This window comes from Struthio camelus, chromosome Z (genome assembly GCF_040807025.1).
Source record: "Struthio camelus isolate bStrCam1 chromosome Z, bStrCam1.hap1, whole genome shotgun sequence".
NCBI classification, from domain to species: Eukaryota; Metazoa; Chordata; class Aves; order Struthioniformes; family Struthionidae; genus Struthio; species Struthio camelus.
In genome coordinates, this window is record NC_090982.1 from 52,776,966 (window position 1) to 52,849,054 (window position 72,089).

The window sequence follows — 72,089 nt, forward strand, 5'->3', positions numbered from 1 at the left end:
CCGCTACAGAGACGACCACATTGTCCTTGAAACAGTTTTGGAAACACTGTAGTTAATAATAATCATTTTGAATTATTTAGTCTTAAAATATTGGACTGCAAATAGTAGCCACGGAGGAATTGCTTCAGAAGATCAGCCCGCACTGTGGTGGCACTGAGCCGCACCTGGGTGATGTCCCCTGTTGCCGCCCGGAGCTGACACGTGGGTCAGGGAGGGATGGAGCATCCTAGAAACTGGGCCACCATCATAAGGGTCCTGGGCAATGCTCTGCGAAGGTGCTGGGGCATTTGTAAGCCGCCAACAAAACAGATCGGTTATGTCCAACTCAAAGGCTGCAAAGTCTTTAAGAGGCTCAAGAGTCCCTCTTGCAAAACAGAATTCAGCTGTTCTACTTGCGTTAATCTAAATCTGACTGTTTCAGCGGAGAATTGCACCTCCCGTAGAGAGACGTATTTCAAATTTCTTGAAAAGCTACAGCTTGCATTTATTCCAAAACCAAGGTATAATCTTCCAATAAATTATAAATCACGAATACGTTCAATAGGTCTTGTGAATCTTGCTTAAGGCAGCTTTAAGCTGGTTTTAGCTTTATTTCCATAGTTCATAAAAATTTCCACTGTGTAACAGAATAGAAGAGTTAACTGAAAAAACGGTCATGCAAAGGAGAGCTGAAAAATGACTAGTTATCATTTTGTCAGTCTCATTGACCTGTCCTCATTGAAAGATGCTTACTTTTTCTGCATATGTAAATTTTCTCTACTTTGCATACTCTTTTGTAGCGTACTCTGCCTTCCTGCAGAAGTTTGAGAGACTGCCCTGGAAATAAATGAAACTATGGTCAAAGGTAGGTTACATTACATTAACTTGCATTAACTTTTATTAAGTTACAGTAATTTACGGAAAGCAACATATATTTCTATTTTGGGATAAGCCACATTGTGCGCTGTAACGCTACCCTGGAAGCTACTGCTGCTTGGTGACAGTTGTGGTTACAAATTGCTTTCTCAGGTGCTTCAAGACTGCAGGACGCTATCAATCGTCAGGAAAGCGCCAAAGTCAAGATGCAAAGTTGCTTCCCATTTTAATTTTAAATGAAAAATATCTTCAGCGTGTGTGATTGTACACAAAACAAGTCTCCACGATTTCACATATAAAATCCTTTCCTTCCCAGTCCTGTTTCTCTTTTGTTTCTGCCTACCACCATTTCTCCTATCTCTGAACCGAGGGGTGGCCACGTTTGAAACCAAACACTGGGTATCCCTCCTGTGAGGTGCCCGGCATGCCTTCTGACACGGCGCAAATACTAAACAACGGTATCAGATGGCTGCAACAGGCAGTTTGGTTGCAGTAAGTCTTAACCAGCACAGAAGGTCTCCCTGCGTGCTGCTTTTTAACAACACGCTAGTTTGAAATGAGTCTGCTGTTCCCGGCCGCTAAAGGGCCGACTCTGTCATTCCTGCAGGAGTGCCGCTAATAAAATCAGTTGGGCCTCCCTCTGACGGTCGCGCCGTGTGAAAGGCAGCTCGTACTGTACGGCGGAGCGGGCGGCAGGGCTCTGACCGCGCTCCAGTAGGCGTAAGAGCCTCACCAGACACTTCCAGCCACGCTGTAGTTTTGCACTTCCGCGGCGCTTTCCACCTGAAAATCCTCAAGTGCTTTAAGAAAGAAGCCTCCTATTTTAGGTTTCCAGCGTGAGGTGAAATCACTTACAGGCTTTTTCATAGCCCCACTATCGTGCCACTAGAGAGGTATCAGCCAACAGGGTAAAATGGGGGCATATTCAGCCTTAAAATCTTCAAGATCCTTTCCAAAACATACCTAGAAATGTAATCCTACGGTTTATACGTGCAACTTATATTAACGATCCTGTCCTTAAGACTTAGGCCGGCGTGTCTGCAGGCTACCGTAACAACTCACACAGTCCAAAAGGAGACATGCAAACCCTTCAACGTAAATTAATCCTGCGCTTGTTCTATGTTGACTAAAACTTAGTTCGACACTGTAATTTCACCTAGATTTGCTACCAACTGCTCCGTAACCTTGATGAAACAGCCGGAAAAAAAAAAAATCAAAAGAACTTCATCCCATTTTGGATGCACTCTAAATTGAAATGTTGCCTTTTTTTAGTGAGACAGTGGGGAGAAACCTGAGGGGCAAAAAAAAGCACAATTACTTGAGCTGTTTTTTCAGCTATTGTGGTGGCAGCTTTGAGGGGCAGATCCGAACAGATCCTTCTGGATGGAGGGCTGTGCTACATACAGGACCAGGTAGGCAAAACCTTTGAATTCAATTTATAAAAATCTTATTCGATGCTTTTAAGTAAAGGGCAAAGGCCAAGAAGTGAGGCAGATTTTGATAGGTGACTTTGCCTCCAAGTGGGCTGCAGACTGCAAGAAAAAGCATTTCCGAAACAGCCTGGACTTTTCTGGCAAGAGAAGGCAGGAAGACACCCTCCTCGTCCCCCCAAGCCTGTCTGTGGCCTTGCTTCTTTTCAGGACATTAAAATTGTTTTCATTAGCTCTCAGTAAAGAATGCTGTTTTTCTCTGTCTTACACACATGCGAATTTTCAGAGCTCTGCAGATCCTAAGCAAGAAGGTATGATATACACTCAAGATACTCTTCCCTATGTCATGCTAAAGGGAAAAAAAAAAAGACCTTATAAATAGCTGCAAGCAGAAGAGAAGGCTCTGGTGTTCAGTGCTGGTTTTATGATGCCAAGGTGAAGTCGGTATGAGTCACTCCTATAACTTACACGGGCATGACACAGACTTTTGACGTTTAATATTTTCTTTTACGCTTGCTAAAAGTTATAATTCCTCTTGAAAGCTTGGATTCACTTTCTTTTCCTACCATTTAGTCCCTTAATATTTGGCATTTTGCCATTTTTTCAATGTGCATAGTCCATCTGGATACTTTTCTGGCCCTTATTGCTGCAGTGGATGAGTGCTTATAGAATTTATAGGTTTTATTCAATCAGTAGCTCATGTTGTACTTGGCAATTAGAGACGCAGGGAGTCACTGTGCCAGGCTCACAGTCACACAGACGTTATACAGCAGGAGCAGGAACAGAATCAGAGTAGGTGTATATTGCATTTCAGCTCTGGGATCAAGTCTGCGCTTGAGCTCAGCTTGCTTTTTTATCCAGACTGTTTGGAAAGAATTGCGATATTTAAGAGAACTCAAACACAAGATGAAGGAGAGAAGCTGGGCTCATTTTAGCCATAAAGCAGACCCGTCCAGTCCCTATTGCTTGCTAAATTTCATAAGCATAATGCTGTGTGTTAAAAATAGCACTGTCTGATTTTATTATAATGGCCAGTTCAAACAAACCACAGCACAAATAGGAAAAATATTTTTCATTGTTCTTTTTTTTCCCCATCACATCATCTTTGTTTTTAGGCAAGCCCATATAAAAAAGGGTATTTTCTAGGGTATTTTTTCTTTCTTTCTGTGAGTGTGCGTGTACACCTGCATACATCCACCACCAGCACACATATATCTTTATGGTGGTACGTAAGTTCTCTCTTGTGGATATTTGATGAATAACATTTGGCAGACAAGTCTTCATACAAGAAGACTGATATGATATGTAGGGAGCTAAAATGCGAGGTCCTCTTACAGCAATGTTCCTGTACTGCACTGAACTACAGGTATCCTAAATAGGACGACAGGATCAGGTAGGGTGCAGAAGCAGACCAGAAAGCACAGGATTTTTGCCCTTTCTCCAGCCTGTGTAAACAGAGCCTAGATCTTTTGAATGCTGAATGATCTCTGCACCAATTTGTTCCTGGTGGTGCAAAGCCAAGTAATACTTTCTCCATTTTCATCACTAAAAGTTCACAGCACCATTTGCTCTGAACTCTGTTTTTATAGTCCTGAGAATGCTTGGGCTACTACTGAAAGCTAGACAGAAAAGATAGTTAAAACCAGTGTGGCTAATAATACAAAATCACTGGAAACAAAAACTTCTAGATAGGTAGCCTGAACTGACAGCGAGTACGACGGGTTTTGGTGGAGCTCTGTGTGATTGTACAAACGTGCCTGTGTAGGTTGTATGCTTAGCACTATGAGCCGGATTCTCATTTCCCCTGAGACCCTTATGTCCCTTTAAAAATGCATTTACTCCACTTCTAAGTGTATCTTTATTGGAGAGGGGATTAGTGTTAAAGAGATGAAGGCTGTAGCTTTTTGAGCCCAGAATTGCTTTCCTGTTACCTTCTTGAGAGCAGAAAAGGGCCCTGGCCCAGCCAGATCACCTAGTGGCAATTACCTTTCACAAAGAAGTAGCAGAAAGAGGCAACTGAAGAGGAGAGTAATTTTGTCCTGCCTATGGACATACAGAGTATTTCCCTAACCTTGTCAGCTCTGAAGACTAATTAACCTAATAGGAAAATATCACCGATCATGAGACAGCACTTGGTTACCAACAAACCACATGTGTAGCTCATCCTTGGGCTGCAAATTGCTTTGAAATAATTGCTTGCTTTTCACTTTTTAAATGATTTGAGAAATGGCAAGGAGCATCTTCACTGAGAGAAACACATGCTGTGCACCTACTGATGAAGCTTGATTTCCGTCTACTTAGAAGTGCTGCTTCAAGCTGTGCTCTTTCTAATATTAGACATGTACTGGAAAGGCAGATCTAGACGAGGCAGCCGTTCCTTTGGGACTGCTGGGGATGGGTAGCCTTCGGTCCGCGGCATCATTTAGCAACAAGGAGCCTCTGAAGAACCCTGGGGCAAAACAAGAGCTGAAGCTTTTACAGTGCAAGCAATAATTAAATTAATAAATGATGATGAAGGAGCAAATATCTCAGGTGGATCCCAGTGGACAGAATCTGCAACACGGAGAGCCTGTGGGACGGTCTGGGGCATCAGTTCAATTTTCTGTGCCATGTCCATGAATGATGGGTAGAAATATATAGTTCTTCTAAAATACTCTGAGAATCACAAGGCATTATTACTTAAGGGCTTTTTTCTCACCTAGAACATTCACAGTAATATTGCATTTGAATAACATTGCCCATTTAAAAAGACAGGAAAAAGCCTCTTTTTCTCATTGGGTATTAAATTATTCTTTTAAAAATGCTTCTTTCCTTGCAATAGGGTACCAGAGTGCTGTGTGCATCAAGGATACTATTGACATATTCAGTGGGATATTTTTAGCATAGTGGAAAAAAAAAAATCTTGAGAAAGGTCAGTTCTTTCACTGTGCTAATTAAATTGCTTTGGAAGGAGATTATATCACGATGGTGACCAGCAAGCTAACCAGAAATCATACACCAGCCTGCAGTAGGCAGCTTTTGTAAAAGTGTTGGTATACGAATGGCTGGCAGGGAGATACACAAATATGCTAATAGATTGCCAGTGAGTCATTTGATAGAATATTTGTTTCTTTGATGTTTTCATTTTGCAAAGCAGGGCAAACAGAGGGATCTCTTGAAAGGAGATCATTTTCATCCGCTTTTAATTACATTTCTTATTAACTAACTGTAGCATTGTATATGTGTTTTTAGTAGCAGCCTGTTATTATTAAATGGAAGCATACATGGGAGCATCAGCTGGTTAATCGTGGCCATCAGTAAGGCTGTATTTCTTGAAAGTATGTTTCCAATATAGCTTTTGAAAAAATGAAGATGCTCTGAATAAATGATGAGACAGTAATTTTTCCCCTCAGGTGTGACTGGACTGAAAGTATAACAAACTCGGACAGTATTTGTATCCAGGTCACAACAGTCTACCTAAAATACAGGTGATTTCGTATCACAGCTTTCTCAGGCTTATTCAGTAATAGTAGATCCAACTTTCAAGCTGCTCATGACTGAACTTGTGGTCCTCCCTTTGCCAATCGTTTTGCTTTCTCCAGCATCTCATTTTGCTTGAATGGCCAGGAACATTTTTCGGTTTTCCCTTTTAATCTTTCCTTCTATAGGGGGGTCTTAAGCGTAGCTGGCTAAACCTCGGGAAATGTTTGCAGTCCAAGGAACAAAGCAAACAACCTAATTCAGAACTGCCACAAGGTGGGGTTAGGCCGTTTAGGATTTGAGCAGTCTGCAGAATGAGTAATGGTCATGTCCGTCTTTCTTCTCTGAAATCCTCCACACTTCCATAACATATATCTGCTCTTCCTGAAATTATCTGTAAGTCTGTTTAAAAAGCAGGACTCTGTTCAGCTGCCTTCTTACTCTTATGCTCACCAATGATTATATTACAGCATTCATCCTTCAGTCCTATTGTCTATATTACTTGGCCACAGATGTCAGCAGAAGTCTCTGCTTCTGATTATGGACATACAAGCAACTAATTTTTCCAGAAGCTTTTGCTGATCTCCTACAGAGCACCTAGTTAGTTTAGCAAAGATGTCTGTGGCTAAAAGCAGATTTTGTCAGTGAGCAGTTAATGGCATGAGGACCGTTAATCTATTAACTAGGTGACTGTTACTTCCAGACGACCGTGAACACATCTTACTGTTTCCATATGCAGACAGTACAATTTGGCTAGGATGTGCCTGTTTGGTGAGAGTATTTATCCTCTTGCATGAAACTGTCAATGTCTTTCAAGATACAGATTTTAATAAATATCTGCACAAAGCAATTCACTAATTCTAAATTAAATTATTGCTTTAAATACAGCAATTAAGAAGGTGAAATGGGGGAAGGGTAGTTAGCATACCAGATTTAAGTATCATGTACTTAACAAGAAATCCAGGGGGGGTATGATGGATTCAAGACCAAACGATTCTGTAGAAAAAGATCAACAGTGTCAACACCAGGTGCCAGATTTAGGGACCTATCAAGGGGATTCACGAGTTGGGATCACAAAGGGATTGACTGGAATTTCCGTGGAAGGGTTAGTATGATTTAGGGTCCAAATTACTTATGAAATATTTGAAAATACTACCTTTAAATTCAAACTAATCACCAAAATGTGCTGTTAATTTTCGGTGGTGCTGAAAGCCTATCTTCCCCCTCTTTGACACAAACATACATGAGGCTTCTGATAGAAATCTCCCAGGATGATTTTTCAGCCCTGCGAATCAGGGAGCATGGCTCCCTGAATCACACGTCCGTGCTGTCTGTCAGCTCTAAGCATCTTCCCCTTGATTTTCTAAACTGGATGTGCAGAATCTCAGCTCCACATTTCTCAGGCTTGTTGACAGCAGCAATAATTACATGGTGAAAAGCAAACTAACAAGCTGCATCTACTCAATATTAAGGATTAATGATCTGCGTTTTAGTCTTTGCTTCCCTATAGAGTAGTAAATTCACCAAAATTATGCTTCAATAAATGCAAAAAGTGTGAAAGAGCGATTGTAGAACCTACATATATAAATAAGATTCTGCTGCTTCTCCCATTATCTGAGACCAAGTCATAGTATAAATGCTGTGTAGCTTCACCTGCCTGAGGCGAAGATAAGATGCTCACTTAACCATTTCTCTGATGCAAACCTTCCTCTGCTCTCCCCAGGGCTATTTATCCCCACCCCTGTGCTGTCTTCATCAGGTCTTTCTTATCATTGTCCTTATGTTTTTCATACCCGCGAAATGGTACTTCTTGTACGCTTCCCTCACAAAAAGGGCTGGCAACCCAGTGCTTTCCTTTCAGCTCCCCACAGTTGTGCTACTCTCTGCACTGCAAATGCGCTTGTGTCTCAAGTACTCGGACTGCTTGTCTCCGCTTGGACCTGACTTCTGCGTCCTAAAACACTGGGGCTCACTGCCATTCCATCTACGTGGGCTTTTGGGCTCATTGGCATACATTTGTCACAAGCACGCTGGAAGATGTGACTGCAGGTTCCTCCAGGGTTCCTGGGGCAGGTTGGCCGGGTGACAGAAGGTGACAAGCTCAGAGGCACACGTGGGCAGGGACTTGACTGGCCAGTCCACTTTAATCCAGCTCAGTTAATCTTTACATCCAAGTTTTCAGCCATCTCCAAAGCTACATACAGGTGCAACGGTAAAGAAGGGAAAACGCTATTTATTGGTGCTCTCTCTCCCATCACACCTCGGGTACGTGGAATATTGATCAGTATGAACAAAGAGCTACCATCCTCTTTGAGCTTCTCATAAACCCATCTCTGGCTTTTACATTGCACCTCCAGCTAGGTGATGCGTGCATAGATGCCACTCACCTCTTTCCGTCAATATTTTTCTTCTCGTCCAGTTCATCCTTATGATGAACCCCAGTGGAAAGCAGATCAGCCCTGCATTTAGTTTGATTCCAATTTGAAGAGACTTGCCATTTCAAAGCCAGCCAGAAACTTCGTTTCAGGTCACTTGTGTAGGACATTTACCAGACATAGCAAATCCTCTGGCACTCTGTAGTTCCTTAGCGTGACTGTGAGCTCATAAAACACTTAAAAACAGACTACGAACTCTAACCATGAATGCAACTGAACTTCTCAAGCAGGATTTTGCTGGCTGTTTTCTTGAAAGCTACCTGAAAATGCTGTTCTTTCCTACCTACCTTTAGCAACTATTGTGTGGACTTTTTAATTTGAATTATTCTGAACCTAAGCATACTGACAGAGCGTATGTAAAAGCACCAAGCAGGCACAGATTTACTTGTACTAGTAGTTGGTGAAATGGTATACACACTCACGCTTCACACAGTGTAGTTGCGGCCATGGGGCTACACAGTCTCCTTATAACCTCTCCCAGGCAGATTGGAGCTAAATGGCAGAGACATATTAAAGCAGGAAAAGGGTGGGAGAAAGGAAATAGTGATATTTCTGAAATGCAGATGGATTTGGGTTGCCTGGGTCATGTAGGCAGGACATGCTAGAGCTAGCAAAGGAGTCCAGATTTCTGAGCCCAATCTAGAGTCTTAATGGCAAGGGCGGTCCTCCTCTCATGGAGGACCTGTTTTCAGACTCACTCCCCAGGCTAAGATATATATATTCTGAAACGATGCTGAAGATTTCTTATTATGTAGTTTCTGTGGCTGTTTGTGTGAGTAAATCCTACAGTCAGGCAATGCATGAATAGTTTGCCACATATAATTTACTCAATGTATTCAGATGCTGCATCCTGAATGCTAAGCATCGTGCTCTCGTCAATGGAAACGGCTGATTTGGAATAATTTTGCTTGGCAGTTGGGGTTATATGCAAATCTTGCACTTTCGTGTACAATTCAAGTAAATGGCCCTGTTTTAACAAGAAATCATCTAGCCAGACTTGCAATGAGGCAGCTGGCCTGGCTAGTCAGATTCCAAAGGGAACGTCAGGAGGGAGAGAAAAGGCAGCTCCGGAGCAAAATGAATGTGCAATTTCTTGCCTAAAGGCTTGAAGAAATGTACTGTATATGTCCTGTCCCACTACCCCTTGGAGCTAGAACATTCAAGCTATTTTCAGCTACTGAAAGACAGCTCCCAATCTCTAACAATTTTATCAAATTCTGTTAACCATTGTCAGTAGCGCTCCCATTAACGTAAAAAATGCCCAGTGCTCCTTTCATTTGCACTACCATAAAAGCAAATCTGCAGAATGAGTGGAGATTTAGAGGTAAAAAGACTGTGAGAATCAAGTCAATACGCTTTTAATAAGAGGTTTGACCTTCATTTTATCTTACTCTCTTTCTGATTTCCTGGAGTTACATCACCTCATTGTACACCTAACCTTGACTCAGCCTCCCTCCAAGGGTTCAGCTTGCCATCCTTGCTCAGGGAAGTCTCTTGCTGTTGTGCTGAGTAAGAGAAGTAGGAGAACCCTTCGCCCCATGAACGTCAAAAGTGAAATCTGCCACCGACTGCAGAAGGGCTTTTTTAAAACTATGTCCTGCTACAGTTCTGCATCCTCATTCCTGGGGAACATTCAGAAATGCCTTTGCATCCAGAGACGAGGGAGTGTTTAGTATGCAGAAAGCTTCCCTTTTTTGCCTTTTGTTTTTCTTTATTTTTAAATGAGAAAGCCAAAGAGAACTGTAACACTAAGAAGCTATTATGCCACAGCCTGTCAGCTGTAAGGCTAGCATGCGGGTGTCTGTGAGTTGTGTCACTGGTTTGCTGATAGGAACCATGCACAAAGAGTATCTTCAATGTTAATCAGACCCTCTGAACCATGCTGCCGGCTCAAGAGAAGGGAAACAAAATCCAAGCCCTGATTGCAAGCCTCGCAGTGCCTGTCAGGGAGCAAGCAGGATGGGGAATCAAACCCCGCGGCTGATTCTAATTGGGAAGACAATGAGACATCTCAAACGAGATAACTGCAATTAGGATGAGAGACACTACAGAGATGACAAGAAATACTTCTTCATAAGAACAAGCGGGTGCTTCTCATGAGGGGAACATGGGGTGAAAAAGGTAGCTTGCTTCAAACAGAATAGCTGCATAAATTAGACAGAAACCAGAATATGCATACCTTAAAGCCTTTGATTGATTTCAGTGGAACCAGGATTTCACTGTCAAAGTAAATGAATATGATTAACCTGGACTCTAAGTCATCAATTAGCAGATGTTACCAATAAACAGACGGGTTTTTTTTTTTTCTCCTCTTACTTTCATGCTGGGAACAAAAGACTTGAGTACTTTTGTATATTCAATGATTCAAGAAAAAACAGAGTTACCGTGACACCTGAGAATGACAAGACAATATTTAAAAACAGAACATAAAACAAATCCCTTTCTGTGGTTGACCCAACGCTGTGGGATTACCAGAAAAAGAGATCCAAGCCTGGAAACATTACTAGTCTTTTAGCCAAGCATTCTCCCAAGTGAGCCAGCCCCACTGGACTACTCATAGTGCTGTAGAGAAGCTGGCAATGGCCTGATGTGAGGTGACTTGAGGGGATGCCAATGGCTCCTGTCACTCACTTGCTTCCTTCACCAGCACCACCCTTCTCAAAGAGTTGTCAGCCAGCATAGAAATTTAAAGGGGTTCAAACACACTGGCCACTAACTTACTCGCGATTAGGAATATCTCTGTCACATGAGGTAGGAGGACAAGCGTTAACTATTTAATCACAACAGATGAGAGCTGATATCATCTGTCATCCAGATTTCTGGTAAATAACTTCTCCTTCCCAAAATCAGTGATAGAAGATGTCCTCTGCTAACAAAAACACCTTTAAGGTGTCCCAGACTTGTCATACTCCATCTTCTGTCCTTATGGGAAGACTGTTAACGCTGATGTGTTAGAGCAACTCTAATACCCTGTGTGAGTTAAGACAAAAGGAAATGGGCATGGGAGTAAGAGTTTACAGCAGATGGAGTACAGAAAAGCTTGCAAGAAAGAGGAATTATGGCTTGTTAGAAATCTCACTTCAGCTCCTCTTATTCAGCTCCCTTAATCCCTAACAGAGTCTGCATGTAACCAATATCTATGCTTGTCTAATGCAACTTCAGTCATAATACAGCTTGGATATAACCTGTTCACCCACGAGAAACTGGAGATGAAATTTGAAGCGTTTGAAAAATACTGCTTCAGCATATGCTGAATGCAGAGTAACTGACATTTCCCTAAAAGTTACTCACAAGCAGCACTAACTGTCATATTTTTCTGAAATTTTACGAGTGGCGTCAGTGCTTAAAAAAACAAGACAATCTGGAGAAGAAGGCTTTGCTGCAAATGTCAAACAGAGCTCAGAGCTCTCGATGTTCCCTGTTAGGGTCACAGGGAAAGGGAGCACACAAGCTGATTCCTTCTGACAGCCTTCCTGGTGCGGCAAAGCTGACAATCACAAGAAGGCATAGGTTTCCATCTCTAAAAATAAATTCAAACGAGAGAGCATCATACGAGCATCTTAGCTGCACAGTGCAGCAGCAGCCTTGGCACTTTCCTTGATCCCCCTGAAACTCCAGCTAAAAGGATTCAGACCACTGCCTTTCATGCATTGTTTAAATTTAAAGTCTCTAAACAAGCAGCCAACAAGTGTTTTGACATGAAAAGCTTGCCCTAAGGGGTCCTGCTTCTTCACGTGCAATTTGTTTCTTCTTTCCTACTCCTGCATTGTTTTCAAGCCCTTGTAAAGATAGCAGTGTACCTATATGAATCTTTTCACAGACAAGAGCCAGAACGTACTTTTGACTCTCATCTATTTCAGATCAAAGGAAAAAGAAAAAGAAGAAATAACCAAATTATCAAGGAGAGAGCACAACGCGTCGTTTAAAAAGCATCAGGATCAAACACCCCTTTTTGCTAGAGGAGCGTGGCAGATAGGAAAGAGGCTCACAATTACGCAGCTGCCTCAAGCAGGGACTGCAAGAGACCTCTAACCCAACCGCGTCGTTCTGGTCAAACAACAACCGTGTTTTTCAGATGCGGTGAATGACTCTATGGCAACCTCTGCAGCAGAGCCTGGAGAGGAGAAGCTGGTGTGTGACGGTTAGGTACTAGGGCACGCACGCTCCTGAAACCCTGCGGATGAAATGCTTGCTGCCTCGGGCTGCCTGAACCTCCCCAGAGGATGGGGAAGAGGATTTCTGTCTCTGACACCCTCTGCCTTGTACCCAGACCCATTTACTTGGGCTGTGTCAGAGGACACCAGTGAAAAACTGAGAAGGACTGCTCTCGAAGTGACAGCCATGAATTTTCCTGGGTTTAGATTAACATTTTCCTTTGTTTAACACAAAGACATCTGAGGGAGTAAATTAAATCCAGTTTCACTTTTTACCTGAAATGATGCCTATATGTCTTGATCAAAGACAGAGATGGGACTCAGCATATCTACAATATTTTAACTCTTACCTTTACAAAAGCTTAAGGGAGATTTTTAAGGAATCATAGAAATGAGAGATGGACATGCACAACCATAATAGTCGAAACCGAATTTATATTCAATAAATCAGTCCCTATATTTGTAGCTTATGTGTGTGACAAGTTTCTGCGGTTCCTGCGTCCATTTATTGTGACAAGGGAAAGATGTTTAGTTACGCAAGTTATCATGGTCATCTCAGAAGCTGGAGTTGACTGAGATCTCTGGCTTGCTCTCGCTCAGCAAAGAGGTGCAGCGGTGCAGTACGTGAATAGCAGCACGGTTCGTTCCCATCCCAACTGGTCTGTCCTGCTCTTCTGCCACTCTCATCCCACAGTCAGCTGGGGGAACTTATGAACGCTCCTTGTTCACATCAGTATGAAGTCTGACACTTAGTTCAAACGCAGTTCCCTCAGCAGTTCAATCTGCAACACTTGTCTTTGCACTGAGCTGAGGCACCTTCCCCAACGCCCGCTCCGTTGCAGGAAAGGTAACCTCCACCCCAGGAGCAGGGCACACTGCTAGGGCAGCCACAGCATCTTAAATTGCAGCAGCACGACTTGCAAGGTCTCTCTCAGTTGTTTACCTCAGTTACTAGTGACGCGCAGGGTAAACGCAATGAAGTTGGTGGAACTCACGCTGAAGACTAAGTAGGAAGGAGAACTGCAGGTTATATAGCTTGTCTATTATACCAATTATACAAATTCTGTGTCTTTCTGCAGAAAGAATCAGAGGGAGGGAGGAATCTTAGCAAAATTTCTAATGACAACAATGTTTCTCTTTACATGCCCCCCACAAGTGTACTTCACAGTTACTTTAGTGATGGAAATAGTGCAGCTATTCCCTACATTGCAAGCTGCAGCCATGCTGACTTAATGAGCTCATCTCTGCTCCCAGCAATCTGGGTAAAGACAAATCTCTGTTAGTGGTAGGAACAGTGAGGTAAATACACGTCCTATCGTACCTACTTTATGAGCTTATGTAAACAGGATTCTGTGGGGCTTGAATGTCGGCGCTAGGGAAAACCCTGCCAGAAAGATTGCGTTCTGCACTGCTCCAGACGCAGGTATTTTGCCGAGCAATGCACCAAGCCCGTAGCTATGGGTAGGAGAGAGACTGAGGAGCAGCCACGCGAGTGCCCCGAGATTTGGGAGGGGAAGTGGGTGCCCGGAGGGCAGCGAGGCTGGGAGATTGCAGCCGTGGCACTGCGGAGACGGTCACTAGGCTGCTCAAGCACAGCCCAGAGACTCCCCCGGAGCTCATTAAAAACAGGTCAGGCGGCTGAAGCCCTGCTTGCTTCCTTGAATGTCTCTGACACTCTGCTCTTGGGAAACTAAGGGTGCTTTCCTAATCTCTTCTTTGTAGCTCAGAGAAAGATGCCGGCTCAGAATCCCCCACCCAGGGGGCTGGGTTTAGAGATGTTTTCTTTCACCCGTCTGTCTTTCGGTGTGACATCTTCCCTAAGAACTGTTTTTTTCCAAGCAGTGTCATAATAAAAAGAATTACATGGTCACTTTGAATCCAGCAGCATCTTTTGCCATCCCCTGCTGTCTCTGAAGTCAGTTGGGTAGGTGATACACGCACTGCGATAGTGCAAACAAACAGCTGCTCCAGTGGGTGTGCGTTACTCACTCCAACATGCTCTTGAATCTAATTGGGAATTTCCAGGCATCTATTGCTCACTCGCTCTCCAAAATAACTCTTAGTTATAAACTGTATGAATTAATCATCCTTTTAATCCAGCAAAAGCTGAGCTATATCTGCTCAATCACGCGACACCTATTTCTGTCCCGAGTACCAAGGATGCTGAGTAAAAAGGAATATTTTTGTCTTTTCTTTATTTCACCAGCACCGAGAGGAATTTCCAGTTTAAAGAAGTAAAGCTGATGATTTTTGCAGAGACAGGTAGCCACAAATGCAGATAAGATTTAGCAGAATGGTTGTCCTGGGGAATGGGGAGAGCGGGGCTGTTTCTCTTTGGCTGAGCAGTTATTCCACGGCTTCGCGTGACATATAAGTACACGATTAAAGCCGCACAAGTATCGCGCGGGTCAGATTTCGACTACGCGTGCCAGGTATCGGGGACATGAGTCCACGTGGTGTCCTTCGTGGCTCTGTGGAGGGCGAGCGGCCCAGCGCCGGGGGCATCAGCTGAGGCGCTGGAGTTCGGCTGCCCCCGGGCCCTGCCGGTGTGACTTTCGGCAAGGTATTTAGGACAGGTCTGCGGTAGCAGAGAGCTGCTACATAAAATGCCAGGAAAAGATTTTCTCTTTTCCTTTCCACAGATAGTAGACTGTCAAGTGTGTTCTTGCAACAGCAAATACAAATAATTTTTATAATCATATAAAATTTCTAGATGCTAGTGAACGTTTCAATGTCATGATTTGTCTGGAAGAGGCAGAACCACACAAATATTGGCAGATTAGTGGAAGGAGTCTCAACTTAAAATTCAGCCTATTTCACTCATTACATTCAGAAGAGGTTATTTAATAGTGAAGGCTGTCTTAGTAGTTTCAGCAAAATGGTACCTTTCAGTCAAACAGCGTGACTTTTTATGTGAGATATTCTAGAAATAACGCGAAATGCAAAACACTGTAACTATTCACAAAGTCATGCCAGAATTGTGCAGAAGAAAAGCTTTAAAAGAAAAGAGGTTACAAGAAGGTGCAATGCTTGCCTTCTCTATTGATTTTTCTTCCCGCTTAGCAACAGCATTTCATGCTGGTTATATAAAAATACAGAGAAATGCGGAAATATCCTCTTGCTGTTGGCAAAAAATAACAAAATTATTTGGGATAACCCGATCGAGAAATATTGCTGATATTAATCTCAGATGAAAGTGTTATTAAATTGGAAGATTCAAGCAATAAAATACAAAACTAAAGTATTCAATCAGTGGGAAAGTAAGCGGAAGCATTTTCTTATATTTGAATAAGGCTTTGCCTTTTAATTTAATTAAATAAAGTTTTATATTGACTGTTCAAATATACTGCAGACAATAGAACATAATGAAGATCGAGAAATGGGAAACAGCTTAGATAAACACACTGCCCATAATGGCCTATTTCACAGGAGAAGGTTTATTAAATATGATATAGATTTTCAAGATAAAACAGATATTTCTGTCTATGCCGTTCCCTGCAACTTTCTACCCCTGTTACTGTAGCCTATCTTCTGGATGAGGTTATTCCGACTATAATTAACCCCCAGTGGGATGGCTGTTGCAGACCTACTGAAACAGCTATTCAAAACCATTGTCCTGAAGTTTCAAATGCATTTGCTTTGATTTTGTTAACCTTTTATGTTTCCTTTCTAATGATACTCAACTGAGTGTATTCCCCAGAAAGCGTAATTGTGCCTGTGGCTAAACATCATCATCCTGGAACGTGCTTAATGCCTTCAACTGTCGCTACAATTAAGTTTAGCTTGTTGGGAGTTGTGCTGAATTTTCTTTGCTTCCACGCTCAGTCACCATTGCCCTGCGTGGCCCTCTCTCCTGGCTCAACTCTCCCGTCCCACAGCATCGTGCTCAGCCCAGACTGCGTTTGTTTCGAAAAGAGGATGGAAGATTGCTTTGCCTTGGACTCAGCAACGAGGAGCTAGAGAAATCACGCTGTGTGTTATGTACACAGGAGGAAGAAATATCGATGATTACTTGGCATAAGAAAGATGATTTAGGGAAGACTGCTAATTAGAAACGTATCCTTCTCCTTTTGCAGTTTCCCCCAAGTATAGGATGAGATTAAATCATGCAGTGACATTTGAAGCAGGTACTTTTAAAAATTACAAAGGAAATGGTTCTTCAGAGATCTTGCTATCACCCAGTGGCTTTTAATACTTAAAAAAAGTCACAGAGCTGGGCTCTGGTCCTTGTTCAGTTCAGTGATCCTGCAGCATGTGCCATGGAGGGAAGGGTTTCCCACCCTTTTAAAGGGGGCCCATTTTCTCCGCTTTTGGATTCCCTTGGCTTTAACCATGAGTACTGAATGTCCGTAATCTCTACATGTGCAAAAGGAAACCAGATACCTTTGGGATCATTTATGTATTTTGGTGGTAATGACTTATGAAGATATTTAACAGTTTTATATCTTAATATTTAATTCTCTTTTTATTTAGGGTGACATCTTGGTTTTGTTATTTTGGAATTATAATTCCTGGAGTGCTGAAAGTTTTTGAAAACCCAACTCTAAATTATCTAGAGAAAGCATTCTGTAATATAATGCTTGCAAAGGCTACCACAGCAAGGCCAAGACGTCGTCTGTGAGCGTACATATATAAAATATAACCAATGTGTTATTCAGCCTTTGCCCTTCAGAGAGCAGGAAAAGCTGCTAATGGGCCGGCCACGGAGTCCCACACAGCATGGAGGTAAGCTGGAGGACCTATTGCTGAACACTATTAGACGGAGGCGGTGATCCCTGGTACACTCCTATGCAAATCTTCCATGGAAATCCTGTGATTTTATTACTGCATATTTAAATACAGTCTAAAATGCATCTCCCATCTGTAAAAACTATATTTGCTTTGGCTTATGCATTGCTGAGCACCAGTACAAACGCTTCCTTTTAACATATATGCACTGAAGAGTTGGCTTTATATTTAAATAGCAATTTTGGTAGGTGAGTGATTTCCTCCGAAATGACATTACTTCATCATAGCTCAATCTCAGCTGAAAAAATGTTTAAAAACTGTTTTCCAGTAGTCAGTGGTGATCTAGCGGCTCACACGCTTGTACCTTTCAAGTTGGAGTTTAATCGTTTGATAGAAATCAGCACTTGACTTTTTAGATAAAAGTATCGAGGTAGCACTTGAAAGCATCCAAAAGCAAAATATGTGTGGCCAAGTGTCAGTAATACAGATCGGATAACACAGACACCTGAAATATTGCCCTGAGAAAGAGTAAAGCACTGACACAAGACTTGCCTAGCCACAGTCTGATGCTGCTTTAGCTGTATGGGTCAAATCAAAAAATGAACATTACAATTTCGGTTTAAAACTGGTTACATTTAAATTTTGTCTTCACTGGCTTAATCCAAACCAAAGTGAAGTGCTTTAAACTGGAACAAGGATGGCCACAGAGGATTCTGCCCTCGTTTGAACAAATCAGCCTGATATATATATTTTACAGAGAGCTGGATAGATGTGTCTACTAGTGAGACCACCACAGACACTGAAACGTGTCAAAAATGACAGCCAGATCCCATGAAAAACAAACAGGGTGTTGCAGCTCGGTGTGGTCAGACACCCAGCGCTGCCATGGGAAGGCAGCAGTCAGACTCACACCTCCACTCACACAGTGCTCACCTGCTCCTGGGTTCGTGACGGAAAAGGGACCCGGTAGGTGACAGGAGTCTGCTCTCACCCGCTGGGACAGGCTGACCCGCTAACAGCAATTCTTACTTGCCATAGAAATATGCATTTTCCAGAATACAACTTACTTCTTTTCCCTTACTCATGTGCTGCTTTGGCCCGGTACTGATTTTGGTAAGAAACACTAAATACTTTGTTTCTCATAGTTCTTCAATGAGACCACCCTTGTCTCCCAAAGGAAAGCAACTCTTCTGAATTTTAATCCAAAATCATCTCTTATTGTCACATTTTGTTACTTGTATACAAGCCATGTACCAAATAGCCCATAACTTGTTACAACAAACAGCAAGGAGAGAGGGAACAGATAAAAATGTTTATATAGCTTCCATTTTTCTCTGAATGTGGTTTGATCCGTTTGCCTAGGTATTCTTCTTCCTGCTCATGTTCTCTCGTCTTTCCCATCTTCCCTCCTTTTCACTACATTTGAAAAAGAATATGAAGAGGAAGAACCCTGTATGAGAGCCATTTTTAATGAATTAATCAGTGTGCTAAATCTTCTAAGAAGACTTTAACAAAAATGCTTCTTTTAAATTAAATAATATTTCATGAAAATAGTCATTTTGAATTCTCAGCATCGTTTTCATCAACACTGGATATTATTTATACTGTTATTAAAATATTTATACAACAATTTTCGAATGTATTGCCCCTCACCAAAGCATTTGGTGAAGAACTTGCACATGAGGACAAAAAGTCCTTCACTGTAAGTAAAATTTAACTAAAAGTATTACTCAAAAATGCAGAATAAAAAAGGTGCTTTTAATATCTTTTAAAACAAAATCAATAAAACATTTCACTAAAACATTTCTTTTTTGTGATTGCTTCTGCTATCTGGATTACTAGCAAGCCCGAACGGAACTTGCTACTCTGCCTCTCTCTGTCGCCAGAAGTCAAATCATATTTTTTGGGGGGGGGCTTTGCCTCCTCCTAATAGTTACATTATTGCTGTTTATCAGGCTTTCCCGTGTCTCCAACAGTTCTGCCTATGCGTTTTTCCGTGCTTTTTGGTCGAATTAGTTTGAGACTTAAAGTCAACAAAACGCGCCAGGTTGCTACAAATGGGAGGTTGTTCACCAACTGCTTCCTGCTCGCCCAAGTGGATGCCGCGCGGGTAATGTGCGGTGTCATTAGGCCCCTATTTAACTGCACCTATGGCTGGGAGGGCATGTTTGTGTTTCATTTATTCCGATATGATTAGCTGTTCTCAGTGTTTGCCCGCAGTAAAACTGAAAATGTGTCATGCGCTATTACACAAGCAAATGTAATGCCCCCAAAATAAACATGCCCCGCTAGTTTGCAGGCTGTAATTGAAGGAAAAACAGGTGTTTCCCATATTCCCTGTGATTGCCTACACATATGGCTTCTTTTATATTTTCCTGCAATTACTTTGTAGTGTTGGCTCCTGCAGAAAAAGAAACGGCGTTACTGAAAAAGAGTGGGGTTCAAGAGTGTTCTTCCACTACAGCTAAATTAAATCTAAGTAGCATGGCCCGCTTAGAAATTAAATAGTTAAACGACACCAGCTACTGCATCTACTTTAGCCACCAAATGTGTTTGCAGCTACTGTCATTTTAAAATGTGGTGCTCTGACTTAGGAAATTCAAACTATATGTGACATAAAATCCCATTTAAATGTTACTAACCGTCTCAAATTGGATCTCTCAAAGGCAATCAGTAAAATAATATTGACACTTACCTAATTGATTGTTTTTATACCTTACAACCTGAGGTTGTACTTTGCAGAGCCATTTAGCTATAGTAGCTGGGTAAAATCTCCTTGCAGAGTGGCAGGTTCTGTAGCGAGATGCAGGTAGAAATATTAGCGGTCACATTTTTAATACATTTTTTTACAATGTACTGTTCCTCCAGGTTAATGCATTTGAGTGAGAAATAACAGAAGGAAGAAGAGTCACTTTTGGGTTTTGTTCTGAACGGATGATAGCACAGAGCAGCTCCTGATCAGGTCGGGGGAAAGTCAGAGGTATTCTGCAAAACTGGCGTGAAGCCCAGTCCTGGAGCTGCTCAGCACACAGCAAACTGACTCAGAACAGCCTGCAAGCGACTCCTGAATTATGAAAGCTTGTAATACTTAGAACAGCCAAAACACTTAAACTAGGATGGGGTTGATCCTTGATCCTTGTACATTGATCTCTTCCCCCTGAACAAGTGCCCCTGTCTTTGCTAGCATCACTATTTCTTTCCGAGTGAGGCTTGTGGTGCACCAGCCGCTGTTTTGGCTATCTGTCACTGTAGAAACTCCCTAGCACTGAGCTCTGCTCTCATCTTTCACTGTCAGCTCGGCGGCAGAGTGCAGAGAAGCAGTAACACATTCAGGATCTCTTCCCGATTGTTTTATAAACATGTCTGTTCTGGCTTACTACATAGATAGACCGATAGTTCAGCCAAGAAGAATGGCCAGTGTTTTAACCTAATTAAATGTACATGTGGAAAGAAAGCTCTATGGGCAGGCAAAAACGTTTAGTTTCATTCTACAGAATCAAATGGGTCAACCTTATGAAGTGGCATCAGAGATGAATTTGCTCTCTGGCTTTCATTTTGTGACTGATTCAAAAATAAATTTGATTACGCAATATGTTCTTTATCAGCAATATTCTTTCAACATAATTGAAGGATAAATGATGGAGTTTACCTGAAACGTTTTGATATTTTTTCTGCAAATAAAATCAAAATACATTGTTTTACCTGCCTTTGATTTTCATTATGACCTGTTCCTATTTATCTTCACGCATTCCTTATTTGTCTCAATAAGAGAGACAATTGGTCCTCCTTTACGAGGTGCACAAAGATGAAGAAATACAATTTTATCTCTTTATAACTTGATGGGGTGCTTTTATTTCAGAGGCAGCTTTCTCACGTTGTGGGTTCCAGTGTTTCACGCCTGTGCTTCTTACCTCGCAATCAATACCTTTGTTAGGAAACGGGCTGCCATTGCGAAGTGGCAAAGCTTCTGGACTTACCAGCCTTCTGCTGCATGACCATTTGGCTTGCTGCATGGCTCTGAACCATCTCGCAAGCAGAAAAGCTGATGGGTCCGCTCTATTGTCAGTGTGAACCAGGGCAACCCCACCAGAAAGCATAAAGATGATAGGAAGACACGGACAACAGGTATGTTTGATGTCCGTGCGCCCTGGGCAGCCCCGGCGTAGCTGGTGGGCTGAGCTAAGTGATGCATCTCTGGTAAAGCCAAGCGGTACCAGCTGGAGCAGAGAGAGCAGTTTTCATTCCTGACCCACAGCCCTGCTACTTCTCCTTGGCACTTGTCTTCCAGGTTTCCCAAACTTCCCCTTGACCTCTGGCATGTGCTGCAGCGGCCTGGAAGGGATGTCTTGACAGACACTGCAGCAATTAAATAGCAAGTTGGACTCAAAAACAGAGCTGAGACTTGATTTTAAATTTTTAGGTTTAAATGCTCCAGCCCTCCTAATGAACAAGGAAATAAGATGCTGTGCGTGCATGCTTGGCTTTTCAAAACTAACATCCCTTTGTCATGGCCATCTTTTTGAAGGATCAGAAACTAGGTGCAAAAATACAGCTACAGCTTGAAATCTTTAAATGCCTTCTGACAAAGAGGAAGAAAAAAGCCCATCAGTTGAACTCTTAAGCATAATGACAGAGCTGGAATATTGCCTTTGGCTCTAATGGGAATGTTTTCACCTGGAGTGTATAAGGACATTTCCAATATCACTTTCATCTGGATGTCTTGGACCAAGATACCAAACATTAACAAAATGTTCTGCAAAATATTCCTGTGAGTTAAGCATGCTGCAGATGAGCAATCTAAAACATAAACAGATGAAATGTATTTATAGTTGCTGAGGAGACCTGAGAAAAGATGCTTGTCCCATGGGTTCTGATTTTGAGTTCATTTACACTGCTGTAATATACTGTTCTTAAAAAAAAATACACTCCTATTAAAAAAGAAAAAAGAAAAAAGAAAACATTAGTAGAATTACTGCTGATTTACATCTATGTGTGACTAAAATCAGGACTGATGGGATTCATTCCTGGCACTCCTGAAACTTGTGGGTACAATTCTCAATGGGACTTTTGGTGGCTTAGGATTTCATACTGAGCATTATGTACTGTCCTGATGGACATCTCACCTATCTGCAGTGCACTTGGGCTACAAGAAGATACTTCCACTTGGGAAATGTAATGGTACCCACTTAGCTACCACACACTGAAAAAAACCCAATGTCTTTATTAAACATTTCTCCGCAAATAGATAAAAAGGTCTTTACCTCAACCCAGTTCCTTTAGAAGCAAGTCTATCCTGAATATCATGCTAAATTGAAGTTATACATCATAAATAATCTTTTCATAATCGGTCTTATATTGGTTTCTGATCTTGCACTAAGGTACAATACCATTGGATGCGCTAGGGGCTAAATAAATCTTTTGCTGATAAATAACAAACCCAAAGTGTTTACGGAGCATGAAACAATTATCTATGACTCCACCTGATGCTGCCGAGCAAGCTGTTCCTTTTTATTGTGCTATTATTAGATGGGAATGTAGTGAGTTGGATAGCATCCTTCATTAATGGAATGGTAGGATAACCAGGTTTGTATAGCACACGGCTCATTCTCTAGCACAGGTCTCTTCGTATTCAGCCAACCTAACTGAAGTCCTAAACAAAAAGGATATCCCAATAAATAAACACATTTGAATGAATTAGTAATTTAGAAAAGAGTACTGAGATTTTTCAAAACAGTCTTAGGGATTTCAGTGCTCTACCCACCACTTATTTGACTTAAGACTTGGGAATATAAATTTAAATTTTCTTTATACATATATATATATACACACACATATATATGCGCCTTTCACTTCGTTTCTTGTATGTAAACCAAGTTTCTGCACAGTTGTTCAATAATAAACATAGAACTTAAGCCAAGTTGCAATTTCAGTGATGAGAAATGAGAGGTAAAAAGCCCTTTGTGTTTTGCCTGGAACAGTGCTGATAAAACTGACACAAGAAAGACCTGCATGGACCCAGAAATTGCTTGGAAGATAAACACATTTAAAGAAAGCCTCAGAAATAAAATGCTAAAAATGGAATGCAGGAATTTAAGGCATCTGTCCAGGAAAGTGAAGAAAATATATCTTTGGCAGTGAACACTGAAAAAAATCATGCAGAGAATACAACAAATTACAATGAACAGAAAACACATGTCCTAGTCCCTACCTTGACTTTGAAAAACCCTGTACTATCACTACCATGCTGCAGAAAGTGAGCATTGGTGAATACCGACATGGTGCTGTAGTGTCATTTTATTGATATTCTATATTGATAATTATTAATATTTTACTGACACTTCTTGCATATTCATTACACCATCATTTCTCCCACCCCTTGATTCATTCAAATTCCTTTTATTTTGGCCTCCTGTAAGCGTAATGGCCAATGGTTCAGTTGCAATCATCAGAATCCCCTGATCCTTACGGGAACTCGTGAGTCCCCCTGGGACTCTAGAGCATCGGACCCATCCTGATACAATGATTTTCAGGACTTGGACTTCAGAAGCTTTTAGAATTGCTCTGTCTTCCACTCTTCATTGTTTCATGTTTATATTTTCCATTATCTTCACATTTTAGAAGCCAGTGAAGAGTAGAGCAGGCATATTTGTCTCCCTACAAAACAGAAGGAAAACAGTATTAAAACACAACTTGAGACTTAAAAGCAGCTTTTGTATTTCTTTGCATCATATTCTACTGGCTGTCCTGACATCAAAAGAATCTAAATCTAGGTCCAAGTTTACCACAAGCCTTTACCTTTAAGCCTTTCCCACAAAACCACAAAAGCTATGTTAGGGTTATATGGGTCACATATGCAAAAACATGCAATATTAATATCTCTCTCTACACTGAGTATTTTCTTTGACAAAATAAGAGTAAGTTGGAAGAATCAAGCAGTGAAATGTAGTTAACTATAAACAGAAACTGCAGAATGGTTCAGTTCTGGAAGCAGAAGCAAGAGCCTTTAAGGAATATTAGGAAATTTTTAGAGAAGTTTTCTGAAATGTGAGGAGAGAAAAGACAGTGGAAGTGCAGCAGGGAAGCAAAATAAAATAGAAGGCAATGGGCAGATGTAAATGGAAAACGAAACTACATAAGTAAATTAACATTTAACAAATTCTAGTATTTTCTGAGAAATGACAACAATGCAGACCACTGGATGTAAAAAAAAATTAAATAACTTAAAAAAGCATAATTGTATTTCAGGAAAAAGATACTTGTTATATAATCAGTCTGGGCAGCAGTGCCGATTAATGCAGCATACCTACGGTGTGTTGGAAGTATCAGGGGACCATGTGCATTAATCAAGCATTACTGCACAGTTGGTCCCAGGTTATTAGCTTAATTGAAAAATGTTTTATTCTCCCAGCTTTCCTCTTGCATCGACGCTCAGATTTGAGCGCAGCTCCTCCCAACGACATCTGAAAGCTTAAAACAACAACAACAACAACAAAAAAACCACCATGAAGGGTTTGGTTTCAATGAGATGATAAATCTTCACTCATTTCTTACTGTTAGCTCAGGGTGAATCTTACAGATTGTATATGTTAAAAAAAACCACACACACACACACACACACACACACACACACACCCGCCAAACCCCGAACACCGAGCAAGCCGCATGTTCCCCAGCAGGCATCGCCAGCAGCCTGCCACCACACGCGATCCCCGTTTGAGCGCTGCCTTTTTCAAAAAAAGAGAAACCAAGGGGAGGAAGGGCAGCGCCTCGCCTGCGCCTGAGGCCGGCGGGGGGCGCCGCCGCGGCCCCTAACGGCCGCGCGGCCCCTAACGGCCGCCACAGGGGCTGCCCGGCCCCGGGACGGCGCGTGGCGGCGCCGCGCCCGCCGAGGGAGCTCGCCAGAGCCCGGGAGCAGCCCGCAGAGCGGCAGCCCCTGACGGCCGCGGCCGGTCACCGCTCGGAAGGGTCACCGAGCAGCCCCGGGCAGCTGGGAAGGGCAGGAAGCGCTCGCCTAGGCAGCGCTGAAGCCGCCTTTGTGCTCTTCCCCTCTCCTTCCGCCCGCAGCATCACCGCCGCCACCCCACGTCGCTGCCCCTGTCACGCCGCTGCTCCCGCTCCGGCCGCGCGAAACGTCTCGGCTTGGGGCAGCCGCCCTAGCCAAGTCGACCTGTGTGGAAGCCGCTTTGCTGGCCGGGCGCCGCCGCCGCTTGGCCGGAGGCTGCTGCCGGCCGCCCCCCAGGCGCGGCACCCGCGCACAGCCGGCGGGGGCCGGGGGCGGCGCGGTGGGCTCTGCCCCCCCCCCGCCGTTTCCACATGCGTGCGTCCCTCCTGCTTATTTTAGCACACTCCTCCCGCCCGCCCCCTGGGGAATTACCACCCAGCTCGGGGGCCAGGTACACTTGACGTCAGGATGGCTTTCGTAGTTTTGACGTGTAAACACTCATTGCCATTCCGGCTCCGGAGGGTCTGGGCGCCGCGCAGCCCCAGGCAGCCGCGCCGCACCGAGCCGCCACACGGACCCCGCCGCGGGGCCGCCGCCGCCCGCACCCGCTCCTCCGGCTCCGGCTCCGCTCGCCTAGCAACGAGGGCGCCGCGGCGCGCAGCTCCGCGCCGGCTGCTCCTGCCCTCGCCGCCGCCCCCGTGCCCCGCGGCCATGGAGGGGCGCCGCTGGGCCGGCCGGTGCGTGGCTCTGGCGCTGCTCTCCGCCTGCTGCCTGACCCGCGGCGGCGGCGCCGAGCGGCAGTTCCTCAACGAGTGGGCGGCGGAGGTGCCGGCGGGTCCCGACGCCGCCAGAGCCATCGCAGAGGAGCTGGAGTACGACCTCGTGGGGCAGGTAGGGCCTCGGGCAGCTGCCGTTAAACTTGTGCCGGAGCAGCTTCTCCCTCGCCGGCATGGCAGGCCGGGGGCGCCGCAGCCCCGCCGCCGAGGGGCGCTGTGGGCAGGCGGCGCGGCGCTGCCGGCCGCCCGCCCGCCCGCCTCGCCGAGGTGCCCTCGCGGGCTTTCCGCCCAGCGCGGCCCCCGGCTCTTTTTTCGGGATGCCGTGACGTCAGCGTTGTCAGGGATGAGTAACTGCTTTTGCGTGACAGCGCCTTCCCCGCGCCCGCCGAGGGTCCTGTGCCAGGCGCTGCGCTTGGCAGCGCCCGGGACCGAAGCGCCGCGCCGGCTGCGGAGCGGAGCGAGGCCCCGAGCTGGGCCCGGGGCGGCCGCGGGCCCCGCCGCAGAGCCGGCCCGGCCGCTGCGCGGGAAGGGGCCCCGCGTCCCCCCGCCGCCGCCGCCGCCGCCGGGCCCTGACGTCCCGAGTGAGGTTGGCTCTCGCTGTGAAGGTAGTGGGTTCGCTTCCGGCAGTTTCCATGAGCACCTGCTTCGTGAAGAGGAACGCTTAAACGGGGCTGCGCGTACCCAGCGCCCCAGGTGATCGGTTGCTGTGCAAAGGAAGGTGCCCCTTCAGCAAGCGCTGAAGAAACCCAGGTCCCACAATGAGGCTGGGGAAGCCGCATAAAGCTTCTTTTTCCTGAACCCCCATAAGAGAAGATAAAGTTGTGGAATGATGACGGTACTTACAACTTGTTCTTTGAAACATGACCGTGCCAAGGTGTGTGTATGAGCAGTGCCTTATACGGGCGGCTGCTGCAAGAGCAACTACACTAGCGCAGATGAGGTCGTTCCCCCCAGTTCCTTCCGACAGCACACAGGCTGTGATAAGGACTTCTTCTTGCCAAGTGTTTTAATTTAGGTTAAAATATCTAAAGGCTGGTTTTTGCTCTTTTCTTTCATCCGTTAAATAGAATAAATTCTGACAGGTTGTGATGGTCGATATTGGTTTGTAGTGGGGAAATACCTCTCAGTATTTAAAGTCTGCCGCTGTCTTATAGATTGGATCACTCAAAAATCACTACCTATTCAGACATAAAAGCCATCCAAGACGGTCTCGAAGAAGTGCCATTCATATCACGAAAAGGCTCTCTGATGATGAGCGGGTAAGCGTTACATTTATTCTTTTTCATGTCTTGTATTTATGCTGTCTGCGTATTGCTAGCTTTCTAATGAGGTCACGGGCATGCTCTACTCATTTTGCAAGTCTAATATATTCAGCCATCCATACTCGTGTTGAATAGTACTTCATTATTCTCTCATTGACAAGCAGAATCTGACCCTCTTTTACCCTATTTTTTGCAAGTGCTTTCCAAATTAAGATTTAAGATTTGCAGCATTGCTAAGGTTTGGAGTCTCAGATGTCAGTGTGTGTGTTGATGGAAAATATGAATGAGGAACCACAGTGCTCAATTCAAAGTGAAAACCCGTAGATCCAGTGAGCTTAATTAGCCCATGTCCATGCAGTGGCTGTGGAAATTAGGCTTGATGTAAAGTGACTGAATATTGCAAAAAAGTAAGGGAAGAAGGACGGGGATTTTGCTGTATACGCTTCTGTGACAAGCTAAAACCCATTCTCAAAGAGGTTAGGCTTGTAGTCTTTTGGTATTCTAGAATCCCATTGAAATCAGAGAACCAGCATACTGCAGAGGAGTTCAGCCTGCCAAGACTTAAACAGTCTGAGGTAGATTCACTGGTGAAGTAGGCTCTGCATTTATTTAACTTTTGAGATACACGTGCCTGTTTGTAAACATACTGGGGAAGCGAGGAGGGCAGCAAACTTAAAGAACAGAGCAGAATGCTGTCAGCCCTTCCTAAACACAATTTCTGGCAAATTTCAGAACAATGAAATTCAAATTTCAAATTAGCATTACTGTAGCAATCAAAGTCAAAATATCAGCTGTCCAAAACATTGAGCAACCTAGTTCTGAAAAATATCATTTTATCACTTAAGGACAAATCACTTGAGAAGGGATGATCGGTTATTTGAGTGAAGTTTTGGGATGCAGATGTCAATTAGAAGGAAATATTCTGTGTGTACCTAGAAGAAGAGAAGGAGGCGGGCAGACAGTAAATGCTTTATTTTGCCTATTCTATTTCAGAACTGCACGGTCTCATTTATCTCATTGTAAACTTGGTTTAACAGTTCAGTCTGTTAGGTGAAAGCATTCTAAAATGGGATGTTCAAAGCCACAGTGTTGGCATAGGCAAGTATACATAAAGGACATGAAAAGGACATAAGATAAATGTTCTAATTAATACCCGCACCTGTGTTCAAATTTTCAATGCTGTCATCATACAGTGTTCAGGAATAGAAGTTTGGTTGCCATTCCTCCTTTTTTGGACTGATGACATAGAATGCATATATTACACAGGGAAACATAACCATATTTAATACACTGAATTCTAATGTCATAAGCAGAATGGATGCAATTGGGTTACATGAGTTACTGCCAGCCATTATGGCGCATTTATTTGCTTAGATCCTAAAAAGGTGGCTTCAAAATGATCCAGGTGATTTGCTAAATTTTCTCCAATTTCCCTTTTATTTACCATCTATTATGCAAATTAGCTATGTGAATGAGTGAGATGTAATTATGTCATTATGTAAGTATATAAACAGAAAGCAATCATGTAATGGTATGTAGTTCTACATGGACCTTTACTGCAAAGAGCTACGCTTGTTCAGTAACGGCTTATTTTGAAAGATTAAAATTCATCCTTTAAAAAAGGGAAAGAGAAGCAGCGAATCCTACTTTTGTTTATATAGCTCCTTCATGAATTATACGGTATGTTAAGTGTGAAGGCTGGGGCAAAACTTGGCTCCAGTCTGATTATTTATCTGCTTCCTCTAGATGTCCTAGTTTTTGCTGTAAAATGGATAATGGCTGTGAATGTTTTGAAAGGGTGTAATTAACTGGTTCCCTAACTCCTTCCAGTATTTGCAGCACTAGCTCCCAAATCTATTTTCTTGCAAGGGACTTGAATCAAAATCGTTTTCACTGCTTCATATATCAGTGACTGGAGATTTGGCATAGGGCCTTCAGCTTTTGTAATAGATGAGCAGTTTGAACCTAGTCCAGCTGCTGAGTGACAAACATTTGGCTTGTTTGTGTGACATGTGTGCTTGGTGGTCTCAGCTCACTTCCCACAGAGCAGTTGTCCACATCACAAAAATAACAAGCATGGAAGATGTCAATTGTTAATTACCATTAGGTGATGAAGAGGCTAAGCTTTGCTGTGGGCAGGGAAGAGAAAGATAACTGCTCTGACCTGTACACAAATATATATGCCTTTGGATATCAATGAGGCAGTTGAAAATACCCACGCAAGCATAAGTATTTTAATCTTCTGTGAGTAACTAAGGTTAGTAGGACTGTCCATTTGTAGAATTTTTAGCATTAAGTACATAGCAAAGTGAGTATTATTTGAGAGCTTTCTAATTACTTGTGTGGAGTAGCTTCCATTTTTAAGGGTTTATGTTCTTGCGCCTGATTTTGATTAGGCTCGCATTAGGAAAATGTATTTTGATCAAATCAGTACATTTCTTTATTATAATAATTTTTGAGTCACTCTTATTATTGTGTCATATATGGCGACAGATGCAAGAACCGTAAAGCTATTGAATGACAGTAGAGAAAAGTACTGAAATCTGTTCAGGGGTTTAAGGCAAAAGGTTAGAGACAAAGGCATCCTCCACTTGAGCTTATAGTGGTATCATGGCAATCTACTGAACTTGAGTTTACTTTGTGTGTTTGGAAATGGAGATGAACAGCACCAACCTGCTCTGTATCAGAATGATAGTCCAGGTGCTAGCAGTGAGTAACGTTTTTTCCCATTTGCAGATGGGGCACACAGCCTAAAGAAGGGGTATCAGAATCTGGATTTGATTTGAACTACTTTTAGTAATCCAATCAGGAGAGCAAAGCTGGAAATGTTTTCAAAATGCAGTCTAGTAACTTTAGAGATGGCTGTGTTTGTGCATAAATGCTATGCAATTCAGTGCATAGACACATTAGCAAAACACACGGGATCGTTTTGGCTTCCAGTTGCCTTAAATGGAATTATGCCAGTGATGAAGTTAGGCCAATATTCATAGCTTTCTAATTGATCACACTTCAAAACACTGCTGGGAAGGAGACTTGAAGGTCCGGCTGGACTATGAGTAACAGCATCATTATGACTGCTAGACTAAAGCCAAAATGAATCTTTCCTTTTCTGTAAATTCCCAATGTGCACAACAAAGAGACATTAAAATGTAGGTGGGGGAAAGAAACAAACTGGTTTGCTTGTTTGAGTAACCACCACACCTTAGGTAACCTTCTAACCATACTACATATTCAACACAAAAGCCTGCATTGCATGGTGTTCACGGGAGTTCCACTATTAACTTGAAATGATTTTATATAAATTGGTTTTACAGTATTATAATTTCACCAAGTCCTCTTCCCTAAAGTACTGTGTACTACTGCATAAATAATCCTCTTCTCAGCATCAAACATTCCACTTTTTCCTTTAGGTATCAATGTTTTGCTGTGCAAGGAAAACTCTTAACCTCTAGGTTAAGAAAATCTTTAACCTATAGGGGCTTACTTGTCGTGTTTATACACATAATTGTAGGTGTCATGGTCAGAACAGCAATATGAAAAAAAGCGAACTAAGCGCGCCACCCTGAGAGACTCAGCAGAAAATCTTTTCAATGACCCTATGTGGAATCAGCAGTGGTATCTGGTAAGAATTTGTTTTACTGTGAAACAGGGGATGATGAATTTCAGTTGTGCTGATGAGCTGTATTATTTTCACCAGTATCAAAGCAATTGCATTGAAGGGAGTAGATGAGGAGTCCCTCTCATTAGCATAGGCTATAAAAATGAGAAATCTCTGTGCATGATATTTGCAGGCAACCTTCTGTCTTTTCCAAAGTGTAGTTTGTGCAAAGATTATAGAAGCTCATTCAGACTGCTGCTGCTCGTGATAATGCTTGACATTAGACAGCAGTATAGTAGCTAAAACTCAACTTTATAAGAATTTTTAAATGTTTGCACTTGTCGTATAAAGTTTCCCTTATCATCTCTGAAGTTCACCATTTATTTCTTTATTAAAATTGGTACGGCACAGTGCATCCTCCAGAAGAAAAGAAAATCTCAGTTGTGCATATGACAAGCACATTCACCCTCTTCAGACTGTGATTTTAAGTGAAGAGGTTCTCTACAGCTCATATGTTCAAAACCTCCAGAAAAAAGGAATTTCCTGCCCTCTATAGTTTCTATTTGTGTGTGACAACTCAGAAATACAGTTGATCGTTTGTGTTTTATAGGTCTCTTTGGGAATCTGTATTCCCACTGTGCGTTTAGCTGTGCCTTTAGTCTAGGCTTCATTGCTTTTGCTCAGAATAAGGATGGGATTAAGGATGGGGATAGCAAATCAAGGAAATATTCAAACACAGACTTGGTCCTAGTGCCTGGAAATTTTGTTTTCTTCTCCAGTTCAGTTTAGAGAAAACACACCAAACTCTAGCCTGATTGTATAATGCTCTGCCCTCTCTTTCCTTTGAGTTGGAAGAAATAAATTATAAAATGCATACCATAAAATATTCCCATGAAGATTCCTGCAAACTTCCTCTTAATGCAGAAAATGGAAATCTGAAAGAATTTAACGCTTTTTTTGAAGCTGAATGTGTGTTCTCTTCTCTGCTTATTTCCGATAGGAAACAGGGAATTTTCAAGATGATTTTATTGGACAAATGCACGAACACACATAGAGTAAGAAAAAAGCAGTTTTGTGAGAGAAGTGGTGTACTGCTCTGTAGGAGACAAAGTTCCTCTTCCTAGCTTTGTGTGGTTTTCACTTCTTTTTCCTCCAGTTTTCCACATGAGAAACAGAGAACATGAAGCTTACGCTTGTTTCTACTGCATATTGAAAATTCAGATTAAAAATATAAATATATAAATGATTTGATGAATTCTAGAGAACAAAACTGAAGACCTTAAATAATTTCCTGAACTGCAGCAGTCAGAAAGGAAGCAGCAAAGGGGAAGAAAGGTCATATTTCTGTATCTAAGCCTCATATTTTATGCAGCATTCTTTTGAAGACAAATATAGGAAAGCCTGCAATTGACTTACATAATTAAGCGGAGAGAAAAACAAAGAAAGTGCTAGTATTTGCATCTGTGTTTTTAAGGGATGGTAAGCAAAGTTTCAGATGTAGATGTATGTGAAAAATGACCCATTTAGGAGCTACTCTTTGAAGAACTTGCTTTGGAAGAGAAGGCTGTAGATGATTCATGCTTCCAATTGATTTTCCACAGGAACAGTAGAAAGGTAGTAAACAGCAAGTTGTGATTCAGCACGGTTGTTCATAACCAAGCGACTCCCTTTAATTGTTTTATCCGTTAATTATTTTGCTCTGGCTAACTCGGACTTCAAAGGAGAAAGTCTGTTTGGAGAAAACGCAGCTTGTTGCACTGTGGGTTACTGCCTTAGCTTCTCATCAGGTGAAAAGAACAAATATGATTAACCACTCAATTTTCCAGGGATCATCCCTACCACTCCCGTGTTTTTTTTGCCCACCTCTAATAAATACAAGATCACCTTTACTCAGGGATGGTCTTCAGAGAGCTTGAAGTAATGGGGGAAGTGTTTCAGTGTTACAGGGATATGGACAAACTCATTTTTGTTTGATCTTTGGGAAATTTGTGCAAAATGCACAAGTTAAGGCCTGGATGATTTAGAGCACCTTTGGACCTGTGTATTCTAAATGATAAAAACGTTGACATATTTGTAATCCTTTTCTGTCCCCTAGCAAGATACAAGAATAACTCCATCACTGCCCAAACTGGATCTCCATGTTCTTCCTGTATGGCAAAAAGGAATTACAGGGAAAGGTGTTGTCATCACAGTACTAGACGATGGCTTGGAGTGGAATCATACTGACATCTATGGTAACTATGTAAGTCTGGGCATTAGAATGCTGTGGAATAACTTAATCAGTTGTAGACTTGATATACAGGCGGTCTTCTCCAGCTTACTCTCTGTTTGGTAAGGCAGCTCCTACCTGATGGAGACTGAAATATTTGCCTCAGGCATAGTTTGGAACGTGGTCTGTGTCACAGGAAACTGAATGTTATTTAACAAAATAACTTGTTTTTTTTTTCCTCAGTGAATTTAGTTCCCATGCATGTTTATATACAATGGTTTAATGCTGAATTATTAAAATCTTTATAGCTCCATAAAAAGTTTATGGAATTGGTAATGCCTGTCAAATTTTACTGACTGGATTGCTGTCAACATCAGACACACCAAACGAATAAATAAAGACAGTAAAAACGCTTTTGTTAAACACTTTAAAATGCACTTTCTGCGTGTCACAGTTAATTCTGTTTTGTTTAATGTAGGATCCAAAGGCAAGTTATGATTTCAACGACAACGATCATGATCCTTTTCCTAGATATGACCCAACAAATGAAAACAAGTGAGTAACCTACCAGTTGTGTAAAGAGAAAAATCAATACGCTATTACTTTGTGTTAGGATATGCAAGTGCAGAATTTTCTGTGCCCAATACAACACACACATGAAAGAAAAATCCCTTACAACATTTGCACAGGCACTGGAGATGAAGGAATTTCCCAGAGGAAGAGCTTTTTAATTTTAGTCTCTCTTTAGTATTCTGAAATTCTCCATATTTGAAGGGAATAATCTGTTTATGTCATGATGTGTGCTTGTGGAGTGGCATCTACCTAAGCAGATACTGGCTTCAGTTCTCTGCCTTGCGCTGGGAATGTTAAGAGAATACGTACCCCCTGTGAAGTGCTCTGGAGGAGACTGTTTCTCAGAGGAGCCAACCCCCAAACCCGTCCCTTCAGGTCAGCTTTTGCAGCTAAGGATGCTGTTTTCTAGTATTGGCAGCACCTTTTGGACTGGTAGAATAACTACTTGCTCTGTGCATGCGTGTGCAGTTAAAAGTCATGCTTCTGACCTCGTTCTATAGGTGTGACACATATTCAGACACTGAAGGAGGTTATGTGCACTTCCTGGACAAACTTTCTGTCTCTTCTGAAGAAAAGCACAGATGGAAGCCTTCTGTAGATCAGATTTGATCTAAGTGTCCCCGGTGAGACGAAGAAAGCTTAGGAAGTTTCAAAAGAGTTGAGCGCGGACAAAAAGCCCATTCACTTAGTGGAATTGTGTGGCTTGGAAGGAGTGGGGAATGTTCTCCCATGCCCCCCTTAGAGCCACCTCCCTGGAACTCAGTGGAACATTGTGATAGGGCTGTCACATCTAGGCTTACCCTTGGTAGTTCAGGGAGGGATGTTGTCCATCACAAAGAGAAGACAATGCACCTCTTTAAAAGCGGGTGTGCAGAAAAAGTCAATTTCCTAAGCTGTTTAGGATGCCACTATTCAGTAAAGATCAGTAAAGAACCAGAAAGTTCTGGTTCTATGTTGACTATCAGACAATGTGATAGCATCCACAACATAAACCAGTAAGTGTACGGAAATAAAGCTATCAGTCAAAGGATAAATGTACCATGAAGGAAACATTTAGAGAATGACATTTCTGCTTTGTTATAGCATTGTTTAAGAGTGGAAGGCCGTTATTCTTTGGTTCCAATGACATTATCTCTTAAATCTACCTGTATTATCTCTAATCTTTATTAGTAAGTAAATGGAATTCAGCCCAGAAGCATTCAAACACTTCACTGAATAACAATCTGTAGTATTAAATAATACTACTCTTTTGCAGTTACACTTATTTGAAGGTTTTATATATTGAGGAGCAGGAATCCCCTATGGCAAGAAAAATTTGCATAGAAAATACTTGGTTACAAGAAAAAATTAGCAATGGTGAAGATATTTTAAAGGCTGTCTTTCTGAAATCCTAAATAAATGCAGTCATTAAAAAAGAATATCTAAACATGTGATTAAAAGTGACGTGTTCATATTTCTTTCTGAAGGAGTCTAGCAACTTCTTAGCCCCATAAAGAGCCCCTCACTCTTGTACGCTGCTGAAGCACTGATAGGGAGTAGGTCTGTGGACCTCAGTGTGGTGTGAATTAGGTATTTATCACCTCATTGTGATGATTCTTTGATCATTAAGTGGATAAGATTATGTCAATTGAAGTGTAAAGGAAACAAGTATTTTTGCATCTGGTAGACATAATTCAAAAGCTATTCAATAGCTACGTTACATTCAGGTAAAGGAAGACCTTTGCCAAATAGGGCTCACTGGTGAGTTTTTGTACACGTTACAGACAAGTGTATGGTTTATCAAATGTTGTTTGTTCTTACTATATTTATTCAGACATGGGACACGGTGTGCAGGAGAAATTGCCATGCAAGCCAACAATAGAAAATGTGGGGTTGGAGTAGCCTACAATTCAAAAGTTGGAGGTAAGAAAACAAAAATAGATGTCTGATGTGAACGGAAACCAGCTAGGTTCTAGGAAGTGCCGAGTGTTCTCGGTCACCATCCATCTGAAATACACGTAGTTTGTCCTTCTCAGGAAACGTCACTCTCCCAGTATTAGGCTACAAAATCCTGTCTAGTCATAGTGTGAAGTGTTACATCTGTATGACACAATTTCTTCAGTGCCAGCATATTCTCTGGAATTTGGTTTATATTTGAATATAGATTATGCCTAGAGATAAGACTTTTAATGAATGATAAGTTCACTTCTTATAGCTGCTTCTCTGGGAAGGAGGTGGCATGGAGGAGGAGAAGCAACTGAGTAGAGTAAAAGTTAGAATGTCCAAATTTTTACCCACCCTCTGCAGCATATTGTTTCAATCTGCACAATTATATTTGAAAGGTCCTGTCAGTCAAGGTGTTTGTACTGTTGTGGTTTTTGTTTCAACAGCTTACTTCTCTGCTATGATCATAAGTTAATTTTGACAATAGGAAAAGTCTTGCTTACTTATCAATTGATAATTGCCATTTTTTTAAAGAGGTGATTGAAAGTTTGATCCGTTATAGGTTCATGAAATAGACATGATCAAAGTATCAGTTGCAAATGCGTATTTAGCTCAGGAAGAAAGTCTTGTAAAATCCTGTTTTTTCCATTACTGCCTTCTTCCCCCTTAAACAAAGGGACAATGAGTGGCAACTGACAACCATAGCTGCTGTTCCCACCGTTTCAGTCTTATGTTTGTAGGTTACCGTTTACTCTACTGAGCTGTCATAGATGTCAAATTTGCAGTCTACCTTTGCCATAATGCATTACACTGTCATGCTCTGTTTAAATAAAATATCTCACTCATAAGACAAAGACACCAAATTTTCGAAGCAGGGCAAAATGGGTGAAGCTGCAAAGATATTTGAACTCCCACTGTGCCCATATTTTAAGGCACTTGCATCTACAGAGAGGATTATTTCACAGTTATTTGCATGTACTCTTGTCTTCATTTGCAAATGCAAACTACAAATCTGTGCCGGCTGATTTATCTAGAAAGGGAGCTAATGGGAGGAAATGCATTCTAGCAATCCACATTATCCAGAAAGTTGTTTATACCTGGGCAGGGGAGGAGAGAGAATGAAAAAGTTGAAAGAAATTGTAAGCTGGTATGTATGAGCAGCCTGATAAGAGACAGAGATGTAACAAAAATATAGGTGAAGAACAATGAGACTTCAGAGAAGTCATCAAAGGATTCAGATAAATTTGGACTGGCTAAACATTGGAAAGCTTTTTTTGATGTTTCGAGCTATACAGGATTTGTTTCTTCACAAGCGTTTTTTTAAATCCATGAAAGGATGCATTACGCAGTTCCCTTTGACATTGCTTGTAGCAATTGCCACATTGGATGGCCTACAGCAGTCCGTGGCCAATGCCTTCTGTCCGATAGTCAGCAGCAGCTGCTTTAGAGAAAGAAACCCTGACCTTTGGAGTAGCCTGTTCTCTAACCTTCAGCTTTGGAGATTGGTTTAACTTTGCCTTGAGGGATAAAACAAAACATTCCATTCCAATTTTTTGTTTTCCTTAGGAGTACTAACTTTAATAATCCTGGATGTTTTCTTTAGTCACGTTAATGTCTGGGCCCTATTCTGAAATCGTTTTTACTTGATTAGTCTCGTCAATACCTTATGGCCATGAGTCCCACAGGCTTTTCCGTGCGCTGTGTGAAAAAATACTTCTGATTGTCAGTTTAAAAAGTGATACCTTTCAATCTCATTTAATATCCACTTGCTAATTAGCACAGAGCTAAGAAATGCGTGCCTATCAATCCTCTTTGTAGTAAAGCAGAGTATATATATTTACACGTATCTAACCATAGCACTGTGCTATAATATTTCTCTGGTGCTGCCATGGAAATCAAATGATTAAGAAGCTCCATTTTACAAAGGACTGGGCTCAGAGTTCCAGCACAGTGACGTGTTGCTAAAAATAGCCTTTCTGCCAGGCAGATCCACTGTCTGAAACTGTGTTGGGCTTGGCCTGTTTTTGAATTTGTGGGACTGATGATGGGAATAAGCGTGTGGAAGAACACAAAACAGCATGCAGGAGCAAATAATTGGAATCTGCTTAGGGAAATATCACTGTAGTCATCAAATCCTGAGTTGACTTAAACAAGCAGTGTGTTGTCAGTGTTTTTGTGTTCATCCGTGTTGCGTTATTTATGTGCATGGTTGGCTTTGTCTTGTCTGGGAAATATCTGTATACTAGTCTCTGCACTCCCAGTATCTCATTATATGTTACAACCTAGCACCGGGAGCTTGCAGTCGTTTCCACACAGACAGATCTTTGCTCACAGCACACTCGAATGAGAGAATCTTGTGATTCTGAGCCACTGAAAAATGAATATTCGCTATGGTATGAGTTTAAGCCTAGCTAGGGTAATTGTTCTTTAGCATCTGAAGTACAGGATATACCTTGATTCTATTTCCAACTGCACCAGTGACAGTGTAGTGGCAGTAGGTGAGCCGGTTAACTCCTTTATGGCTTATTTTGCTACTAATTAATATGAAATTGTAAAACCTGGCTTTCTCTCAGAGATGTTAGGAGTCTTAAGGACTAGCCATTTGGGAAAGGAATTACGCTTACAGGCTTTTTTTTCCTGCTTAATAGTATAAAAAAGCATGAGTGACTGAGATGCACAAGCAAAGGGCTTTTTGCAAAGGGCTTTTTTCCTTTTTTTTTTTTTTTTTTTTCCGTATAGAACACTCACATTTTGCCTGTTTTGCCTTGGAAAAATCCACATGAACTTCTACACTAGAAAATGAGTATTCATAATTCACCAACTGCCTGCAATGGTGCAGCTGCTGTAGTACTAACTTGCCAAGATCAAGAGAACCTAAACATTTTTGTTGCTGTAATACACAAGCTGAAGCCTGACTACGCTGGCTCTTACATTGTTTCTGTTGCTGAGAGCGCCATGTCAGAGTGGGAATTCTGCCAGACTTCCTGCTACTTCTATCCCCGTCCAGCACTGGACAGTGGTAGCATTCCTAGTGCAGATCTAGAGATTTGCAGAGCTAGAGATCCAGTGCAGATGAGCTGCTGTCTGCCTCTGAATTTTAAGTACCGCTGAGATCAGGCTTGCTCTGAAGAAGCTTAGATCGTGCAGTTCCTAATAAAATGTTAATAGCTAGATATCATGAGCATCTCTGGATTGCTCACAGTGGAAAAAAATGTAATAGTAAAACAACAGTGAGAATTGTTTGTGGTGAAGACTGAAGAGCTAGCAAAAAAGCATCACAAAGACAGCAACAGCTTCAGAACATTCTGAACTACTTCTTTGAGCTAAAACTCTTAGAACTCTTAAAGATAAAAGAAATGTTGATAAAACCTATTTAATTTCAGTGACTTACTAGCAATTTGAGAAAAGAAATCTGTTACAGATTTAACAGAGATGAGGAAAGAGAAGTCGAGGAAGAACTCACAATACAATGAGGAAAAAGTAGAAACAGTAAATAGCATGTCATCTTCTTAGCTCTCTGCAAAAAGAGAGAAAGAAATAAATAAGGTGCAGCCAAGATTTTACAAGTTTGTTTTTAATATTCATAGAGAGCACCAAGCTCTGCAATAAATGGTAAGTGTACTGTTTCACACTGACTTTATAACTGTGCTGAGTATTAGTTAAATGAGCAGCAATAGGCCATGGTGTAATAATTATGTACTAATTTTGTTGGAAACTTTACAAACAATTAAGTAAGACAGAGAAGACAGAACAGAAAATAAATCCGCTCTGCCTGTTTTTTTTCCGTTAAGGTATACGTATGCTGGATGGAATAGTCACCGATGCCATTGAAGCCAGTTCAATTGGCTTCAATCCAGAACATGTGGATATTTACAGTGCAAGTTGGGGCCCTAATGATGATGGTAAAACCGTAGAGGGACCTGGCAGACTGGCACAGAAGGCTTTTGAGTATGGGATAAAACAGGTAGGATACTTAAAGCTACAGTGAAATATGGCAGGGAGCAGAATTTTAAAATGGTTCGTATCAGGGAGGAAATGAAAATGGTTTGTGCTATAGTCACTCAAACACAGTTGAAAAGGAGGAAAGGGATTTTAATTGTACAGGTCAGAGAAATTACCAGCCAGGACACGACTTTTAAAAAACACCATTAGAGCTTTTTCAGCTGGTTTTAGCCTGGTATTCTCCACAGATAACCTTTCTTTTTCCACCCTTACTTTTGCTGCCTTTGTCTCACCCTACCCCCACCTTTCTCTGCCTGCTTGTTTTGCTCTGAGCAGTAATTGGATTTCTGCACTGAGAGCCTATAAAAATTTAATACAAAGTTTCTGCTTTGTGAATATTTTACTTTGTGAAATAGGGATGCATTTTAGCACCCTGTGGAGGGACTTGTACTGTGTTAATTGCACTAGTTTATAAGTTGGTGCATATCGTGTTTCAGTTAAAATGAAGACGGTAAAAATGCATGATGGAGAGAACTGAAAACATTGGTTTTACAATTCTTTTTATGTGACCCTCTTCAGATCTGGTTGGATGATAAGTAGGGTGCAGACTGAGAGCTACTGGGGATACAGAAATACACTACTCTTGCCAGTGAGGTGAAAAGACCTCTAAAGATGGCCAGGTACTAATATAGAGAAGAAAATTGAATCAAGCAAATGAGAAAGGAAAGAAATGGAGGCGAGCTTGAAGGACAGAAGCAAAGAAAGAGAGGATTTTGGAGAAAAGGGCAATTATCATTAGCAGACAGAAGGAGGGAAGAAGACAAAGAAGAGTCTGACAACCGATAGGCGTTCACTGAGGGAAGGATGGAGGCTGAGAGGAATGGGCTGATGATAAACAGAGATCTAAGTCCATAAGTAGGCAGCAAGAGAAGAGGGAGCTTTAAAGGCAAGAATTAGGGAGCCAATGTTCAGTGGTCTTAACTCTGAAAAAGGTTATCTTCGTGGCAAAGAACACATCTTTTTTACAGGTTGTTTTATTTATTAAGGCAGGCATATTAACCCATTCATTTGCAAGGCTTCTGTTTGCAAGCGTCGGAGTGCTCTCCACTTGCGTTTAAGTCAGTCAGAGATGGAGTTGCACACTAGTTTTACTGCTGGCCCAGTAGAGCACTTAAGCCTATGCTTAGCCTTAAGCATCTGAGAGACGTTAATAGCACTCCAAGTGAAATCAAAGTAGCTGCTCACCTATACCAGTGCTTTACTGGACTGCAGCCTTCATTTTCAACAGAAGATATTATCTCATTTACTGTAATTGACATGGCTTGTCCTTCCCATTTGAGTAATTGTATGATAAAGAGTACAGCTTATTTTCCTGTTTCTTTATTTTTAATATTTTAAGTGCTACATATGCCTCTTACCCCTTGCACAAGCACAATCAAATCTTGTCTGAGGAGGGATGATAAAAATCTGTATATCAGACTGCTGTTTGCAGTGAATATGTATTTATTACTGCTGAATGAAAATACAAGCTTTTGCCCTTCACATGTGATGGTTGACGTGCTGCTGCATCGCTCCAATCACTACAATTATTAGCTGCTGCTACCTCATTGTACACTGGAGACCAGAACAGGGAATGAAAGTGGCTGTGCCCTGAGCCTGATGGTTGCTGGCCCACAAATTTTTAAGGGAAGGGAGGGTTTTCAATCAGATGCGCTTACTGGTTTGCTGTTACTCAGCAAGTAAACGCCAAACAGTGAAAGGCTTCATAACAAAAGGGAATTGTGTGGAAAACATGTATCGTGCATCATTCATACCACTTACCCGTGTCTCTGTGATTACAAGAAATGCAAGTGAAATAACTCGTGATGGACTTGCCATTTCTGAAAATAAATGGTGATTTTTCCTAGAAATACTCAGGACCAAGCATTGGCAGGCAGAAAAACTTACCTGTTGATTGCAGCTTCTTTTTTTAAATCTAAAACCTATTCTGAGGAAAGTTGCTCTACTTGGAACGCTAAATCTAGACTAGGCAAAATAAAAGGCATTACTCTAGGATGTGGAGTAGGATATATCATCTAGCCAGTTTCTTCCATCTTTGACTTCTCCAGTGCTTATGGAAAATTGTCCTCTTCATTCTGAAAATGTTTGGGTTACTATGCTGTCATTTTTGTGGGGAGGGGTAGTTAGGAATGTATTGCAGAGACTGGAAACTCTCTTCTTCCTTTGATAATGACTTCTTTCATTCCCTCTAGGGCCGAAATGGAAGAGGCTCCATTTTTGTGTGGGCTTCTGGAAACGGAGGTCGTCAGGGTGATAACTGTGACTGTGATGGTTACACTGATAGTATCTACACTATCTCCATTAGCAGTGCTTCTCAACAAGGCCTTTCTCCCTGGTATGCAGAGAAGTGCTCTTCAACTCTGGCCACAGCATACAGCAGTGGGGATTATACTGACCAAAGAATTGTAGGTCATTTTTACCAGATTTGCAACAAACATAGATATGTTTTACATAAGAAAATAATAAGTGAGAACTTTTATGTGCCTAATTTTAAGTGCCTGCTTTACTTGTTTTACATGCTTAGTACTTCCATCTTAAAACACTGGAGGATTAGTAATCCAAAAAGTGCTTTTATTCCCAGAACATCCTCTACTGAAAAGTAATGGCTAGATGGCAACGGCAGTTATATCAGTATGCTGAAATGTTCTGGTGTTTAGTGTGACAGAGGTCTCTCCATCAAGTTTGATATAGTCCCATTCTTCAAAAAGAGCAGATCTCATCTCCTTGAGAGAGCGAGGTCCCAACAAATGGTTAGGATCTGATACAGAATTAATGGGATTGTTACACTAAAGTTTAAGAGAGATTTAGAGTATAAGGACCTCTGGTATACCTTTCCGTTCTACCACTTACCTTCTGTAAGATTTCAGCCTCTCGATTCCCACTGATGACAGCCACAGTGGTGCTTCCAAACTTGTAAAAGGTACTTAGCAAGTGAACAAATCAGTGCCTTCGTTACCTGTAAAAGAAATAACTTGTCCTAAAGGAATTTGCTGTGTTAAAATAATGTTCAAGGAGCTATGCTCCCTGTTCTGCTCCGGTTGATGCTAATTTTACAATAAACTACAAGGATGGGGATTAAAATAACATCGTTGCAGGTTGGTCAAAAGATTGATCCTTCCTAAATGGCTTCTCTTTTTAGCTGAGATGTGAAGGTTTCAGCATACCCCCTTTTCATCTTGAGATACCTGGGCAGATGAGTTTGGTATTTAATTTTGAAATAAAGCATGCGTTTCATTGCAAATTATAGCTCTGCTGCTGAAGAGGGAGCAGAACACTAGTACTAATCCTATGAGTAATTTTGAAGCAGATAGTAATTTTAAGTGTTCTAGACCCAACACAATGATGTGTTTTTATGATTCACCAGTAAGCCTGAAACACTTACTGTGAAACCTTAGAGTAAAGTAAGATGTTCAGTGTGGGAGTATTTTGTTCCAACGCAAAGCATTTTGATACAAAAATTATAGTTGAAATAAAAAGAGTAGATGGAAATATGAACAGATTTAAGCATCCATCACTTAGTCTGCTGGTGAGGAATGTATTAATATGCACTGAGTAAAGGATACATGGTTGTGTTTGTGAGTATGGATATGACTGTATTTACTGCTGATTTTTCATGCAGTTTTTTTGTTGCTTTCCTATCAGACAAGTGCTGATCTTCACAATGAATGTACAGAGACTCACACTGGGACCTCTGCATCTGCACCACTAGCAGCAGGAATTTTCGCTCTAGCTCTGGAAGCAAAGTAAGATGCCCTAACATTACCATTGAAGCTCTTCTGTCTCCGCCACCCCACTGTCTTCCCCGAACGCTATCTGTTTAAAAGTCGCACCATCTTATGGTGCAGCTCTGCTTTTTATCAGTCAGATCTGCTCGGTCTGATGACAAAAATAAGCAGCTGCTTGACTCAGCACCTACCGAGCAAAGCAGGGCCAGCATATATAAGAGATGATGAGCCGGGGATTTTAGACCTTTTCGTGCAATGGCAACAATTGTTTACTGAGTCTCAGTCAATTGCATTAAAGTTGGTGAGGCTGCAGATGTAGCAGGAGAACATAATTTGAAGACAATAGGTTGCACAAGTTTAAGTGAAGTCTTTATTCAGTTTGCAGAACCTTTGCTGCTGGTGATGAGACACAAAATGGAAAGTACCCAAGCTGGACTGTCAGAGCAGGCAGGTGCAAATCCTTTAGGGCTGGTAGTTGCAATGTATGGTATGGGGAGAAAGAAGAGAGGATAGGGGAGGGGTGGGGAGGGAGAACAATGGCCTTTTCAGAGAAAACGCTTTAGACATTAGGGCTTAGGCTTAGTCCTATAAAGACGTAGGTTCAACTGCCTTTTCTGTTACGTACTACTTTGATGACATAAGCCAAGACGCTTAGGGCCATGTTTTAAAGGGGGTAGATAACCACAGGCAGAATTAAATACCCAGTGAATTTTTAAAGTTAAGGACCCCAAAAGAGTGGTAGGAAATGTCAGCTTTGCTGGATGCTTACCTTTAAATGCCTAAAGAATTTTGAAGAATCTTGCTAGGTATCAGTTCAAACAAAGATCTTGTCTATCTGAAGAAGTACTGTGAGGGTGAGCATATGTCATGCTCTAGGTTTTTGAAACAATCGGGTGCCATATACATTCCTAAACATGTTCTATTGCAGACTAATAATTGAGAGAAAATGGATAGCTAGCCCTGTAAAAATTAACCAGGGATATTTTCTCAACAGCCCAAATCTAACCTGGAGGGATATGCAACACTTGGTAGTCTGGACCTCTGAATATGATCCCCTGGCTGGCAATCCAGGATGGAAAAAGAATGGAGCTGGGCTCATGGTGAACAGCCGATTTGGGTTCGGATTACTTAATGCCAATGCGCTGGTGGATTTAGCTGATCCTAAAAGATGGAAAGGAGTACCAGAAAAGAAAGAGTGTATTGTCAAAGACAAAAGCTTTGAACCAAGGTAAGAATTTGCATTAGCAGTAGCTAATCTTATGTCAGATTGCATTGATCTTAGTAAAGCCTGAAGGGGGTAGTATTTTGCACAGATTGCTCCAAGCCAGACTGCAGCTAAGAGGTTTCATTTTGATTTGTGTATTTTTGCCTTACTGCATTCCTCAGGAGTCCAGGGGCAGGCAAGCAGCATTTGTCATCTTGCTTTTTGCCGTTTAGTGTGGGACTGATGGAAGTTACTACCATGAAAGCTTTAACAAAGAATGAGATTATGATGTCTGATTGTGCAGCCAGTGTATGGATGGATGACACTGTGAGACTGAAGGTGATCAGATACAAAAGTTTATGTTGGTATTAGCAGGTGAAGAAAAGGATACCGAAGTCTCCCACAGGCCTTTTTTTTTTTTAAAAAAAAAAAAAAGCTGTAATTGCTCTTAGCAGTTTTTTCTGTGACATACGTAGTATTTGTTGAAATTAGGGTGATATATTGAGCTTTAGTCACCTTCACAGCACTACTCTTGTGAAATGCAGTTGTCTCAAAGGCTCACTGAGCAGACCTACCAGCCATACTCAAATGCAAACAAATCAGAACATACAAATGCTGCAATTGTATTGAGCCTAAACTGAGTTCAAAATACAGGTAAGTTATAATTAATCATTAATTTGGCTAATCAGTAAGGATCTTTACACCTTTTTTGTCCCCACATAGAATAAAAATAGTTATTTCCAAGCTACAAATTATACCATATAAGTGCACCAAAAATCTTTCTGTAGAAACACATTACAATGTTGTGGAGTGTCACTGCTTGGTAACCTGTTTGTTTATCCTGTTTTGTTATCAATCTGTTGTATGCTCTCTCTCCTTTGCACAATGTTATTTTTTCTTTTCTATTTTTTATTAAATACAGTGGTGATATATGTAATACTTACTATTTGTATATTACTCTTGCAATCCTCTATCTTACATTATAAAGCCAAAGATCTCAAGATCCTGAATTCTGAATGACTTATGTGAAGATGTGGATAGTTCTTATTAATATTAATGGAAATTGTGCAAAGACAGCTATGTACAGTGCTCTGAGAATGTACAAAAGACGTATGCTTTTTTTCCTAGAAATGGAGTTTCCTACAAAAGATTAAAAAGAGTATGCCTCCTGCAAAATTTAGCTCCATGATAACAGCTCTTCTGGAGATTTCACTGAGGCAGTTAAATTGTATCTGATATAGTCATGTGAAAGAGCTGACTGCAAAGACTGTTTTCTGTATTTCCTGTGGGAGAAGGAAGTGTTGACAGAAACCCTAAATTATCAAATCTGCTTGCTTGTTTCCAGGGTGTGTTGAACAAGTCTAGCTTATGCAGCCCCTAAAACTTGGTCCACTTCAGTATTATTTGTGCTTCAAGGACTCCCAGGGCTTTTACTGGAGCATTCAAAAAAAAAAAAAAAAAAAGACTGCAAAATTTGTTCGTACTTCTTTTCTTATCATTCTGATATGGGTGTCAAATGTATCTGTTGCCCTTCACATAATAATACAGAATCAGAGAGTTTCTGCAAGTAATCAAAGAACTTCTGTAATTTTGCCAGATTATTAAGAGCAAATGGGGAGGTCATCATTGAAATTCCCACAAAAGCCTGCGAAGGTCAAGAAAACTCCATTGCATCACTGGAGCATGTGCAGCTTGAGGCAACAATTGAATATTCCCGTAGGGGTGATCTTCATGTCACCCTGGTATCTCCGTCAGGTAAAGGAGGAAAAGAAATGCTTTGTTTTTGCTGTTGTAGTGTGTAAAATTTATTTCATTAAAAACTACCTGTTTGCTCTCCACTTGATTAAAAGCAGTTCAATACATTGTTAGACAAATCTAGTCACTTCTGACAGGTGAGTGTGGGGACAAAGCATCTTAGAATAAGGCAACTGGTTTTCTGAATCCTCTTCTCTGCCTTCACGTGTTCTGAGTTATTTTTGTAAACAGAAGTTGGAAAATCATAGCTCAGAAAATGAGGGCATTGTTTCTAATACCTTACATTTTAGAGACAGGACACAAACACTGCAAAGACTGGGAGTTCTTAACAGACAACAAGTTATAGCTTGATAGTGCTTATCGGCCTTACTGTGCTCTAATGAACTAATGGAAAACTGAGGAAATCTATTCCCTAGACTTCATGTAACTGTGTTTTTTCGGTTGCGTATTTAAAAACACAATGTTGCTGTTAGGCACCTTAGTACCACTACAGTAAATGTGCTAGAATATGGCAAGTTATCATGACAGTGCCCTGAAATAACACCATGAGGAGAAGAAAAAGAGCAGGATGAATACAAAAAAGTTTTGTAGAGAGTAAGATCTTCTGGAAGATCAACTGACGTTATTAGAAAAGAAGCAGACAAGATTTCAGATATCGGTTTAAAAATCAATCAAATCTAATTTACTAACACTAAGGCTAATCTAGTAATTCACAGATAATAAAATGCTAGAACCTTGCTCATATCATTATCGCAGGACCTTATTAGAGAGCAGACTTAGTGTTGTATATGCTGTGTATTTCCAAACCCTACCTGTCTGTGATTCCTTTCAAGTCCAACCTTAATTCTTCCTTTTTTGAGTTTACCTTCTTTGTTATGGGAAACGACCGCAATATTACTGTGATGTGTTTTACCCTTGACTATTGGTGTGTATTTTCAAATTTAACTCCATTTGAGATGAGTTTTAGTTTGGGAGTAAATAGATGGGCTGTCTGTAGGCACATGATGGAGATGACAGGAACAGTAGCCCTCACACTTTTATAGAAGTATTTTCACTCCCAAGATACTGTTCTGCTGCTAATGCAACATTCCTTTTGAAAGACTGATGATAGTAATATCTTCTTCTTCATGTCTCTACGTACTTCTCTGGGTTTAGTTGAGGTAGCAATAGTTGGGTTTTACTGCCTGCACTATACTATCACGTTCCTATCATGGTTGAACTGTTGTTTCCATTGATTCTTGCAGTTTTCCCACTTTTCTTCAAAATGTTCCTGCCAAATGCATGTTGTTGCTTTTCTGTATTTATGGTGTTATCTTTAAATGTATTTATAGCTTGTGATAAAGTTCCCTGGGGCTTTCTGCTCTATATTATGTAAATATAGCTCCCTTGCTCTCTCTTTATATGCAAACAAGCACAAGTCTCCTACTGTGCAGTAGAATCTCTTCTGCTGCAGAAATATTTTCTGAACTGCTGCATTTTTATAATAATAATAATGCAAATGCTTTTCACCCTGTTAAGAGTTTCAGGCTGTAACAACTTATGTTCCCTCAGCAAAAAACATACAATGATTAGTTCTGTATAAGCCTTTGGTTTCAAGATGCTGTGTGAGATGAATTAACAACTCACTGAGACCAAAAGGGAGATATCCCACTTCCCCTTCCTAAACTGTCTTACCTCTCCCTTCACCCACTCCCCAGTACATGTTCCCACTCCCTTTGCTGCTTGTCTGTTTTCACGGTAAGCCAGTCCAGCTCGTTAAAACAGCAGGAAACTAACCTCCCCCAAAAAGGTGAGAAAGGAGGAGAAAGAATAGGGATTATGAAGTGGGAAGGAAAGCAAACCTTCCTCCTTTTGATGCCCACAAAAATCATTTTGGCTGAGCCATTTGATAAAAATATGTTGGTTCGTGCATTTATTGGAGTGTTTTCCTCTCTGCTACCACGTCTGTTCCTTAAAGGTGTGATACTCACCTTCCACACATTCCAAGCAGTAATCCAGCCTAGCAAGCTAAATTGCAAGAGTCAGTGTCACAGGATGCTGTTGAATTTAGAATTAAAAAAGCATTTAAATGCAGCAAATACCTTAAAGACAGATATATCTATCAGTGGCTCTTTAAAATGCTTGATTGGCTTAGAAACTTCCGGCTCAAAAACTTCCTGACCTGCTCATTGCTGGGGAAAGGCTGGCCTTGTATGGTCTGTTTCTTATGCAGCTTTATGAGCATCCACTACTGGCTCCTGTTAGAGACTGAATACTAAGCAAGGTGTACCTTTCTAGTGTGACCTAATATGACAGTTTTTATGCTCTTAAATACTGCTATGGAAGAATTAAAGAAACCACTGATCAGAAATGGCATTTTTCCCATTCCACAAGCCAGTGTATATTCTGGGTTACCTATACATGCACTATATAGTCTGCAGGCTGAGTAATCTGAAAAATAAAAGCAGATATGGCTGAACAATTACTTCTGTTGATTTATTGCACTAACACAGGGACCAGCACTGTCTTACTGGCTGAGAGAGAGAGAGATAAGTCTCCTAATGGCTTTAAGAACTGGGACTTCATGTCTGTTCACACATGGGGAGAGAATCCAACAGGCACCTGGGTGTTAAGAATTACTGATGTGGTAAGTAAATCTGTATATTAAATAGCGAAGTGTGTGAAAACTAACATAGATAACCACTATCAAGCATCTTGAAGGAGAGGGTCTTCTCATTAAGCAGACTCCCACAGGACTTACTTTAAACAAAGTATCCATCTGGTTAAAAGATTAGACAGGCTCCTCTGAAACGCACAAAAAAGATAGGGTCAGATTTTCTTGTTCGTTACATAAACACACAGCCAGCCTCATTTCACTGATGTGTACCTATCGATAAAAGTTCATGCCTATGTATTTCTCACGTTATATGGCACTGAGAGAAATCACTTAATAGCATTTTCTGCGATTTAAGGAGTGGAATATGTAATACAATTTATATATGATTAACGTCAAATTAGGTTTTTTTGTGGAGAAGAGCACAGGATAGATCTAGTCTGTTCTTGGTAGTTGTGCATAATTTTCATTAACTCAGAACCTTTTGAATTAATGAATTTCAGGTGATCTCAGAGAGCTATTCTGCTGTATATCTTTCCCTGCCTTCTTTCTCAGCATAATTACTGCTGAAAAACCGTTAAGGATTAAAGCCAAGAAATCTACAGATATAAAATAAATATATTTACTAAAACCACCTGGGGATATGGATTACAACAATGAGACACCGGAAAAAGGTGTTTGATAGGCAGCTGAAAAATCATCCTCCTCAAAGAGAGAGTGATCAGGCTCACTCATCTCTGGAGAATTTCGTTGAAGTTGTCTGTTAATAAGCTTGTCATTAGGGATCAGATCCTGCCAAAACTTGAATGCTTTCTATCAGACACTGAACCCCCAACCCCTATTGGCCTCAAATTGTAAACAGCAGGATAATGCCAAGTGCTGAGCAGGTGGACAAGGCATTAGAAGTAAATATTATCAACAGTGTAGTGTTGATACTATGAGCTTATAGCTAACCCCGTAGTTGTAGATATCCTACTCCTCGTAACTAATACTACACATTTTTTGGAATGTAGTTAAGAAGAGCATTATCATTTGTAATTACCTCTTGCTTTCCATTTTCAAGTGAGAGAATGTATATTACTGATAACTCAGCTGTCATTCAAGTTGCGTTTGTAAAATTCAGTGGAAGGTTTTATTGGAAAATAAGAGCTTCAGCAGCTATCTTTAAGTTACTTAATGGGTGAGCAAAAATTAAGAAAAGAAGCTTTTGTAAAAGCAGGTTTCAGCATTCACCGTACTTGCCTCTACCACTTTCAAGGATTTAAATGTTGTCATCAAAAGCAGTGGACAAAGCATTTGGTGCTCCCCTCCACAAGCTGTGTTTCAGATTGCTGCTATACATCAACCACTACAGAATATTATTCCAAATGACTATTTCAGTGGCAACTCTTGTGGTGACATTGCTAGGGACTGGCTTGGGGAACAAACCCTAATAACACAAAATACTGGTTCAGTAATTTCTGGCATTCTGCATTATGATGAAATTCCTTTGATGGTGACATGATTCATTTATAGTTATGTCGCATTAAAATATGAATATTGGGAGTAGTCAAGTCCTTGTATTAAATTCCACCTTCTGACATACTCTGTTTCTAATGTCTTTTGGTGCTTATAAATCATTGTCTAAATTTAAATATTGAATGCCCTGTAAATTATTTTAGTGGCTTCTGTCTACCTTAAGATCAAGCATCCTCTGTTTCATCTTCTTACTCCCTGAGAACCTAAGCTAATGCTGTGCTTGTCTTTTAGTCCAGAAGAATACAAAATGAAGGGAGGATTGTAAATTGGAAATTGATTTTGCATGGCACTTCTACCCAGCCTGAACACATGAAACAGCCACGTGTATACACATCCTACAATGCTGTGCAAAATGACAGAAGGGGAGTGGAAAAGATGACAGACCTTGTAGAGGTAGTGTCACATTAATTTATTTCCTTATGTATTTTGCGGTTTATAAGAATTTTTTTTTTCCAGTAAGAGGACACATGCTCATTTTGTGTTCATTTCCTCTAGCCCTTAACCACATGTAAGTTGTATGAGTATTGTGGTTTTGTCCATGTCAAAAACGGGTGTTTTCTTTAGTCTCTGTTTTCATATATCAACATCGAAGGGTATTAGGATGTTAAGAGGATATTGATACTAAAGCTGTGAACTCAATATCTAATGCAGTTGACTGGTACAAGGGAGAAAGATTGTTCTTCTAACAGATACGCTAATCCTAATTCCAGTGAGAGCAGGTCTCAGACCCCAAAGGAGCCTGCCTGCTGGAGTGCTTCCAGGAAGTTTGGAATGAAGTTTGTAACAAATGACAACACAGAAGTCGGGGACTCACTGTTTCAGAGGGTTTCGATTAAGTGTATCTGTTGCTTCCAGCTCCTTTTGGACCCCTTCTTTACCTTTGAGGTAGCACTTTATGGAAAACAAACCTTTTAGGCTTCTGGAAGTGGTAGTGGGCTTCTAGATGCACATGATGGTAACATTGTACATCTTCACAATGCTCAATTATCTGAAGGTCTTCAGAATACTTTATGAATCATATCACATCTGTTCCTCTGCCAATTAAGTAATTAGTGTGTCTGTAAATATAGAGGAAATCTCCCTTCCTCAGCCATTTTAGGAAGGAGAAGATTGAGGGAGACATGAGGACGGTCTTCAAATACATTAAAAGCCAATGTGCACAGGCATGGCAACTGTATGCAAGAACATAAGGCTGAAATAAGGTAAAACTGGATTCAGGGGGCGCTGTAGAAGTTTGGTAGACGTGGTAAAACAGATCAAGGTTAAAATTAGCATTCAATTAGAGAGACAGTCCTAGTGGAAATAAGGAAGCTATGCAGGCACATGCTATTGTGTCAACATGGGAGGCATAACAGACAGTGCTGAAATGAGACCACGCCTCTCTGACTTCTCTATAAATCTGTAATTTGGCATTAATCTTCCCACTGAGATATATGTCATTAACACTAGTTAGCCATACTTCACTGTCCTGTCTCAGGTGAAAAATGCAAACAGCATCTCCAGAGTAGATTATATGGAAGCAATAGTTGAATCCTTTTTGCAGAAGTGTGCACTACATTTAGTCACTGTCACCACTTCATATACTCTCTCCAGTTGAACAGCTGAGGAGCTGTTCTCCTTCAGTGCAACCAAGCATATCTCTAAGACTAGGAAAGATCATGCTATAAAGTGGCATGCTGTATTTTGCCAGTGAGGAATCTGAATTTATAACTTCCTAATTATTTGGGAGAATTGATACTTTATACAATATACTCCTTTTGATAGTCAGTTTTGTTTTGTAATGATCTAGTCCTTTTCTAAATGCTGATGGCTCCTAAATGGAAAAGTAGCATCTGTTCACACGCATGCGCACAAATCACTATTCAGAGCAAATCTGATTCCAGTCCATATTTTACTGACGTGTAATCTTTTTTATGTTATTCTGTATTCTAGGACCATACCACACAGCAGTACCTGAGCGATAAACCCAAAGTCACAGAAGGTACCAGTAGTAGCGGTGACAAAGCAGAAGATAAAATTCCATCAGCAGCTATGCTACACTTACTACAAAGTGCTTTTAGCAGACAGATGGCTCAGAAGCGTCTGCCGGAGAAGACTGCAAGTGAGAAGTTAAATATTCCATATGAACACTTCTATCAAGCCCTCGAAAAGTTGAACAAGCCCTCCCAGTTAAAAGACTCAGAAGAAAGTCTGTACAGTGACTACGTTGATCTTTTTTACAATGCCAAACCATACAAGCATAGAGATGATAGACTGCTGCAGGCCTTGGTTGATATTCTAAATGAAGGAAACTAAACTATAGGGTATGGCACTGAGTTGGAAATATTCATGCTTCCCACCCCACCTCCAGTTTTTTTCAGAAGTCTATTGTATGCTCTAGTTGTGTAATTGCTGCTTTGATTGCTTCATATTTAACACAAATATCAAGGAAGAGGAAAAATGGGTGTGGGAGGATAAGGCAGTAAACTGATGCTTTTTAGTAATAGCTTTTTTTCAAAGCCTTTATTCATTACCATCAGAGTAGACTTGCCCCCTCAGGCATGAAACACAGCAGTATTCCCCTGAAAAAAACACTAATGCTCTATTTTAAACAATTTTCACGTTACTTATTCTTCCACCCTATTCCCTTAGCATGCAGTAAGATTCAAAACCTGAATTACCAAGCAGTTTTGAACTGAAGTGCCAAAGCTGTGGGGAGATACTCTCATCCCTGGATTTGTAAGAAATATTTCAGTCTTTCTTGTACGTGGCGTGCATTCAAGATTTAACACTGGCAGCCAGTACTGCTTGTCACTGTTTTTTTTGTTCCTTTTCCAAACAATACAACCTTCTGTTCTCTAGGAAAGGAGCAGCTGGGAAGCTGGAATTGGGTTGGAGCATTGCAGGAAAGTGCCAACCAGTCGTTCGCTATCCATGCCTGGAAAGAAGCTTTATTCTAAGCACACGCTAATGAAGTTATTCCTGATTTAAGCTATAGGCAGATATAGGCTAACATAAAGGAGCCCTAAATGAGGCATCCCAGACCATGGGATGGCATTCTTGCCACATAATTTTAACTAAAGTGAAGTGCCTGAATTGTAAGCCTAGTCTTTGTAGGCTGTATATGGTTAATGAAGACAGAGGCTCGTATAGATAGCATTTCAGAGCACTTGACTAGTTTTAACACTGGTTCTGAATTACTTACTGGATTACCCATCTATTTTTTTTTTTGACTATATGAGTTTTGGGGGATCAACTTCCTACCTTTGCAGCTTCAGTTAGGTTTCTAAAGTTAAGTAATATGAACATCTCCTGAGATGTCTACATCGTCAGCAGTCGGGACAACAAAGCTGTCCTTTCCTTGATCTGTGGCCAAAGTGGTATAGAACGGGGAACTGTTTCTGTAAAGTCCACTTAAAGACTGGATCTTGAAATGTCTATGGTGTATTATAACATTTCCTAAATATTTAGCAAGTTCAGGGAAAATGAATGGGGGAGGGTTGAGATACAAATATCAAGAGAAAGGAGTCAGAATTAGAAGGAAAGATTGCATGAGGTGTGGAGGAGGCAGAAGGAAAGGAGGAAGGAAAAGGTAAAAGAGAAGCAAATAGAGGCAGCTCTGAGGGAGCAGCAAGGGCAGGCTGCTCCCTGGCAGTAGCAGTTGTAGGAAAGAAAAAATGGAAAGAGAGAGAATAGAGGAAAAAACAGAGTAGTGAGAAATGTAGTGAGAAGAAAAGGGGTAATGAAGGGAGAAGAGGTCCAGTCAGAAAGCTCTATCACCCTCTCCCAGGTGAAAAAAATGAAATCTGGAGCAGGATGATATGAATGGCTAGAGAAATAGTTTTCCACACATGCTTCTTTAAAGTCAAAGTCAATTTTGGCCTATTATTTTGTTGTTCATAATAAAAAACAGCAAAGTGTTGGACAGTCAGAAATTGGAGGGGATCTAGATCAAGGAAATAAAGATTCCTAATGGAAGGAAAAACAGTGTCTAATTACAGTGCTAAAGATAATCTGAGTAAACACTGACTAGGTTTTACTCCTCTCTCCCTCTCTCCCTCTCTCCCTCTCTCCCTCTCTCCCTCTCTCCCTCTCTCCCTCTCTCCCTCTCTCCCTCTCTCCCTCTCTCCCTCTCTCCCTCTCTCCCTCTCTCCCTCTCTCCCTCTCTCCCATCTATCTATTGAAATATATTTTCCAAACATTCCAGAAATATTTATTACTTTTTCACTATCTATTCCATTAAATGATGCAAGTGTCTGTAACACAGAAGTTTAACATTTTGCTGATTAAATCATCACTTTGGACAGTGATTTTTCAAACTTCAAACTAAATCTTGTAATTTAAAACAAAATCTGTTTGCTGTAACAGTATTTACATCTTATTTACAGTATTTACATCTTATGGAAAAGCAGGGCTGCCTAAAGACAACTTTGAAAGCTGTCTTACCAAATTTAATATTTGAAAATTTGTGCTTATTCATTCATTCTATTGATTTCATGCCAATCTTGGGCTTAGCCTGCGTTTTTGCCAGCTTTGGATAAATTTAGTTTCGCTGATTTGAAGAATTCTTCCATATTTCTACTCCATGCTATCATACTTCAAAAATTACAGCCCGGAGATTGAATATCTCTTATACTAAATCACTCCTTCTGTACAAAGTAATTTGCTTAGAACAAGAAGTGATAAAAATACAGAAGTCATCCAAATCGGAAAGCTTTCTTACACTGGCCCTCGAGCGCACAAGCTTTCTGGCAGTTCGCAACTACTGAACAAGCAAAATGTTAAAATTTCTAATTGCTGCTATTGGACAGTGAGGGCACTAACATATTTCCACTACTGTTTAATTTTCAGAATTGGGAGTTAATCTCTACAAAAATATTCCTGTACGGTGTGTTAGGATGAGCTTTACTTCTGTGCAATGAAGCTTAGAGCCTGCTTCCCTCAGAGAACAGCAATTTTAGCCAGTCATCAGTCAGGTATGATAAGGTGAGGAAAGTACTAGTAAGAATCAATCAGCCCTTGAAAGAAGTACTCAGATTAAACAGGGGGAAAACATAGGACCCTCCTTTGTTTTAAGTTCAGTTCCCATGTTGTAGCCAAAGTTTCATCAGAGGACAACTTTAAAGTCTCTCTTTTGAATGTTTCCAACCCAGAGTAGATTGTACAGGAGTAAATTATTTTTATTGTTAGTCTTTCCTTGGTACCTGTGTGGATTTTGTGAAAAATGTAAAAGGAAAAAAAATGTTTTCTCTCAGAATTTTAAATTATATTTTCTTTACAGGTATTTATAATATAGCAAAGATTTTATTGAACAGACAGAATTTTAAAAGGCATAATAAATTATATTAAAGAACCAGATTTTTCTTGGGAAAGAGACGATTTCATCCAATAAAGGTATTTTTTAAAAGGCATGTTCCAACAGCAGCTGCAACTGTATGTGATGTGATGTTAAAATTTGTCTACTAGTAGCATAATACAGTGTGTTAGCAGAGCTCAGAGTGTGTGGTCTTAACCTTTGTGAAGAAAACAATAAGCTAAAATCAAGCCAGCGTGACTTAAATTGACTGGGAAATACAGTTTAGAGTTAAAAGTAGTGGCTTGATAAAGTGAAGAGGAGTTGGGTGGAGAAAATGTGTAGTTTATTGAAAACAAGAATTGCAGAGGATTTCTTCATGAGAAAGAACACTAGGGTGCTTACCTCTCATGACTGAAGTTTTGCTGCTTGACACCACTAACTGCAGTGTTTGTAGGCCTGAAATACAGCACTCTTCTGCCTGTTTCTCATATAGTCATAAAAGTATTGGAAGAAGTATAAATAAGTAATACAGGAGAATGAGTCAAGGAAGTCAAACGAAATATGCAGGTCTTATTTCCTTGCATCAAAGTGGTAGCAGTTAAAATGTTTTTTCCAACTGTGCAAGTTTCAAGACAGTAAAGAAACAAGCCCTTATATAACCTTAATGTAAACAGTTACGGAGAACTGTCTCTTAAGTATATTTTGCTCTGAATCAGTTAGTAATATTTGTGCTTGCAGACTGAAAAGGCTCAAACTCCAATCCTGCTAGGCACTCATAAAAATCATTTCAGTAAATATTTTCTTATATAATAGCACAAGTAGTCATTAAAAATACTGCTTCTCTTATTACTCTTTATGAAGATAATGTGACTAGAACGAGAGATTTTGCTTCCAACAACACGGTAAATACCCAATGGAAAAAAATAGGTCAGATATGTTCAAAGTTACACTAATATACCAGAGAAAAATAGATTGTATTATGTGGATGTGGGTAGTTACCAGGAAAATAGATCTTAGTGGTTATATTATTTCAGCTATTTGACTACCTCCAGTCAAATGTAGCTGAGCATATAACTCTTTCTTTCTGATGTCATATTCTTTTCCCCAAACAAATGAATTGGTCGTTATTTCGTGTTGTAGCATTTTGTTTGACTATGCCTGTATGTTATCAGTCAGTGTTTCAAATCGTAAACACGAAGCATAATGCAGTGCCATATATTCTGATAAGAAAATTGACTTAGGACTAAGGACGTGTAGCTTTACATATGCTGGTTCACAAAGTGCTCATGTCAACTAGTCCTATAAAGGTTAGGCAAAGAATAAAGCCATATGGCAGCTCCATTAGATGTAGTGAGTTAGTGCTGAAGTCGTATATTTAAAGAATAGCGAATGTATGATGCACAGCATCACAAACATCCAGGAAGTAAAGAAAATATTCAGTGTCACACATCAATAGGTAACTCAGTTATCTTCATGCTAATTCATAGGTTGTAATGAACATATTAAAAACTTAATAATTAAAAAAGCCATTAATTTTTCATTTTTACACTATATTTCAGTCTGCTTTAGAATGATCACCATACTTGAATGAGACTTTTCTGAAAATACCTGTAAATATTAAAAACACTTGTTGATCAGTGACTTAACATCAGGCTCTCTGAAGTCAGTGCATTTCATTGCTTATACCTTTATATGAAGAGAATCTACATGCACATTTACATGATTCTATGTAAGCTCACTTTGATGGCGGGCTGTTAGCAGGAACAAGAATGAGGAAGAAACAGCAGCAGTAATATGCTAGAACAGAGTTCAAAGCTATGTATTTGCTCAGATTTTGCATCAATATAGTATTGGTAATGCAGCTGGTTTTGATGGGGGCAGGGAGAAAGGGAGATTTCTTCATCTGCTAATCCTTTTAACAGCTGGGGTACCTTTTGTCAAAGAACTCTGTATTTCTGCAGCTGCACTGATGGAAAAATAACCCTATCCTTATTATGAAAAAAATAGTCGTAACTGTGTAGGGGGCTGTGAACGGAAGGGTTCAGACAGTTAAAAAATACTGTGTTTGAATGGCAATAGGTAAGTGTCGTATCAGGAACTGTAAATACTGGATCTTAGGTCTCTTTTGAAGACACTGGAGTCAAAATTTCTGTCAAGTCTTTGAGCACCCGATTTGAAATTCTTGAGGGAAAGGTATTCATAACACTGTGGTTTGAGTATTTCTTTAGGTTTCCTTTAAAATTAATGGAATCAGCTCCTTTAGAGCATCCAGATAATTCAGAGGTTACCCTGAATCACACTATGGAGAAGACTATCTTGCTGAGTAGGTCATAGCTCACTTCTGAATCACGTGCCTAATTCAGGCGTTCAAATTGTGTGTCTACAGTTAGGTAGTGTGAATATTCTCCTCACCTCTTCCCCTCCAGTCTGATATTCAGTGGTGCTGAGCATAATTGGGCACGGCTGTTTAGCGCTTTTGAAAAACCAGCCTGAAGCTGTGTCAGATTAAGCATCCATTCCAACAATATGACCCTCCAATCCAGTGAACGTTACAGAAAATTTTACAAGGATCTTCAATTTCCGTCTAGAATTGTTCTCTATAAAAAAACATGCAACCCTCAGGCTGCAGGCAAAATTCACTTGGATAACAATGGCGATTCTGCCTTTAGTTTAGCAAGTAATTTAAGCACGTGCTGCGGGCCATATAAGACCATTAAACGTGTACTGAATGTCACTCACTCGCTTAAATCACTCTCGTGTCCTGCTTAAATACGTATCTGGGATTAAGCACGTGAATAAGTGCCTGGCTGAATCCAAAAGGATTGCTGCTCCAGGATCCTTCATCACAGAGTATGGGGTATGTGATTTTAAAGTTCTGCTTAGTTATGGTAAATGTCTGCTTGCAATTCTGTATTAATGTCATGAGTCATGCCTGGATTTCCCTACAGTGTGCAACTGAATTTCATGAGATGCTTACATTGCAGTGTACTGGATCTTAACCTAATATGGTGAATCACTTTCCTCTAGGAAAGGGCATAGAAACCCTTCTTTATCAGGGAAACAACATTTGCAAAGCATAAAGCAAGTCCTATACATTTGGACATCTATCTTCTATCTATAGAAGTTAATTTCATGTTGTTACTAAACATTTAAGATGTTTAGACATTTAGAACCTGTGTATCCTTAGTCTTCTTATGACTTTCAGAGACTGCTATACATTTAACAGGAGGAACTAGACCATAACATGTTCTAGTAAGTTATCTACTTCCATATTATAGTGCTGTACAAATGCATGGGGACTGAAGAACAGTCTGAAGACAGATCTGCTGTTACTTACTTTGACATATATTTTTTATAACTCCATTGCCTTTATAGGCTTATTCTAAATGTTCAACAGGGTATCTGAGAAATGAAATTGGCCTAAGGTAACATGAGTCAGGCATTACCACATAGCAGTGGAAAGGAAGAGAAAAGAAAGAGATGGCAGATTGGAAACAGACCCAGACAAGAAAGAAAGGATTTTATGCTTCTCTCATTCTTTTCTTTATTGAAGGAGAACTCCTTTGTCAAAGGACTTCTCAGTTGCATTACCCTGGCTTTAAAGGACACATTTTAAAGATTTTTCTACTGGTCATGCTGATGAGTCAGATTTGGTTTGTTTTATACCAAAATTCATCGCTTTCCTAATCTTTCATATCTTCCTTTCTTACCAGAATTCTGATTACAAAATCCAAAGGCCAGCATTTCCAGATGCCCAGGGTTCAGCAGCTCTGCAGTTTGTGTTAATCACCTTAGTTCCTTATTTCACCACTGTTATTATATACCAAATGAGATTCTAAGCCATTGTCCAGGTTTAGGCACATACATGTGTACATGCTTACTTTTAGTGATGCTCACTATTCATTTCTCTCAGTAAAATCAATAGCAGTTGTTTCAGCTCAGCATTTTGCATGTTCAAAAAGCCTATACACGCTTGTCTGAAGCACCACCACGAAGCATTAGTCTTGCAAACGTGTTTTGATGGACAAGTGTGTCATTGTTTAAACTTTAAAAGCAGACACAAGGAAATAGGGGCCTGACTCTCTTCAACTTTCAGTGACATTTGAGTACTTAAATCCCTTTGGATCTTTTTAAACCCCAGCAATATTGCATCTGTCTGGACATATCCCTCTATGGATTGCTAAGTGTGGCTGGGGGATTGTGCACTAAAATGAGCATAATCATTTTCTGTTAACACAAAGATGAGGCTCAGCCTGCAAATGTCTTCTATTTGCCTGCATCTGCAGTGTGCAGAGTCATACAATTAGTTTCTTTGCGTGGGTGGAAGTAACAGTGGAAAAGATTTAATTTACTGCATTGCACCTTGCACATAAAAAAGGCTGATGTCTAGCTTATACTGTCTCCCTATAGGGTCTGATCAGCCTATTCTTTCCAGAGTTGCAAATGGAGCTGATCTGCTCTCACTCATAGTTTTTATTAGGCATTACTGTTGTCACTGTATCTGTTCAAAAGAAATCAAGAAAAAGTGTTAATAATGTCTTTGGCTGCTTACATTTACGAAGAAATGATCTGTTTGCTTCAGGGAGAAACCCTCCTTACCCTCAAACCTCAGGGACTGATTTTTTTTTTAGAAGATTTTTTATTAGAAGCTACCTGCATGGCACTGATCACATGCAGTACAAGAACTTAGCAAAAATATATCTTTTCCCCAAACTTGTGAAAGTTTGGATAATTTTTGTAGCGTTGACTGAATCAAGCTGGTATTTTAGCTGGCTGCAGCCACAGGCCTAGCCTAGACCAACTCAGACCAGCTCAGCATAAAGTCTCCTGCTAGAATGTCCAAATAAAAGTTTTTTCTATCTGTTGATCTCCACCCTACCATCCAATCATAAAACAGTTGAGATACCATCTCTGCTGGACAGTGTTTTCTGGCATGGCTAGTTCAGGTACACTTGTTAACAGTGAAAGGGTGATTTCACTAGCGTAGTTTATATTGGTTCCCTAAACAGAATAAATTATAGCAGAAAAAACAATTGTTTTCCTGGTATATGTTTTCATGTATATGTTTTAGTGGTCTAAACACTTGTCGTCTCTTTTAAATTTAAATAGAAACACCGTATACTGGATGCCAGTGCGTTTTTGGTGCATGCATGCGTTCATGCTTTACAGTCCCAACAACGCATAGGAATTTATTGGTTCCTGTCCAAGACCTTCATGCATACCAAAGTAGACGCCAGTAGACACCAACCAGAAGTAAGGGCAGCTTTAGGACTAGAAAGCTATAAATTAGCCAAGGGCTGTCTGTGAGATGTGAAACAGAACTACCAGCTTGAAGATAATGGCTGTTCTCTAGAATTACAGGATAACATATAGATAGATACATGCATGCATGTATCTATATTTAAAACAGAATGATAAAACTACCTTATGAAGATAAGCATCACTTGAACTAGTGCTACCTCTCTTGTGGGTAGCATTAGTTTTCCTTCAGTGATAATGTTTAACGATGATTTTTAGACAACAACTGGAAAGTGGAGTGTCACGGTAACAACAGCTCTATTTTTTTTACCAGCTGTCTTAGGTTTTAATTTTTTCCAGTCTGCAGATGACCAGGAGAAAGATGAGTACTAGCACTTCAGCTAACCGGAAGAGCAATGCAGCAGAGCCAAGATCACCTTTTGTTTACCCTGAAAGAGTGGAAGGCTGAGTCATCTTCAGACATGTTTCATGTTTAGTAGCTTGCTGTGCCATCTGTATAACATCATTAAAAGCCTTCTGATTTTGGATTATTCTTAACATGCCCTAACTATTCCCATCAATAAATAGGTTGCTTGGAACTCCCTCAACCATATTGTAATGTATTTGTGATATTTTTAAGTTTAGGAAATAATGTGAATCCGCAGTAGTGCTTTGTTATGATTAATGATACTCTAAATTCATCAAGATAAATATAGCCTTATCCAGGTAAAGCTGTACTGCCTTAGCAGATATATAGTATATGACAGTCCCTAGGCTGAGCAAGCCTGAAGCACAATGAAGGCTGAAGGGAGGTTATTGGTGTCAAACAATAGTGGGATCCTTTGGCATTGGTTTTCTGTATATATAGAGCCTACTCAGTCTGGCAATAATCACAATAATCACAACTCAGCATATCTGTCCTGTTACCCGACAGCTGTTCTTTACAACTTTGAGTGGAAAAGAAGACCATGCCTGTGATTATCGCATTCACATTTGCTACTCTTGTCATGATCTTTCATGTGCAAGGGAAATGGTTTTGTTTTCTGAAGAATCATAGTCAGCCTCAAGAGTTTTCTTTACAAAAAATGGTTAGCTTTGTTTTGCTGTTAACAGAAAGACTGAGATTTACAGGGAACTACCAGCTTCCAGAGAGGTCTTGCCCCCTGAATAGTGCTCAGCATCTTTTTCAACATTGTTCTGTTTTCTGTTCAAGACAGACAAAAACAAATAGCCCAGTAAAGTCCAAGTTCAGAGAGATTCACGCTTCATTTGCTATACCTCTTTTAGAGTAGGATCCATCGTTCCGATTTTGCAATTTCAGCTGATGCAGAGAAGCAACTTTGTCCACAAGCAGTTCTACTGAAGCTGACAATCAGAGGGGGCTCCAGTGTGTGTATAGAACATTTATCAATCCAACTCAGTTTTTTTCTAGGAGTTATATATGCTTACTGTAACACAAACAAAGAATCACGGTACTAAAGTATACTCTCCATCAACAGCCTTCTCTGAGGCAAATCCTAAACCAGAGCCACTACAAATCTGAGATTAAGGACATAAAATGAAGGCTATCTCCCAGAAAAGAGTGAAAATGATTCACAATGGTATTACAACTGGAAACAAGAAAAAACAAACCTGACTGCCTCTTTGACACTTGGCATTTTATTGTGTGTTCTTTCTCAATAAAGCCATTCTAGAGCAGATAAAAAACAAGAAGATGAAAGGAGACTCCTTCCTTGCAATCCAGGGATGATCCGAAAAAGGATAAATGAGAATAGCTAAAAGTTCCTCATGACCTGTAAAAAATTCTTTTTACAAAACATCATACAAAACATAGCAGCCCACAACACTGCTGTGGATGGATAGATTTCGTCGTGTCCCATAGAAAGATTAAAAAGGAAAAGAAGAAGTCACCGAAGTGTTCACTTTCCTACAGCTCATTTGATAGAGCAATGATTTTGTCCAGGGATAAGTGTCTGTGAGACCCTGGTTGTGTGACAAAAGAAATATCTTACTGTGATAGAATCCTAAACCTTATACTAAAGCAGGAGAAGCTCCAGCAGCCTCCCTGTTCTTCTCATTAGACAGACAACAGCTCACCTACACAAAGTGCAGTGGCTAGAAGGCCGAAATATATTTTACCAGTCAGCAAACCTCCCTCTTCCTTTCTAGAAAGAAAGATGGGAAGGAACCAACGAATTTGGGTCAAGGAGCTGAGAGGATGGATGAGCCTCTTCTTGGGTCTACTGAGCTTTCCGCGTTTCTGCAGTGGCAGCTCTGCATGCTGGCTTGAGCTTAGTCTGATCCAATCTGGATTTAGGAAAGCTGAGGAAAGGATTGGGCTCTATTCTGGTACTATTCCCAAGTTGCCTGATGGCTAGTTTGCCACCTTTGGTTCTGAAGTGAGCCAAGCCTCAGGCAGATGACTGTCACACTTCTATTTATTACATTAGAAATAACTGACTGCACTTGGAGATTCTTGCTGGTCTGTATTGTGTGGAGAAATTACCTCTCTGTGGTACCTAATTTTTCCTGTGAACTTGAATGGATTACTTCTTATGGACTTCAATTCCCATTTGACATGGCTCTGTTGAGATGAAAAATACTCTGTGGGGTTTCTACTTTCCACTGAACTTTGTAAGATTTTTATAAATCTTACTGCTGCTGTGTGGATATGTGGAATATCTGGTGAGATTCTACTATCACTCTATGTAACAGTAGCACCACTACTATATGTCATGGCCCAACTGAAATTAAGAGCAGAATAAGTAGAGTTGGGTACACCAGAAATAATAAACTCATGGCAGACCTTATTTACCTAGTAACTCTGTCAGGGACAAATATCTGAACTTGTCCAGAAATTTTTCTAAAGTTTTTTTTTTTTTATCAGCAGAGTAGCTCTTATAAAATGGCAGACCATTACCTAATTCTTGCTTTTGACCACAGGTTCAAGTCCCGGCCCTGCTGAATCAGCAAACTGCATGTGAGGTTTAAGATCCCGATTCCAGTGCCCTTTCTTGTATCACTTGTTGTAACTCCACTGTTGTCTATGCTAGCAGTGCACCTGTGAAAACTGCCTTGAAATACGAAAGGCTGCTCTGAGGAACATCATATTCTGTAAATAAGAGCTGATTCTGCAAAAGATAGTCACAGAAAAGCTAAAAAAGCTTCAGCCTTTTTTGCAAAGCTATGTTCCCGTTCTAGATTTGCTACTGGATTTAGCAAGTGCTAGCTAATGAAAAGCAATTGGTGCGCTGTGGCACAGGGTTACAGTCTGCTCTCCCCAGTGCAATCCCTTACGTTTGTTGGTATTGCTTGGTGTGATTTTCAAAGCCTGCTCTTTCAGCCTGTGCTCTCCCATAGGATGGATCCAATGGAGAGCTGTAGGCCAGCTCTGTGTGCTGCATGCTAAAACAGGAAGCTTGTCAGTGTTAGCTAGGATGAAGAACTTTTCAAAGGATTTTGAAGTACCGACTAGAAATGATCGCTTAACACCATCTGCCAGTTATGCTGGGTGCATCGCAGTGATCCCAGGTAAGTCTGATTGCTTGGCTTCTTTTTATTTATAAATCTCATTTCAGAATAGTAGTAAGACATTCCTTGCAAGGCATCTGAAGGTGTTTACTATGCCTTTTGCATTATTTGAGTTATGTGATCAGATTTTGTAACCATCCAAAACTGCTTAGAAATATGCTTTTTATACTCTCACCCTGCCTTTCTGAGCCCATATAACTGATAAACCTTACTTTGTGTAAGACTGATTTTATCCAGCAGATATTAATGTTGCCTCATTACTATCTCAGGAACTATGTAAGATTTTATAAGTTTGCCTCAGAATTTATTCAAATTACTTTTACATTCTCAAATGTAGCAATTTCCATATATGTTAAGGCCCAAGTAATTTGGAAGGAGTTACACTGCGTTTGCCTTGTTTGACAGGGTAACTTGTGATGTGATTTCAGTGCTCTGAGCTGCACATTGCCCTTCTGTATCTCCTTAGATGTAAATGACTGCTATGCTCTCCTATCCCTTCAGAATTGTTACTGTGCCAAACCATGCTTTAATAGCTAAGATATATTGCTTTCAATCTTTCTGTAGAGATCAATCCATCTAGCTCCTTCACTATGACCTTTATTACTCTTTTCTGAATTCTCTTCTGGAAGGGCCTGGGCAGAAATGCTGAGAATGGAACAACCGCGCACAGTGCTCCAGAATGGTGCAGAGTTGTGAATGCTTGACACCCCCCTGCCCTCTGATTTAGTCTTACATTTCTTTGACTTTAGCTGCAACATCTTCCAAATACAATCCGATATGTAATAAGTCATCTGTTCTAATACTTAAATCTCTTCCCATGTTACTGCTTCCTAGGTTTTTTCTTACTGAAGTGGTATTTCTTCTGGCTTAAATTTCCCCAGGTTTATTTTTATTAAATTTACTTTCTACCTATTTGTTTTGTGCCCTTTGTTGTTTTCTGCCCATGATTTTGGTGTCTATTGCTTTGCAGTAATTTGCAGCTTTCGCTAGTGCTAACTAATCCTCTCAAATATCAAATCTCATTATCTGCTGTTTGTTTCTTCTTCTAGCTCATTAATGAGGATGTTAAATAAAACAAGTCCTGACACCTATCCCTTTGCTATGATATTAAACAAACCTTCTCTAGTTAGGCATATTGTCACTTATCATTTTGTTTATGTTTTTTTAACCCACTTTAATATGAGACTGTTCCTTCCAAGGCTGATTTGCATTAATTTATCAGAAGGAAATTTCATTAGCATGTCAAGTATTTTACTACGATCCAGATCTGGTTGTTTTTTGCTTTCTTTCAACCCTGCCCTCTAGCGCTTATTTGGTGATTCTTTCAAAATTAAAAAAATCAATAATATTGTCAGGTAACACTTGTTTCTTGCTGCTCAGGGCTTTTCTACATTCTAAATTACTAGTGATAGAAATCACAGTGCGTTATTTGGTGCCACTGTTTCATTTCTGTATTAAGATTCAGCTAGTCTTCTCAGTGGCAAGGATTATCCAGTACAGTATATTATTTCTTAATCAGAAGCACCTATACATGTAATATTTTCACAGATGCATATGCATATAGGACTACATGCTTTTTTGATGGCTGTTAATTCTTCAGTATGTTCAGCTGTAAAGCCTTAAAAGTGTTCCCTACTCTTCTAGATAAAGATAAAAGAAAGGAGGGGGAGGGAATGTAAGTAAAGGAGGGAGAAAATGTGTTATTGAAAAGCAGACAAATAAAGGAAGGTTTCAGTTGTGTGTGTGGACTTCCCAGTACTCAAAGCTCAAGTCATGTAAGGCATTCAGTAGAGCTACTGATGTTATTTATTGCCTTGTGCATTGTGGCTTCTCTGTAACCTGGTTCTTTGATTTCTTTTTGCCACTCTATTCTTTTGCTGGCTAATGGGAGTTACTATATTGTAAATAAGGTACAAATCATGTTTCTCCCACTTATGGGAAACAGCAGACTTTCAAGCGCTGATGTCTCCGTGAACAGAGTATATGTATTTAAATTAGTGTGATCTCCTGCTTTGTTTTCAGGATAGTTAGGGTTGTCATTCTGTAGTGAACGTACGGCCTAAATCCTGAATAACTTGGATGTGTGGAGCCCCTTTGTATCATTCTGACTTAGGAGACTGTAAGAGCCCTTCTAGCCATTGGGCTTATACAACCTGAAGTTTTTATTTAGAAGGACAATACTGTCCGGAAGGAGCAGTCTCTTCTATTAGTTTTTATTGTACCTGCCCTTCCCTTCAGTAGTGCCCCAAACTCATCTGGAAGTCTTCTGTCAAGCCTCCAGGCCTCCTCCTAGCTTTGCTGCTGCGGGGAAGAGACTCTGCCACCATCTCTGGTAATCTCCAAGAGGAGTTATGAACAGCCTCAGAAAGATGAAGGGGAGGATGTACTGTATGAGAACGTCATCGTATAATTTTCTAAGGTCTGAGACTAATACCTGCAGACCTAGACCACATCAGTTTACATTCAGCTTGTGTTTAGGGTTTTTCACTGGTTCATCCCTGCCTAACTTCGTTCTCGCTGCCCATCTACGAGTCTCAGTTTTCAGCAAAATGCAGACACATATGGCCAAATAACTGCCCAAAGTTATAACAGATCCCCCTTTTCTCTGAGACCAGGGGAAACGGTGAGTTTGCAATGAGAAGGGTGATCCCACTGTCAGTTAGGTGCATGGAGTTTAACTTCTTGAGCTTCCAAGGTATACAAGAACCAGGCTTTGTTTCATCTGTTCATAGCTTTTCAGTGTCCAATGACTCATCCCGATTGAGCTGTACTATGCCGCCAGCTTTAACTTTGCATCCAGTGTCATAGTATTTTTGATAGTGGCTGTTCACATTGAGCTACATAGAGCTGTTTTCCCTGTATTTCATTTTGTGCTCTGATAGATGCTAGTAAATAACATGGATTTTGGAGTGGAAAACGAATTGAGTAAGGTATATTTTCTGTTTTGGTGTGTGAAAACTGTGATGCTGTCATTTTTATACCCAGCAAGGAAAAAAAGATATCAGTCTTATTCTCCTAGCTAACAAGAAGACCATGTAATTGAAATACTGCCAGGTGCCTTCCTATTAAACACGTCTACAAACCATGCAGAGTGTTCAGATTGCCTTGAAACACATTGAGCTTGTTAAAATATAATAATTGTACAAAATAATTGGGCAATTACCAGTCTTCAGAACATCCTTCATTTTAGTACTGGAAAATTATACCCTTTACTGAGAAGGTAATTTTCATCAAATCAACACTTTGGGATATTGAATTTATTAAACAAAGTTTGATTATCACTACTTGATAAAAGCTTGAAGTAGTCAATGTTAAAGTACTAATAACATGAAAACTTCTCGCTCTTTTTATTTACCAAATCCTCTTATCTATTGATATAATAATTGCATCATAGGAGTTCAATAGTAATCTCAAATTTGTCTTCAGTTAAGCAGGGATAAAAAAATGTTACTGTGAAGAAGAATTACAAAATATTTTTTTGTTAATTTCCATATCTTCTTGTGACCTTTGGAAGGAATTGCTCTGTGACATTGCAAGTTTTTCTTTGTCTCTTTGAGAGCACATGTTTTATTTCTAATTAAAGCAGGACCTTGAAATGAAGATGACTTTTTTATTGTCATTAGTTGCATAACGTGTTCTTGAGTTCCTTAGATGCATAATTGTTATGCTGTATTTAACCCTTCTATAACTCTCTAAAGCCAGTAAGTCTCCAGCTAGCTGAACATTTTTTCCCTTTGAGTTCTGGTGCTCCATCCCTCAGAATATGCTATATAAAGCTCCTGTGTCACGTTATGGTAAAATTGACCTAAAACTTGCAAAGTGGGGTTTTTTTTTTAACTTTTTTAGCATCACTGTGCAAAAAAAATTGAAAGTGAATTAAATTTGATTCAATACCATAATTCCATAGCTACTTGCAAATATTTTGTGGTTGTGCCAAATTTTCAATATTCTTTAACTAATTGGACTGCCAGTTAAATCAAATCCTACTTGCACGGGAGAGAGAAAAATTTTATTGGATAATGAGGTATGAAGGAATTACAGTATATGTTACACATAAAATGTTCTTATACTGTGGCAGAATTTTCTGGGTGAAAAATTGTGTTGTCCCAGGGTGTCTAACATACTTCTGTAGGATCAAAACTTCTGTTCTCTTGGCAAATATGAAATGTATGAAGATGGCGCTAATGACTTTTTATCTCTGCGCTGTAACCTCTTCTTCTTAAACAGGTCATCTGTTCAACTATTTATCTTGGAATATTAAAAGCACATTTGTAAGTAAGGAAAACCAGAAGCTTACGGAAGCTTTCTATACATGGAATTAAGTAAAAAATAGTATTATCAAACACAACTGCAGTGAACAGGGAACAAAATAAACAGAAAATTGATAACCACGCTTTTATATCAAATGCATGAGATGATTGTGTTTCCATAGTTAGTGTGCATTTGAAAATTAATAGGTCTGTTTGTGGCAGCTTGCCTTTATGCTGAAGCTGGGCAATGACATACCCTGACACTGAATATATTTCTAAAATCCTATGCCAGAAAAAATACATCTTTTTTCCCAGTTGGCTGTGTTGCCCTACATTCTGTAGGAAAAAAAAATTATTTATTTTCTTCGTAGTTAGCTAGTAGGGGGGAAAAAAAACTTGCAAAAACAAGGTAGGTGTAAATTGGATGAATTAGGACTGGATTCTAGGAATTTGCACATTGAAATCCTCAGTGACCTCCTCTTAGTCACCTGGCTCCCGAGCCAAAATTCACAGCTTTGAACTAAGCACAGGAGGCGAATCGGGGCAGGGAGGCTGGGCATCTCAAAGTGCTCGTGCGGAGGGACGAGGGAGCTGCTAGAAGGTGCTGGAGCTTTCAGTGCCCTTTGAGAGCAGGACCATGCGGTTCTGGGCTCGAGGGAGGTGTCTGCTATCAGGTAGAAACTCTTGGACTTGTGTGTATGTATTAAAAGTTCCCAGACCGGAGTAAGAGTCTTTCCAGCAGAACACGAGTTAATTCAAAGCACAAGCAAAGACTCCCCAAAGGGCTGACAACATCTCACTTTATAATCGGGCTCCCGGCCAGGAACTGCTGCTGTTCCTGCCGCTCTTCTCCTACTACCTGGCAAAATAAGTGTGGGAATTCCCGGTGCCCGCGTTCGCAGGGGGGAAGCGCTGCATCAGGCCTCGCTCAGGCGCGCAGACCGGCTCTGCACGGCAGGCGGCGAGCGCTCATCCGCGAGATGGGGCAACGCGGCCCAAAGCGGAGACACAGCAGGTTATCGCTAAGAGTGACAGCGAGGGACACATTACGCCTTTAAAGACAGAGCAGGCTGTCACTTTTCTACAGCCAGAGAGGGGAAAAGAAGCTGCAGGGCTGTCTAGCACTGGGACTAGGGCTCCTGCCTTGTGCAAAGGGATCCTTAGTCCAGGCAGTCTTGAAAGGGGACTCAGCTGCTCCCTCTGGCTTGAAAATGAGCCCACCAAATTGCACTGAAATCTCCAGTTAAGACTTGTTTTCAGAGCACACATACATAAGTCGGAGAAGCAGAACGCTGTAACCAAAAAAACCCCACCCTGCCCCACCATTTTGTAAGGAGACCCCGCGGGCTCCTGCCGCCCCTGCGCTGAGCATGGGGGTGTCCTGGGGGTGGTGTCCGCTCTCTGTCAGGCTGGGGGACACCAAAGCTGGGGTAGGCGCCGAATGGATTTGAGATGAACAGGAAAATTTACCTGTGAGGCCTTATTACTGCTTGGGTTCAGGTGCTTGGAGACTGGAGCAGGATTTTGTGCGTCGTCTACGCCGGAGCCAGGTCTCCGACCTCTGCCTACGGCCATAGCTCGGGGGCAGGTGAGGCCCTGCCCGCTCGCCGCCCCGAGGCAGCAAGGCCTTGTGCCCCCTTCCCGCCCCTCTCTTTTCCTTGCTCCCTGGGCTGCGGCTCCGGTTCCTCCTCTGGCCCTTTCCTGAGAACATTTGACCTGCCGGACCCCAGAAAAAAGCCATCATTTTGCGAGAGGATCAGCTCCCAGAGAGACCCGCTCAGCCCGGCAGCAGCGTGCGGCAAGAGGGGGGGGTCCGTGTGCGGGACGGGGAAAGGGTGCAGTCGCACCCACTCACAAAAGCCACCTTAGGTTATGCCAAAAGTGATTAAACCTCTTTCTTTTCTGTGGCTGTGAGCCCTAGTCTTCAGCTTTGGTGTGAGGCAGCAAAGGTCCGAGCTGCCTTTCTCCCTCAGGGCCTGTTGGTCGAATGGCAGCAGTGGCCCGGGCGCAGCCGGAGGGCGAGGGGCTGTGCGGCGCGGCCACACTTGGGCTACTGAAATGGCGAGGGGAGAGCCCGAGCTGGGGGCTTCCCCCCGGCATTTAACTGCGTCTTAATTTCCATTGGCATACGTGAGGATTTCCCTTTCCTGGCTAAGGGGCGCGCTCTGCCTGTGGGTCTGCCTTCATCAGCATCACCAGAGCGTGGGACGGGAAGGTATCGTCGTAGCTGTCCGAGGCGGTTCTTCAACATCGTTTCCTACAAGTCGCTTACCATTCCCGAAATTCAAGGAACTTCTGTTTTGTTTTCTTCTGATGTAAACCTAGCGTGACTGTTAAATTAGAAAGTGTTTCATATGTCTCAATCTCAGCTTACACTGACTACACGGCATCTTTTATACCTGTACTTTCAGTTTCTTTCCTTCCTTTGTTAGATTCTGGTCTAGCTCTTCTATTTTCTTTCTTCTCTTTTTTCTTTCTTCTCTTCTTTCTTTCTTCTCTTTTTTCTTTCTTCTTCCTTTTCTGCTTGCTTAGCTTCGTAGACATGCTCTAAGTAACTCTGGGCTCCCAAAAAAGACGTGGAGGCACACGTCTCCAACATTTTACTTTTCAAAATACCCCACCTCAGCCAGTATCTGCAATTGCTTAATTTCTCACTAGCAAACTACCTGAATAGCTGCTGCTAGGCATATACAGAACTCATCTAAGCAAGACCCAACAAAAGGTCAGATGTGCCAAAAGTCAGTCTTCAGCAATAAATGAATAGGATCTCTCAGGACGGCAGTTTGTGACTAAGCCAGGAGGCACCTAGAGGAGCGCATGTCTGCGTGAAGGCTGGTTTGAGCGACATGTTGTTTTTCACAAGGCCGGGCTCCCTGTTCTGCCTCTGCTCAGCGCTGAGCGGTAAGGGTTTCACACAGGCTGTGAATGATCATTCTCTAGGTAGAAACAGTTATTGAAACTAAGGTAACTGAGATCAGCGATGAGCAAGGCCAAAGGTCTACCAAGAGCTATGGCCAGAATCTGGGCTAAAGACCAGGAATTTAAGCAGCCTATGTGACACAACAGGATTTGGAGTGAGAACTGAAAGACCAGGAGATAGGACCAGGAACCAGAGCTGGAAAGGTAGAAGGACTTGTTCTGAAGGCAAAATCTGCCCTTCTGCATCTACAGAGGCTCAAATAAATTTTAATGTTTTCCAGCAGTTAAAAATGGAAGTGATTAACACCCTAATTGTTGAGCCCTGATGGGGACAGAGGGTAAAAAATGATCTGATTGGCAGGCCTGATGCACTGCCAAGTAAAGCCAGGGCTTCTAAATATTAAAACATTGCTCTCCTTCAGTGAGTCATTGGTTTCATAATGAGAGGTCAAAGCAAGATGACGAAAATACAGTGATTATTTTAGCTGAAGGAATCGCTTATCAAAAAGTAATACGATAATTATCATCCCGGTCCAAATAATAGCTGAGGAGTTTAGGCACATCTAGTTAAGTAATAAAATAGTATGCTAGAAATTACAAGGAGCAGAGGTCTTGCTCCTGCTGTGTCTCTTGTATGAACAGGTCTCTGCTGATTTGCCAAAGACTCTGTATTGGCACAGAGCCCTGTGCATCACTGCAGATAGAGGCTAGGAGTCAGTAAGAGGTTTGTTTCAA

General features: G+C 41.0%; 1 protein-coding gene and 1 long non-coding RNA gene across 3 annotated transcripts; one reads left to right on the plus strand and one right to left on the minus strand.

Moving 5' to 3' along the window:
* Window positions 1–22,726: 22,726 nt before the first annotated feature.
* LOC138064526 (uncharacterized) lies at window positions 22,727–25,370 on the minus strand. The gene is made up of 3 exons (XR_011137788.1): window positions 25,229–25,370; window positions 24,365–24,528; window positions 22,727–23,715 (listed from the first exon to the last, which is right to left on the minus strand). It is a non-coding gene; the product is annotated as an uncharacterized lncRNA (long non-coding RNA).
* A 344-nt stretch (window positions 25,371–25,714) lies between these two features.
* On the plus strand, window positions 25,715–55,798 carry PCSK1 (proprotein convertase subtilisin/kexin type 1). 2 transcript variants are annotated; one of them, XM_068928501.1, is made up of 14 exons: window positions 25,715–25,894; window positions 26,934–27,038; window positions 30,553–30,663; window positions 32,735–32,881; window positions 33,327–33,403; window positions 35,235–35,323; window positions 39,136–39,308; window positions 41,539–41,751; window positions 42,989–43,089; window positions 44,066–44,299; window positions 45,873–46,030; window positions 48,523–48,656; window positions 50,373–50,534; window positions 52,074–55,798. In XM_068928501.1, exons 1-14 carry the CDS (start codon window positions 25,715–25,717, stop codon window positions 52,434–52,436), a joined length of 2,247 nt encoding a protein of 748 aa, XP_068784602.1. In that variant the 3' UTR covers window positions 52,437–55,798. The 2 variants fall into 2 exon arrangements, with proteins under 2 accessions (XP_068784602.1, XP_068784603.1); XM_068928502.1 differs by lacking the exon at window positions 25,715–25,894 and adding an exon at window positions 26,463–26,614.
* The last annotated feature ends 16,291 nt before the right edge of the window (window positions 55,799–72,089 follow it).

Bases quoted from the DNA above. Each gene is read 5' to 3' on its own strand.
- PCSK1 (XM_068928501.1), top strand. From the start codon at position 25,715: ATGGAGGGGCGCCGCTGGGCCGGCCGGTGCGTGGCTCTGGCGCTGCTC. The intron at 35,324-39,135 runs GTAAGAAAACAA...TTTTCCGTTAAG, and splicing joins CTACAATTCAAAAGTTGGAG to GTATACGTATGCTGGATGGA. The intron at 43,090-44,065 runs GTAAGATGCCCT...TTTTCTCAACAG, and splicing joins GCTCTAGCTCTGGAAGCAAA to CCCAAATCTAACCTGGAGGG.